Genomic DNA, 72089 nt, shown 5'->3' with positions numbered 1-72089 from the left:
CTGCAGCTATGCCATTAAAACAGCTCCACTTGTGCTCAGCTGCCCAGACATGGACAGCTCAAGCTAATGGTACCTAAATACAAGCATGAAATATTGCCTCTTGTCAGCAGAAGTTACATTCATGCATGACAAATTTAGGTGCACAAAGTACATCAGACAAAGTGTGTATGTGAACACTTTGTTTCAAAAAACAAAGATGAACTTGTGGCATTTGTGTTTGTTTTGTCAATTTGTCTTCAGTGTCATTGCTGCTCATCAGATGGGAATGTCAAACAGCATCCATGGACCGGAATAACACTTCACTCCTGGAATCGAGGCCATGCCCCCTGTACCCATTACACAATACTTTAGGAACTACTTGTTTTCTGTTTGGGTGCTAAATATAAAAGTCAAGTTTGCTGGAAAGCCCTCTATTCCTTCTTGCTTCTCAAATTGTCTGAAATGTTATCCTGGGTGAGAAATCATAGCAAAAACAAGATTTGCTCTATATCCCAAATTTGCCATTCTAATCTTCAGCATGAGAAAGAAGTAAGAAATAACAAACATAAAGGGGACTATTCACAGAAGCAATTATACATTACTGGATACTTTGGTCACCATCTTAACTAAACTATTTGCATTTGTTTTTTGAAGTTTTTTTCCGAAGTTTTTTTCCAAATTTTTTTTCCTATGTTTCCTGGACACCTGAACTAAAGACTCTGTATGCTGCTTGGGACACCTCAAACCTTCTGATCTGAAATCTCCAGTCCCAGACTGACTCATACTAAAAATCTTTTTCTCTGCACATACACACCTTGCACTGAAAATCATCAGAATCCACCATGTTCTGCCTGGTTACAGCCTTAAGGTACCATTTGACATAGCAACTGAGACCAGACTCCCTTGTTACCCATCTCATATTCAACAGATTTGCAAATAAAAATGTTCCATCTCTCTGCCCTGTAAAATATGTCACAGTTTATACAAGAAAAACTGCTGAAAATCCTAAATCATGCCCCAAACAGCCATGTGAGATAAGACTTCTCAGTTTGCATGGAAAATCTTATCACCTTCAGTATCTTGGGTGCTTGGAGCAACTTCTAAAATTACTTTAAATATTCCATGTAGGCACCCACACATAGATGATTTATAACTATCCTAAATGTTTTTTAAATACTTAGAGAAAAGTTACAGAAGCCACTAAGGTACCTTCACCACAAGCAAGGGCCTGATATTCTGTGGGTGTGAGAACCACAGCAGGCAGCCAAGACCTTTTGGCACCAAGAAAAGAAATCCTAGGACTCACTTCAGTCAAACGTACAGAAATGAGAGACGGAAAAGTCCAAGACATGTCCCAGCCTAACAAGAAGGATCATTTCTCTGGGCTTTTCCACCCATCAGTTTCCAATTAATCAAGAGATGTATTCTTCTACCTCCCATCCTGGGAAAGTATCTGTTGGTGTAATGAATCTCACAGCTATGCACATTTTCTAGTTGCTCAGCCAAAATTTTTATTTCCTTTGTCTCATTCCATTACTCCTAAAAACCATTCTCAGAACATCCTTCTGTTGGGAATTATATAACTTTCCTCATTAACTTTATTAATTATTTGTTTTAATTACCTCTTCTAAATAATTGTTTTAATTAATTATAATAGTAAGCTGTGTGATCTTCCACTTCGGCCAGCACGTAGCAAAGTTTTTTTTCACAGACTGGTGTGGTTAGAACAGTTTGGGAAAAGCACTGAAACTTTTAAGTTTTTAAATTGTTATGAATAAAAAGTTATCTTCTTTTTAGGTTGCAGAGTTAAAAACAAGTCAGACCAGTTGCTGTAAGTTAGTTTCACTGTTAAAGAGGAGTTCTTCAATTACCTGTTAATGGTTGGTGATTAACCATTGTCCCCCTGATGCTTGCCGCTTCTCAGGGAGGGACACAGGCACCCTCCCAAGTACCAGGAGGATAGGAGTGGCATCAGAGCTAGTATGCAGATGAGAAATGCATTGCGCCCCGAATTTTTACAGTTTTCCCAGGAAAACTCCTAAAATTACGAGCCAACAAGTGACCTAAGTGACATCTAAGGATGGGAGCAGAGTCCAGTACCTGCTTAGATCCTTTTTGCTTCTCACCCTAACCTGAAAAGATGTTGATTAAAGAGACGACCCGGGGTGTTAGACCTAAAAGCTGGAATCTGCTAATCTCCCGTGAGGATGGAATCCCCAGCTCTGCCTGCAGACCAGCGGACAAAGCTGCATCACCCTCCTTCTCCATGCCACTCCTGGAAGCAACGGCAGCGTGGGCGCAACCCGTGGATTTCTCCCCACCTGAGCTGATTCTTCTTAATAAAGGCATTAAAAAGGAGAAAGATCTCCTGCCCATTTATTTCATAAATCAATCATGATATACTTTTATGAACAAAGCCTGAGGGAGAGGTGTATGGCTGAAAACTGAACACCAGGAATGCAGAAGTTATAGACCACAAGGACATTGTAATATGTGATATAGGTAATTCGTGCTTATGTAGAATATGATATGAATATATGTTATAATGTTTAAAAGAAATACTCGAAAGCGTTTTCAAATACACATGTAGGAGCCCAGGAATTGCCTCATACTAAGAGACTGCAGCATGCCATTTCGAAACTGCAGACAGCAGCCAGGAGAGGACTAATTTGCAAGCGAAAGAGCCTAGCTGGGGAAGAAGATGGATCATTACTCAAAGGCCATCTGGGCAATCAACCCTCATCAAGCTCTGAGATCAAGATAGCAGAAGTTACTGCAGAACTTGCATCTGAACACCAGGTTCCCATAACCCTACCATCAGCATTCATAGCTTGCCAGGAACCACATTGTCCAATCCAACTCAGAGAAAGAAGACGACATGAATATGTTTGACTATGAAAAGAACAAGAGAGACTTTGCCTCGGGCAACAAAAAGGGTATAAAACCTGACTGCACCACACCACATTCGTGAATGGAGCTGGTCCGATGCTGTCAGAATCCAGGACATCCCTCTGGGTGACCTGAATGGTTTGGGCCCTTGGCAGGGGGCTTACAAGCCCTGGCAGAAGGCCAAAAACACTTGGGATTTGATCTTAGCCCCTGGGAGAAATTACCAACCATGTATGAAGAGTCACAAAAGTTTAAGTAGCATAGTAGTAGTAACAGGGTGAAGGGAAAAATTTTGGAACCATGTACAGGGCGGTTTAGAACCATGTACAGGGGGGGTTGGGATTCTGTACATGGGGGTCAGGGGCTCCAGGATGGAGGGATTTGGGCATGCCCTGTCCTTCTTCTTTCTTCTCTCTGGCATCCATGTTCAGGATGATGTTGGCACTCACAGATTGGTTTAGAGTAGAAAGTCACTGTCTAGCATAGGTGATAGGTATTGGAACATAACTGTAAACATAGTATATGCAGTTTTTAGTATAAAAGATAGTACCAGCCCAGGAGGCAGGCAGTGTGCCTCAAACCAACCTTCCAGACAGGCCTGTGGCGGGTTGGAGGAAAAACATCTTAGATAAGCAACAATAAAAGACCTTGAGAACCACAAACAAAGAATTCTGACTTTCTTCGACCATCGGGCTGGCTCGGGGTCATCCCTGCCACAGAGAACCTGAGACAATGCAACAGAGATTGGATCACAGTTCACCCAGTGTCAAGCCCGGAGTCGACGCTGTCCCTTTAATTGTAGCTGTCGAGACTGTATATCAGTCACACAATAAATTATATTTTTCTTAATTATTAAATTGGCTTGATCAAATTTTTATCTATAACAACATGGTGCAAAAACCAGAGATAAAGAAGAGACCAAAGAAGACAGTTCAGCAATCATACTGAAAAGTCTATCAGGGAAAAAGATAGTAAAAAGGCTGAAAATGTCTATTAAGTATCATAAGAAGTGGCAAATCAATAACCAAGAGAAGAGAGAATACTAATTAAGATAATTACGTACTTCGGAACCAATGAACATTTGATTTGTTTGCTGAAGATTGCATTGATTTCTTTGTTTACTATTGTTATATAAATAATGAAAATGTTTTGGAAGTGGGTGTGCATCCAGGTGGAGCTATCACCATGGTGCTAATGTTTACTTTCTAATGCCAAAATGAAGTAATGTTTACTTTCTAATGCCAAAAAATAGTGTTGGAGAGTTTGGTTTATCACAATGTTTCCAGCAACACTTCTAGGTGGAGTTGTTCATTCCCCTTCTAAACATGACGTTTGCATTTGTAATTAATCACACAGTCCTGTTCCACAATGATGTTGTACTTTGGCCATTTGAACCTTTCACTGCTGTTACCAATGATGTCATTTCCCACTCCAGCTAGGTGGAACTAGGGGGAAGAAAACTTTGTTAAAATAGCTAGAGAGTCTCCAGGTTGTTGCTGCACTGACAACATGAAATGTTCTGCCGTCTGAGAACACTGCAATGAAAGGAGAGTACATTTTCCTAAACACTAGAAAAATTCTAGTTACTTCTCCCTCCTGCGGTGTGTCCTGCTATCCCTATTGCAGAAAGAACCACAATATAGGAGGCAGCAATGTGTTGGTAGGGCTCATGGTCTTGTTTGCTGCCATGGATATGGATGAGTTAAGGAAATGCATCTTGGAGTAGAGAGAAAGCTGGGCTGTAAAAATTATGCAAAAGCTCAGGGTCATCATCAGATGGACAGTTAGAACAGATCTGTTAAATTCAGGGCAAGGCCAGGCACAGTGAGTGAGTTACAAAACACTCACCTCCTCCAGTGAGGGCAGAACAGCTCCAGAGACTCAGCCATGTGCCTGGCTGAGAGGAGTTAAGTGCTTGCTCATACTCTATGCACGTAGTGGGAGCTGCAATGACTCTTGATGAGATGTTTTCCAGACACTACCTGGCTCTTCCACAGTTAGCAGCTCTTATTAAAATTTTAATGAATTGGGTCAATAATTGCTGCAAAAGCCCTAATACTCTGACATAGTGCTAGGCTGAAAAAGGACAGGGAACAGCACTTGTCTGGAGCATATCTCAGTGCTACACAGGGCCACCTCTGCACTTGCAAATCCAGTCAAACTCAGTCTAAAAGGTCATAGTTACCATTTTGAAAGATCCCATTACAGTCTGAGCTGCATTCACCAGGGACGGGAATGTTTCATGACGTGCTTTCTAGCAAACAGTCAACGAGCTGCTCCAGAGCAGCAAAAGCAGGCAGAAATCCCAGGAGCACAGCAGGCCATCAGCAGGCCACACACAGCCCATCAGCACATCCACACAGCAGGCAGCTCTCAGGGAGGTCCAAAAAGCAAATGTGCAGGTGGGCACACGTCTGAAAGGGCAAGGTCCTGCTCTCCTCTCATCCACCAACGCCTTGTTCATTCCTATGATGGGCCCCAGGCCAGAAAGACACATCCTAAATCTCATCTTTATCTTGAGACAGACGAAACAATCTAATTTAACATGATAAACTCTTCCCACCATTGAAACCCTTTTCTTCTGTAAGAGATAGATAAAATATGAATGTGTTTTGAAACAAAAAAAAAGTTCTTTCTGCTCTTTGAAACCAAATCTTTTCTCCACTTTGAATAATCTTTGAGATTATTCAAAGGACTCCCAGCTCAGGTTGAAAGCCCAGATACTTCTACAGCACACATAATAGCATCAGAATTGGCTGTGAACCTGCTGGTAACTATTTGCCCCGTGCTGCGCATTTTCCAACAGCTGCATTTTGCCTTATTGATCTGGTAAATTAAAGTCTTCTCTGCACAGTCTTCTCTGTTGCATAGCTTCTTCCCTCACTGGCTCTGAAAACAGATCCTGAGGAACAGAGTTTTGAATGTCCAGCCCATATGGATGACTGTCTGCTCTAGCTAGCACCTCTTCCACAGTGACACTTTTCTTTGATTGACGGCACAGTATGAGAGGAAAGCTCATGTCCTTACAAACAATTTGATGGGTGAAAGTGTTAATATCTTTGAAATGGGACTTAATGTGTCTAGTAACTTTGGGTAGCAGGCTCCTTGCAGAGCCCAGACCAGACAAGCCTGAACTTCTGAGCTTTGGGGTAAAATTGCAGGTTTAAGGGGGGAATATATAGCAGACATTTAGGAAAGGCTGTCCCTTCCTAGTACCTCGGCCAGTGGGGAAAGGAAGGGGGCAACATGCGGCTGGGAGTTTGGGATAAAAGGAGGCTGCATCCTCTGAAACCTCAAGAGAGAAAACCCCGCGGGCTTTCTCTCTGTGCCCCGGGGGACTCTCTCCCTTTAATCAAATAAAGTTGCAGGACTCCTCTGTCTCCTTTTTGGACATAAACATCTGGCATTTGTGGATTTTCCTGACAAGTATGTCCAATCAAATCTGCTGTCGTTATGAAGAGCTAATTAAGCAAATTATGTAAACTTCTATACAATACAGCATTCCACAGAATATTTTTCTTATTTTTTAATATAGGCAAATATTTTAATTTTTTAAATCTATTCTCCATAGGCAAATCTCTGTCACTAGTTTGTTTCTTCAATCTTCTTTCTTGTTTTTGAGTTTAAATCATTCTGTAAGAAAAATAACTGTTGGTGGGTTTTTTTGAAGCTAGAGTAGTTCGATTTTACGGGAGGCTATTTTGGAAGTGTACAAAGGAGGACCTGATCATTCAAAAGTGGAAAAAGTTGAGATTTACACTTGTACCCTCAAAGTCCCCTATCAAACTACAAATTAGTTTAAACGATTTCTTATCAGTTTAAACATCTCTTCTGTGAACAGTTCAGGTTGCAGAAATGGTCAGTCATGTTCTGCTGTAGATTTGCAAAATTTCCACTGTAATTTCACTATAAAAGGGAGCAGAGTTCAAACTCTTTGAAGCAACAACTAAAGAACCTCACAAAGAATATCGCTCTGACTAAAAGTGTTGCTTTTCTAAGTGTTGCTTCTCTGCAGTGCAAAATACTTCAAAAAGAGTAGCAGAAATTGTGACATCTAAAAAGATAATGCCTCCTGTCAGGTAAACAGTTTTTTAAAAATTCATGCTGTCCAACATGTTGGGTTGGGGTTTTTTTGGTGGTTTTAGTTGGTTATTTTTTTGGTTATTTTTATGACAGAGGAAAATTTCTTTGCTTTAAAGCATCTGATGATGTTTGCTCTCTTTTGTTTTCTGACATCTGCTCTGACATTCCAGTACTTTGGCAATTGTGTGACAAAATTAGTTTCTGACAAAAGCAAAGGCATCCTTTAAGAAAATTCAACCTTCCATCAAGAATAAAACCAAGCCTCTACAACTGCAGCTATAGTGAGCTTTCACCATCACAGACTAAGAAAAGTGCCCTCAACTGAAATTCTGATTTGGAGGTTTAAAAACAGGCTTGTCTCTGAAACAAAAAATGGATAGGCACAAATACATAAAATATATAGAATAAGTGTATAGCAATTTTTTTCTTTTATTATAAGAATAACAAGCTTTTCATTATTCTTCAAATAAGAAGCTTTCACATAAGCTTCTTATTATCACAGGACAAAACAGGAAATATAGGTTGCAACCCCCTGAAAACATCAGTGACAAGTTGAAGAAAACATCAGTTGCTGGTGAAGAAAAAGACATGCAAAAAATGAGAAAAAACAAAACCAAATGTTTTCACTGGAGCAATGTCATAATTTTTTTTTTTTGACAGCTTATCAGAAGTGAGTCCAAATAGCAACTCAAATTGTGGTTTTATATGAGTTCTTTTTAATGGTAAGGAGTAAATGGTAAAAAAAAAGAGAATGTAAAAGAGGTTCATATTCATTCATGTTGGATCACAGCCAAACTCAGCTGCAGACTTAGACTCCAAATATGCCAAAGTTTAGACCTAGAAAAAACAACATTATTCATTCTAATTTTAATAAAATTATTTCTAATTGACTTCTCTGGCTTCTGCTGGGAACTGAAAAAAGAAATCCCAAAGTAGGCATGTGCTATACCATCCATTTCTACACCTTCACAGGAAGGGAAAATACTGAACTCTGCAATGTGCAACAGGACTGTAAGTCAGAACTGCAACTGGAATCCCAATTCTGGACCTTTAGCTATTTTAAATGTGCAGTCTTTACACTAAGCTGGCATGAGATTTTGCATTTGTACTCAAACACTATTTTCAGGAGCTGGGTAAGGAAGCAAAAGCTCTCCTGGAACCTTGCTACTACTGCTTGCCTGTACTTCTTTGTGGGTAGCTGAGGAAGGGGTGTCTGGCCTTACTGGGAAAGGTCCTTGCACAATTCAGCCTCCTGCCACTCCTCCCCTGCCCGTGATGCTCCCTGGCATTGCTCATGAGTTCCTGGGGCAGCCCCAGGGCTTTCCACCTGAGCTCTGATCCCAGCTCATCCCACAGAACATGCAGGGCCTAACAGGGTCTTGCCACAACAGCAAGGTGGCTCAGGAGTCTTCCTTCCATCCATTACTATTTTCCCAGGGATTCACTTTCTCTCCAAATAATGAGCAAGTAGGAAGAATGCAGCTGTTGCAAAGAAGGCTGTCAGATCCTGTAATCATCTAAATGACCACAGCACTGAGCTCTAGGACTGAAAGCCAAGAACAGAACATCTTAGCCTCTCCTCTTCTGCTGCTGCTTAACAGCTTCCATGAAAGATTAAGTACCTCAGAGAGCAAACCAACTACAGGAAGGATGATGCAAACACATCCATCAAGAACATTTCATACCACTTCCCTCTCCCTCTTGGCACTGAGGCAACCACATGCTCTGTGTTTTAAGGGGGAAAAAAAAAAAAAAAACAAGCCCAAATCAAAACCCCAAGCATATTATTTTCATCTCTCATTTGCATAACAGATGAATAGTTTCTAAATAGAATCACATCAATAAGCCCATTATCTTCCAGAGTAAGACATTGGGAGGACACACTCCACAACACAAAAGAGGAAAAACTCTTGTTTCTCACAGATATGTCCCTCCCTTTACCTTGCCTACACTAGAGTAAGGGTAAAAGGGGCCTGAACAGTGAGTTCGGAGGCCAAAGCAATCACATATCTCATGGCATGGAGCAGATCTCGGTTCACTGAGATCCTTTATATCCACCAGAACAGTGTTTAGCTGACAAGGACTGTCTAGAGGCAGGAAAGCTGTGACAACTACAACTGGTGCAGAAAACAGGACTTTATAGCCAGCACCTGCCTTCTGAGATACCTGGTGGATACTAAAACATGCTGCATTTGTAAGGAGCTGGTGCTGCACAAGCTGCAGGAGGATATAAACTGATACAAGTCAGCATAAAAGCTCTGCTGATTTATACTGCCTGAAAACTGGCCCCAAAAATTTTGTTACCTAGACAACCCAAAGGAAACTAATTCTTCCCATACCACAGGAATTGGCAAGATTGAGCTGTTTACAAAGCTCTTGAACAACATTTTCCTTTTTTTTTGTTGTTGTTTATGAATTATTTGGGCCCATCCATAGTAAGCTGAATTAGAGCTGTCAAAGTTAGCACAGATATAATTAATCTCATTAAGGAGGGGCACAAACTTATTTTCCGATGAATTCTCCAGGCTTGCTAAGCAAAATAAGGCATTTGGTACTCAAAGAAGGTTACAAACAACCCCATGGTTAAAGCATTATCAGCACTGGTCTGTATCAGATTCCTCAGTCTTTTTCCAGACAGACACAGCTCAGAAGGTTCAAACCCACTATGAGCTGGAACATATAGAGATGGAGCCCTAGAGCTCTGAAGTGCTGTGATGTCATGGTCACAACCGAGGCTGCCCTCAGGACAGGGGTTTCTGCCAGTTGGTTCTGCTGCAAGAAAGAGGGAACTGGTTTCCTTTAGCTGGCTTTATTTACCAGCTGTATAAAGGATGCCATGGCATTCCTGAAGTCCATAGCACACCTGGTCCTGAAAGGCTTGACCACGCATTCTTCCACAAAGTAAATCATGTGATTGACTTCAGTTGTGCTTCAGAAACTGGAATGGCCTTCCCTGAACTCCCCTCAGTTCACTCCCCTGAGAACTCACATCTGCAGACAGTGAAAGAAAAGACTGGACTGGTTCACCCCCCATCACTGCCTGACCTCACTGATACCTTGTGCCCTTGTATCCCCACTGGCTTCAGCAGGGCCTGAACTGAACTGCAAAGAATTCAGCAGCTGCTCCAAAACTCACAGCAGCCTTTGGATGGCAGAGGCAAGCTTAGAGTCCTGTGGGATCTCAATGAGAGTTTTGGAAGGAAATTCCCCATTTCAGCTACAAGGGACATAGTCCGGCTATCCTGGACAAAAGATGGGTGTAAAAAACGCCAATCACTTGTGTTAAAATTTTAGAAGTTTAATAAAAAATAAAATAGTAATAAAAATTAGGACAATCAGAATTTGGACAATCAAAGTTAGGACAATAAAAGACAATAAAAAGCAAAGAATTGCAGACGTCCTGGCGCTTTGCTCTGCCAGAAAGCACATTTTGCTAACAAAGGATTAACCCTTAAAAGCAATAGCCTATTGCATATTAATATATCTCATACATTATTCAAACACTCCTTTCAACCTAAGGGTGCTTCTCTTTAATGTCTGCTTCTCCCCCTCATCTTGTAAATCAATCATCTCGGTCCCCATGAGGTCTGGGTTTTCCCAATAAAGAGGCAATAATTCTTCTCTTGGGATCTTTGTGTCTTGTTGCTGTTATCTCTATACAAAGAATTTCTTGATTATCTTATTCATTCCTTGAGCTAGTTCCAAAAAGTATCTTACATTTCTATTTTAATATTATGATATAGCCTAAAAACTATATTTACCACACTACTTAAAAGAGTAATACAACATAACTTTCCAACATAACACATATAATATTAATTTTATTATTTGCGAAGAGCCAATCATATAATATGTATTTTTCACAATGGGGAAAAAATATTACTAAATGAATTCCTTCTTAGTCCCTTCCATGCTTATTTCTGGGGGAGAAAATAATTAGATCCTTGATATTTAGATCGGTAATCCATTTTCTCTCTCTCTTTCAGTTGAGAAAATACATCATAAATATTAAGAAAACTTTGTCATGAGGTTAAGGAAAAACTAGAAAATTCAATACTCAGAACAAAAAAATATAGAAATATACAAGAAATAAATTTGTGGGTCTAAGTGGAAAATCAGAAGTTTTCAACTTTCTAGTCCAGCAGTAGATACGCTTTCTGTATTTATACCAAAAAAAAAAAAAAAAAAAAAATTAAATGGAGAGGCAATCAGAGTAGCACAGTCCCTGCTGGAAAAACTGTTCCAAGCAGCATACGACCTTTGCTACAGTGTTTACACCTTGGAAAAACGGCTTCACTGTGGAGAAGGCACAAACAATATGCTGCAGGAGAGACCTTTAGCCTCTTGGGGAAGATCTGTGTTAATTATCTGGGGCAACGGGAGGCACACCTTTCTTCCTCTTCATTGGGAAGAGGAAATCATGTTTGGTATGGACAATACACACCTCCCTGAGGCCTTGAGGCTACTAAAATAAAAGTTGTCTGGAGCACCAGCTCATCTTGCTGGCTTCTCCTGCAATCCACCAGGAAAAGTAGAAAAATCTTGAGGAGGCTTTTCATGTGACTTGCAAGATGTAGCTGCAGGTGTGTATTCTATTTGCCATCTGTTAGAGCTGAGGCAGTTATCTTCTGTTAATTGGGCAGTTTTCTTTATCTCTTCCACAAACCAATCCTCCCTCCAGGAAATATCTTTAGTTAATGGGCCATTGAGTGTCACTGCATGACTGATAAAAATTACATCACCTGCTGGGAGATGGTCTGCCCAGAGGGAGGAGCCAAGCATTCCTACCTGGATATAATCTGACATGTGGAACACCAGAGACAGCCTTTTCCACTGGATTCCCAGAGGAAGACCAGTCCCATCTGCATCACCACTGGACCTTCAGAGGAAAACTACACCTTCTACAGGATCACTGCTTCAACAAAACCATATCACTGCAGGAGGACTGCAGCCACCATTTCATCAGAGTGCTACCAACACCTTAACCACCAGGGTATCAGGTTGTATTCTGACTCTGTCAGTAGGGATTGGTTTTTGTACTATTGCATTTGTATTTTTAATTTTTCCTGGTAAAGAACTGTTATTCCTATTCCCATATCTTTGCCTGAGAGCCCCTTAATTTCAAAATTATAATAATTTCAGAGAGAGGGTGTAGCCACATTTCACAGAGAAAATCTGAACCTCAGAGAAAGGAAAAAACAAAGTAGAATGCAATATGGAGATTGTTTACCCAAAGTGATGGTGTTTTGTTTCCTTGGCATATCAGGGCCAACAATGTGTGTGTGTCACGACCGTCGGCTGACAGTCACGAGAGGTTGTGCAGTTGGGTGCAGAGTTGAGTGCTTGGCAGATTCAATGTAGATATAATGTAATGTAGTATAATATAATATAGAATAAGATAGTATAATGAAGCATTCAGCTGTCCCACCACTGCCGGGCGGGGACTGCGTCGCCCTGAGAGGGTCCCTACTGGCTTCCTCCCCCCACCGCTCCGCGGGGGAGGGCGTCTTTGCCCGAGGTGCTGGCAGCGCTGCTTTTTTTCTGCTTCTTTTTCTGCTGTATGTGCAAAAGGAGCCACCGATTCTGCCTCTTCCTCCCACCCACCGCCGTGTTTGAGGGCTTTGACCCCCCCCAAGGCTGAGAGAGCCGCCTGCCACTCCGGCGGCGGCGGGGCTGCCCGCAGCACCACTGGCAACGCAACTGACAGCAGCTGTGAGCAACGAGAGCCTGCTTCTGAGTTGCTAGGCAACGCTCCAGCAGCGGCACAGACTGCAACCAGCCCACCCGCCGCCCCGCCTCTCCCACCGAATCCAGAACCGCTCTCCACGGATTCAGGCCTGTTGCTAAGCAACAGCTCAGCGGCGATGCAGACTGCACCTGTGCTACCCACCCCCCCCTCCCGCATCCAGAGGAAGCCGGGGCGGCTGATGCAGCGCTTGCGAAAGCAGCACCAGCCACTCCGAGGTCTGATTTGTTGCCTGCGAATCAGCCTGCCAACCCCTCCTGCAGTGGCTGAACCCGCACCAGTGCCGCCCCGTCTGGAACAAAGAGAGACCGCAGCAGCGCTTCCCCGCACACCTCTGCCCCCCCTGCCGCCTTCAGGGGCTCCGTCCTCCATATCAGCGTCTGCGTCAGAGCCTGCGACCGGGCCAGCGGCACCCCCGAATTCGCCAGACCGTCCCAAGCTGTCTGCCCCTGGGGCAGAACCTGGGACAGCGAGAGACGACGCTGGTCTGTCCCCCAGGGGAGGCGCGGCTTGACAGCTGATTGCAGGCACCCCCAGCTGAACAATTTAAAACTCAGTGTTTTTCTGGGACACAGCATTTTTCACGGGCCGACTTTCATTTGGTCAAGGGGCGGGTTCTCTCTGGGGCTTGGGATGCCTGACTCCCCCCGCACGTGCCAGCGGCATGGGGGAGGAGATTTCCAGAGGTGCTGCCTCTGGCCCCAAGCACGGAGGGAATGGGGGTGGTCCCTGAAATAAATGGGCAGGAGATCTTTCTCCTTTTTAATGCCTTTATTAAGAAGAATCAGCTCAGGTGGGGAGAAATCGACAGGTTGCGCCTTCGCCGCCGTTGCTCCCAGGCATGGCACAAAGAAGGAGGACGATGCAGTTTTGTCCGCTGGTCTGCGGACAGAGCTGGGGACTCTGTCCTCACGGGAGAGTCGTTGAGTCCTTGTTTTGTTTGTTTAGAAACCCGGGGGGTCTCTTTAATCAGTTTCTTTTCAGGTTAGGGTGAGAAAATAAAAAGGTCCAAGCAGGTACTGGACTATGCTCCCATTCTTAGACGTCACTTAAGTCACTTGTTGGCTCGTGATTTTAGGGGTTTTTTTCTTGTAAAAACTGTAAAACTGTAAAAACCCAGGGTGCACTGCATTTCTTATTTGCATGTTGTCTCTGGTGTCACTGCCCATTCTCTTTACCCTGGAGGGTTTCCCTTGGTATCTTCTTGGCATACGGCCAGCATCAGGGAAACAATCAGTTAATCCCCTGCCATTAACGGGTGATAAAGGGATTTTCTTCGGCAGCGAAACCAAAGGAGTCTGACTCAGTCTGGCTTGAATTTTTTAACTCTGAAACTTAAAAAAAAATACAATTTTCTATTCATAACAGTCCCGGCAAGCAGAGAGCAGGAACACTGTCATTTGTATCACGGAGAAGAAAGGCGCAGCAGGGAGCGGACAGTACTTGTTTGTCCTGGGCGAGTGGGGACCCCATATCCGTCATGGAGATTCACATTCCTGAAAAAATTCTCCTTCCCAGCCCCCAACACGGGCTGCTAGTTCTGGGGGGAGGGGGGGGAAACGTTTGGCCACTCTTGTAGCCCAGACACTGGCAGCGCGGCGGGGGCGGGCTGTGAGAACAAAGAGCCTGCCCCACAGCCCGAGTCTGGGGTTCTTGGCCCTCCCACCGGGGCCCAGGCCCCTGTCCCACCCACCGCCGTGTTTGAGGGCTTTGAGCCCCACCACCCGGTGGTGGGCCTGGGCCACTGCTCCATGGGCTGGGTCTGGTTTCCTTGGCCCACCTACAAAGGCCAAGGACTCCCCCCTGCCCAGCGCAGGGTCCAAAAACCCTCTGTTGCTGGTGGTCTTTTTGAAAAAAGAAAAAATGGTGGAAAGAGTTACCAACTCAGAGTACTGGAAAGCCATGACCCAGCCTTGGCCCAAGTGGTTGAATTATAGGCTGTGGCCATGGTTTTCCAGAGATTTTGCAATACCTTTGGATTTCTAAGAGTTATTAGTGATTTTCCTCTGTTTCAGGATTCTGCAGGTCTGTTTCAGAACCAGAGAAGGACCTTCAGGGATGTCAAAGAGCAACATCTCCAGTCAATGGACCTTCTCCTGAAACTCAGCTGTTTAGACTTGAAACAATAAACATTATTTTAATGTTTTTTGTTTTCTGATATTGTAAGCCTTGTTTTAGTGATATAATAGGAATTGATGTTCTACAGGTGAAGAATCTCCTTGATCACTGTACATCAGCACTTGATTGAGGTTTTGATTGGCAACTGATAAACCTTTTGAGATGTGTTTATTCTCTCTGCTGCAAGGACCCAACAGAAGAATTGCAAACACAGTCTTCTTTTCTTTTTATTATAGGAAGAGGGGTGAGATGTAGCCACATTTCCCTTCACAGAGAAAATCTGAACCTCAGAGAAAGGAAAAACAATTCTTACCCAATTTGCTGTGCCTGTGTTTGTGCAAAAGTAGAATGCAATATGGAGATTGTTTACCCAATGTGATGGTGTTTTGTTTCCTTGGCCTATCAGGGCCAAGAATGTGTGTGTCACGACTGTCGGCTGACAGTCACGAGAGGTTGTGCAGTTGGGTACAGAGTTGAGTGCTTGGTAGATTCAGTTTATATGTAATATAATATAGTGTAATATAATATAGAATAATATAGTATAATAAAGTAATTAATTAGCCTTCTGATAAGATGGAGTCCTCCTCATCATTCCTCTCCTTTGTCAGGGGCGCCCTGACTCCTGTAGGAGGGGGTTTACATTTTCCATTTCAAGGGAGGCTCCTGCCTTTTCTTAGACACCTGTCTTTTCAAACCAATACATGATGACACCCCTCATCTGTCATCAGGGATTACAAGAGATCAGTTTTCTCTCCCTTTTGCCTGTGACACACAGTAGACAACCAGACTTATGAAATGAGAGGGGTTCAGTGTTCTGCTGAACCAGGGTACTGCTGATGCTTCATGTTCAGAGAGGATGTTTCACTCAGAGGCTCACATTACACCACATGAATATTAAATTCAAAACCCCATTATGCCTCTGCAATGGAAAATTATAACACAGAACTACAGGGGCTTGAGTGAAGGAAAGCCCAGTTAGTTATAAATAATTCACCCAAATAATGAAGCCATTTTATGACCTGGTAGAAATGGTTCATGTGCCATTCTTTCATTTAAAAAAATGGTCTCTTTTTGTCTTTCTCTGCAATTCAGATTTTTTTTTAAACAATTCCTAATTTTTGTCTAAATACCTTGTAAAATTTTTGAATGCCAAGTTTTCTTAGCCAACCAAAATGCTATCTTTTTTTAAGGAATTGGTCCATATAAACATAATATTCAGCTGACTTTCCTGAAAACCTTTGAAGAATCTATTTTGCTCTCCAGATCATCCACTTAAGGAATGGGTGGGAAGCTGAACAATGTATCCATAGCTTCTATCTCCAGCTTCCCACCACTGGCATTGCTGCAATGGGACACACAGCAAGGTCTTAGTTACATGCTGGGCTAGACAAACTCACAAGAATGCATGTGTAGCTGGAATGCCTCCACCCTGATTTCTGCCTCTATGGGACACAAGCTAAATTTGCCCCCAACATATTAAAATTTGGGTTCTGTAACACCAAAGCTCAGACTCCAACCATTGCAACACTGTGAAGAAATAATGTAAATGTTTCAGAGAACAGAGATGCATTTCTGGCCTTCAGACACTGTTCCTGCAATACAGCAGCTGCTCTGGAGCATCACAAAGCCTGTATTTGTACAGTGCCACCATCTCTGTCCTTGGCACAGGAGCAAAATCAGGGATGGGGGTATGACTGAGGCATTCTGTGCTCCAGAAACAGGAGCAGCTGGGTACAGCATCTGCAGGAGCACCCATGGGGTCTGCTCTAATTTAAACTTGCCCCTGAGCAGCTCAGAAGCTAAGGAACAGAAGCAGAGATGCCTCAAGCCACTGTTGTACTCTCTTCCTGAAGCTGCACCTTTGGAAGCACAGCAGAAAATAACAGCAGATTTTAAGAGAGCCAGGAATAAAGCTGGGCAGAACTATCTCCTCACCAAACAGTGTCTTCTACCCAGACACCAACAACCCTAAAATTGCACCCTGCTGCAGGTCAGCATTGCTTGCTCTGTCACCTAAGAGGAAGGGGGAAATGTCTCAGCTTCTGTTCATGTTTATCCCAGATCTAGTACTGACTAATGATATTTCACTTCCACAGCATTGCTTTGGAATTACCCTCTGGAAACCAGGAGCAATCAGCCTCTCTTAGTACATAGAAATAATAAAAATTTGAGTTTTGATCTTGGGATCATCCCACATGGAGCAATAAGGCTTCAGGCTTTTCCTAATCAGAAGAGGGTTAAAGAGGTAACAAGCAAAGAACTCTGCTGTGTCACACAAATAATAAATCTTACTCAAGAAAAGTGCTCTGATAGCAGACTGTGTCTGATGGATAACATTGGCTGTCAAAGAAACTGCTCTTCATAAAAATACATGCTCTCAATGGGGAGAGCTGGGAAGAGGGAGGGCAAGGGGAGCAAAAGGGAATTAAAAAAGTAATTCATCATTTATCCCACGGCATGGTGAACACACAGAAGCTGAAGCAGGAAGCTGGGAAGTCTCTCATGATCCACACAAGCTATAAGATGTTCAGCCTTGCAGGTGAAAACCTTCGGCAAACCCAGAGAGGAGAAAAGCATTCTTATCTGCCACTGCTACTGCTGACTGCTTATATCTGATGGCAGGGCACAACTTCTAGCTGAGCAGATTTAATTTCTCATCTGAACTCACTCACTTCATATCTGGAATTGGAAGGAATGGCATGGCCTCCAGATATGTCTCCAGATACAACTGAGGTTCAAGTCAATCGAATGTTCAGGATTTTATTTCGAACCAAATCAGCTTCTCCTGTAAATTCAAAAGTGATTATATGGAGATACAGGTTTGTGGCCATAGCTCTCTTCACAGCGAGCAGCAGGCACAACTTCCCCAGGATTTTTCCTGGGGAAGGCAGTGAGAAAGCTCAGAGAAGAAGAAAAACAATTCTTTGCTCTACTTGCTCCATCTGTTGTTTGGCACATGTGGGATGTGTTAGGGAGATTGTTTACTGAAGAGGGATTTGTTAATTAGACTATGGTGTTGCAGGTTTGCAGAGCCTTCTATGATCTATAGCATTTCTGGGAAATATTATGTATTCTCGGGCCTAATTATTGACTAATTCAAGCACACAAATAGATCCCTGGTCTTCAAATAATTTTAAACATGAAGTCTTTGCTTATTGGCCAAAATTATCTCAAAAACTGAGTCTGCAGTGGCTACAGCATGCAAATGAAAGCATTTCTCTAACCACCTTTCTTGCCCTTCAGTAGTGGCCACCCTGTCTCTCCTTGCCAGCTACAAAAGAGAATGAAAACCTGTTCCTGAGTTTTCAGATATGGAAAGGCAGCATCCTCAACCTCCCTGAACTGGCCAGCACAGGGCACACTGACCAAATGATGAGAGGGCATTAATAAGATCCCCGTTGAAAGAGGAGCGCTCCTGAGCCCACCACATACCATGTCTGCACACTTGGCCTGGGACCCCCATCTCACCTCAGGAATCTCTTAGCAAGTTATTTACAGGGTTTCCTCTGCCTCAGGGGAAGAGAGTGAGCACACGGGAGCTAATAGGTGTGAAATCAGCAATAAAGGGTTTTTCATGCAGCTGGTGTAATCCTCAGTGAAAGGCACCTTCTCCTCCATGACTTTATTTCCATGGGTCCTCCCATTGCTGCTGTGAAGGTAGCCATACATCCTACCTCATGTGGGTGTTACAAATGCATCAGTCTTCCAAGTGCTGTGTAATCAAGTAAATCAGCAAAATACAACAAGAATTTGTTTTGAAACTTATAACAACAAATGAAAAAAACTAAAGTAATGCAAATTTTTATGGTTTGGATTGGAGGGTAACTAGTAATTTTGTGAAGACAAGAAGGGCAAGAAAATTGTATTTTAGCCTAATTAATCAGAACTAATGAGCCCCTAAAACCTTGTTACACTATCAGCAGTGACACTATAGTAGCATGTTCTACTTCAAAGAGCAGCCCAGGGGCCATCTATTGACACTCAAATGTGAGTGTCTGAGTTTTCCATGAAGCAAAGCTTGCTTAAATTTCCAGACCAGATGGTGGAACTGTGACACATACTGTCAGATGGCTCTGAAGTATTTAATACAATTAAGGATATGCAATCTGGAAATGCCCCGGGCTCAGACAATTTGTCCACAGATCTCTGTAAAGCTTTCAGAAACAAATCCACAGTCTCCTGAGCAACCTTAATGATTTTTTAGTCAACAGCAAGGGAATCAGGGATCATAGGAAGAAAATAGAACCCCTTGCTGATGCCTTCTCACCCCCATAATGAGTGGGGCAGCAAAGGAGCAGAACATCATCTCAGGAAGAACTTCACTGAAAGAGTTTTTAAGCATTTGAATGCATTGCCCAGGGTGGTGATGGAGTTGCCATCCCTGTATTCAAGAAACAGCTGGACATGGCACTTTGTGCTGTGATCTAGTTGACAAGGTAGTGACTGATCAAAGGTTGGACTTGATGATCTTAGAGGCCTTTTCCAATTAAATGATTCTGTGATCAACAGTTGTCAAACATCATGAAATAGAATCAGTTTCTCAACAGCAAACATTTTGTGTTCATAGTGTTTTCCATCTAAGCAAAGGAAACATTAATTCTCTCTATGCTCCTCAAAGACTTGCAGTTACACTGCCTGCACAGACAGGGAAACTGAGGCATATTGCTTCACAGCTCATCTCCATCCAACAGACCAGTGGAAGAACAGCACATACTGGGCCTGCCTTCTCTTTGCTCACCCTGTCCTCCCTTCCTTTGCTTTCCATCTGCACCAGCATCAGCCTAAGGAAGCAGCTCCCAAACCCCTAACATTTACACAAGCTCAGGAAGACAGCTTGCCTTTGACACCAAGCAAGACAGAGGACACCCACAGAATGGGAAAAACCCACACTTCCTACTTCAGAGCAGTAGAGCTGAGTGGAGAGTGACTGTGAATAGAATCACACAAATACATGACCCCATCTACCCTCTGTCAATTGTTTCACTTACACACGTATCCGTACCAGAGCACCCAATAGCAAACATCCCACATGAGACAATTCTCACTGAAATATTTTGTCTACTCTGGAGTAAAGGGAGAGATCTACTGCCTAAAGCACACACAGGTGGAGGAAGAAAGGAAAAGGCTGGAGGAGACGCTGAGCTGCTGTAGTACAGAAAGCAGAAAATTAGTGCCCACAGTAGAGTTCAAGATCTCCCATTTCCAGGTGTGCTTTGTGATCTGTTAAAGGGCAACAGGGAGATGATCACAACACCATAGTGGGTGATGTAAATCACAGAATTGTTGGTGTTGGAAGGGACCTCTGGAGATCATCTAGTCCAACCACCCTGCCAAGACAGGGTTACCGCATGTCAAATCCTATCTAGGCAGGAATTTGTCCTCTTTGATGTCCAAACAAAAATATATGAAGGGTTTGAGAGAGCTTAAAATAACTTGAGGTATGCTGTACATAAGGCATACATATTTCCAAACCCAGCAGAGAAAACTCAAGATACTCAGTTTAATGAAATTTGTGTTAGATCTGGAAAGAAACCTACATATAATTGCATGGCTAGAACTAAAACCTGTGAGTGCCCAGAGCCATAAGCCCTTGTTCTACAGCTACTTTAATACAACATAACCACCAACTGCTGCCAAAAATCAACTTTCCCACTTCACACTCCTGTCACTCCTTCCCATTCACACCAGAAACTGCGATCTATATCAAGCTGTATTGGTTTATGAATGACAGTAAGACTGAAGAAGTAGAGGTGTATTGGAGTTTACCAATATTACAGACGGGACTGCCTGGGTCTGTCTGGCCTTGGCTGCTGACCAAATAGGGGCACCTGTGGCCCTTCCTCCCCAGAGACGCTATTCAGTACCTGTGGTCACAGCTGGGCACGTGGGGACAAGTCTGGGCATGCCCCGAGCTCCAGAGCTTGCGGGCTGGAGCTTGCTGTTGATGTGGGGTCACATCAGGTCTTCCTGAGCTGGACAAACCTTTGAGGTGAGGTGAAGAAAGGAGTGGGTCCTGAGGGAGAGATTTAATCCAGAGTTTTTATTTTGGGTCACATGGCCTCTGAATCCTGCAACAGCTCCAACAGCACTCTCCAATAGAACTCTCCACCAGAACCCAACTGCGTGGTCTGCTTGTCCTTTTACCTGGAGAGAGGGGCAGGGGAGGGAACACAGGGAGCACCAACCAGGTATGGGGCAGGGGGTCTCAGGTGAGAAGGACACCTGGGTGGGCCAATGGCCCCCCAGGGGGTGGAGAGCATCCTTTGAACCTGCCAATCACTCGACGCTCCCCTTGGAATTTCTGGGTTGATAGACAGTGCCCAGCAGGGGTCAAGGGTGGGGAAAGGAAGGCTGATTGACAGTTCACCTGGGAAAGGAAATTTCAGGGAGAAAGCAAGGGAACTGAGGCAAACCATGACATCCCACCGCAACAGAGGTGGGAGTAAAACTCTGGAAGTAATTGTGGCATTGTCATCCCAAATTAAATTCATCTGCCTTTAAAAGATACATGAGACTGTTTTACCTACTTCTCACACTAACCTTGCAGCCCGTGTCTGACTCTTCCTGCCAAATGGTGTGTGCCTCCTCTCTGGGCTGAGCTTCACAGCCCATAACATTTCCTTTGAACCCTGCAGCTCATGGAAGAGGCGGCTGTGCAGCCACACAAGCCCCATATTTCCTATTGCTCAACAGCAATAGGAAATAAGGTGGGAAAACATGTCACTGCACAGCTGAGAATTACACTGAGAACTGTATTTGTCATACATGCTCAGATGAACAAATAAACTTCTTACAGGTAATCTTCAGCTCCTGCTCCACCAACTCCTGGGTGTTTGTTTTCACACATTTCTTTTATGGTTCAGTTATTTGATTGTGATATATTTAGGCATACAGGGAACATCCTTTTCCACTATGCAAGATTCCTTATGTAGCTATTCCTGCTTAAATGGCCATACACTACACTTGACAGCACACCTAAAAAAGCCAGTGAAAACTGGCTCCTACATATTTGAATATGCATAATAAATTGAAATTGTGCTGCAAAAGCAGAGCAGGGAATCTGATAGTAGAGTACGACCAAAGAGAAAAGAGGCTGCAAAAAGGTATTTCAGGCTGGAAGACCCCATCTACATAACATGCCAGAAGATGAGAAGTCAGCCAGTAAGCGTCTCTTTAATAAAAGGAGGAACAAACCCAAAGCCTGCAAATGCTAGTTAGCATTTAAACCTTTAAAACCAGGTGGTTGTGGCATACCAAAACTAAAAAGATGACATGCATTCCTGCCTTAAATACCTTGATTTATATCTCTCTCAGAAAGCTGGGAGAGTAACAACTTTGAGGTTTTGGGATGTCAGGCTTGCTGCTGAATGCAAGACAAATGCATAGGGATGTAACAGGAACAATTAATTACCCTCCCTGCTGCACATAAGCCAAATAAATAAGGAACTAGTTGGGAACCCCTCCTGCTCAAAACAAGTTACAAGCTACCTCATCCAAAGAATGGGGAGAGCATGAGCTCCCTGCCACTTCCTACAGCTCAGATTCACTGCATTACTTGAGCTGGCAGATGCAGCACCAGACACAAGAACTGCAGGAGCCATACCGATTTGAATATCACTGTTCCCAGAAGACTTTTCCACGCTTCTTCTTGAATCATTGATGCACTCAGCTGACAGGCTTAAGGGGGTGAGAAGTGACTTGCTATGACCTTATACATGAGCATGTGATTCCATTCTTTCAAGCTGTCATACAGTGTAAATTCACAGCTTTCATGCAGGTTGTTTGTAAATTAGTTCAATAGATGCTGGAGCTTTCTTCAGTGTTACATGGGCAGTTGCACAAAGATGGGCAGTGCTTGAGACACATTCTATAATTTCCCCAACACATATTTGTCATCTTCTCACATGACCTGTCCACACATTTTTCATTAAGTCCCTGTGCTCCACCTGTCAATATCTCACCCTGCATGTGATGTCTGTCAAAAAACCCTCTGCACAGCTCCAGGTTCACTCTCAACCTAATATACTTCCTCTCTCTACAAACTCATGAAAAACACCTTCGCCGGGCACTTTCTTCAAAGAAATTCTGGTCTACAGATGCATTGATAAACAGCCTGTATTACCACAAGGACGTTCTCTATTAGGTAGTGTAACTGTTAATTCTGAGATTAAGTCTCCTGGTACACTTACATAATATTTTCCTACTGCTATTATCCAGCAGAACTACTGATGAAAGACAGATAACAAAGATAAATAGTAAAAGGTAAATGAAGTCTTCATGCATTGTGCCATGGTCTTTGTTCCAGAGACAGATGGCAGCCTGCATAATGCTGGGTTTTAATCTGTATGTGAGCCAGTGGACCAGTGATGCTGTACATCATCAGCTGCCTAGCCCTGGCACAGAAAGGCAGGTGGGATTGCACACAGGAAAGACTGACTTGGCCTCTGGATGGATGGGGTAGTGTGGGGCTTGGCAAATCACTTCATCCTGCTCTAAATCTGCAAGGTGGGACATTCTGGCTGACAAAGACATCTCCCATATTTGTTTTTGGACAAATTATCAAATGTGCAGTTTTATATATGCCAAATATGGCAGTTTCAGATTATGGCCTTTTCCTGCACAAGGACAATTTCAACCTCAGTGTGCAATTCAAATCTCATAATTTCATTGGACAATTGCAGATTAGAGCCCTGAAAAGGTCTCACTTTCTTGTCCCTGCTTCTGAGGTGAAAATGAAACCCAGAAGGGAGCACTTGATGAAGATTTTGTTGATGGGATCACCTACAGCTTTTTTTACCGGCACTGATCACAGCTTATAAATTCAGACATAAGGAATTCTTTTCATTAAATAGCATCCCACAAACCAAATGATTTTTCCATCCAGCAGCAGCTATGACAGACAAAAAGGATGTTAAGCATAAGCACTTTGAAATGTAAGCACCTCAAAACAATGTCCAGTTCTGAATTACATGGCTCAAATTGTCATTTAAAATCATTGGTTTAGATTGTTATAGGCTCAGGCTGTCATCCAGCATAGATCAGTGTGGTATAAGGCAGGATCTGGCTTTACAGCATGTACCATGGGTACAAGCTTGCCCCTAGAAGTAAGAAACTCCATGTCCTTTACTTCTCCTCTGACCTGCTATGCAACTTATGTAAATTGCTCATCCTCCACAAAGTACATCAGCTGGATCTCCCACTAACTCTGTCTCTAACCACAGGGACCAGCTCAACTCCTGATCAGGCAGAAGAGCTTTGTGAAGCTCAACCTGTCATGGTGCCAAGAGGACAAAGTACCTTCACCTGTGCCTGTCATGGGCACCCAGAATGTAGGGTACACCCACAGGGACCTGCAAGGCAGCCACTGTCACACCAAGTGATCATCCAAACTATGACAGCTACATCCAAGCATAAGGAGCACTTAAGAAGAAGCTTCCTCAAGGACAATGTGTTGTTGCCTTCCACTGGTGAGGAGTGAAACCAGGAACCCAGGACTCCTTGCACCTGGCACTGCCCATCAGCAAAATAAAACTGAAGAGGTGCATGTGGAACATACACTCCTGAAAACACTGCTCCCACCTGTGAGGCACCAGAAACAACATCATTTGGGTACCATGCACCAGAAACAACATCTATACATCATTCCAGCCTGGCTGGTGCTGATCCTCAGGATGAGTATTGATCTCACTTCTGTTCCTTTAGCAAGCAACACTTCAAGAGCAGACAGGCTTTAAGCTTCCTTCAGTTGCAACACTAGAGGGATGCTAAAATGGGAAATGGGAAAATGACCTCGGAGAAGGCATTTAAAGGAATAACCCTAGGTCAGAACTATGAGACAAAGGTTTTCAGGCTCTGCCAATTCAGCAATTCAATGCTGTGGTCAGGGCCCAAGGGCTTAGACATTTTCATCTACATAATCTTCCATTTTATTAGGCTTTCAGTTGTTTTTGTTTTTTTTTCTCTTGGCAAAGGTGCATTTGTAAAAGAAGCAGCATTACAACTAAGCTGAAAAAAAGCAATCTCTCCCTGTTTCACCCAAGCAGGCACGAAGGACATTAAACACACACAGCAGCAATAAATAGCTGCTGGTGTTATCAATATTTTCTAATCTGTGTCCCAGCAGGTCAGGTGGAAAGAAAGAGTCTCTCTGGGGTTTCTTCAGCTGAAGTTTGATTGATCAGCCCTAGCTGAACCAAACTGTTCCTGTAAGTGCTCCTATAAACAAACTAATTACAAACCCCTACTAGACTGTATTTAGTTTATGCATATAGCAGTGACATCTGCACTAGCTAAATCAGGCTGGAACAAGCAAACCTGTTGCGTTGTGGTGTGCCTCAGTTTCCCCAGTCCCTCCCCTGAAGTTTCCTTCCCCAGGTGGTGTGCCAATCACAACCTCTCCTTTCCCCACCCTTGACCCCTGCTGGGCACTGTCTGTCAACCCAGAAATTCCAGAAGGCAGGTTTAAAATATGCTCTCCACCCCCTGGGGGGCCATTGGCCCATCCAGGTGTCCCTCTCACCTGAGACCTCCCCCCTCCCCCCATACCTGGTTGGTGGTCCCTGTGTTCCCTCCTCCTCTCTCCAGGTAAAAGGGTAAGCACACCATGCAGTCTGGAGTTTTGTTGGAGCTGTTGCAGGATTCAGAGGCCATGTGGCCCAAAATAAAAACTCTGGATTAAAAACTCTCCATCAGGACCCACTCCTTCCTTCACCTTGCGCTAAAGGTTTGTCCAGCTCAGGAAGGCCTGAGGAATGACCCTTGCATCAACAGCAAGCTCCAGCCACAAGCACTGGAGCTCAGGACATGCCCAGACTTGTCCCCACATGCCCAGCTGTTGTGGGAACTCAGTACATCACTCCAGATGTCCAGAACTACCGAGACAACCCTTGGGGGGCTCGGAGGCCCTGGAATGTTGCCAAAAGTACCTGGTGGCTTGACTTTGATCCTTTTAAAGAAATGACACCTGAAGGTGATCCACTTACTCCATGTAGCACTGGTGGCATGGTGGGTAGAGGGGACTTTGCTTTGAACATCCACCCCAGTACTGGTAATCAGGGTGCCAGGAGGAGTTGTGCTTTAGTGCCTATTACCTCTGAAGCAGCTTGGACTCCTTCATAGGCTGCTAAAATTTCCTTCTCTGTTGGAGTACAGTTTGGCTTCATACCCTCTGTATCTTTGACTCCAAAATCCTAGTGGTCGGCCTCGAGTCTCCCCAGGCACCTTCTGCCACATCAAGCTCATACTGGAGCTCTAATATGTCTGGCACAGCAGCGCTCAGTGGTGGAGTCACTTCATTCAAGGCACGATAGTCCACAGTCAATCTCCATTCTCCTTCAGATTTACGCACAGGCCAGATGGGGCTGTTGAAAGGTGAGTGGGTCTTGCTAACCACCCCTTGGCTCTCCAGCTCACGGATCATTTTGTGGATGGGGATCACGGCATCTCGATTAGTTCTGTATTGTTGGCGGTGCACTGTCGAGGTGGCAATTGGCACTTGTTGCTCTTCCACCCTCAGGAGTCCTCCTGCAGATGGTTTTTCTGATAGTCCAGGCAAGGCATTCAATTGCTTGACACCCTCTGTCTCTACAGCAGCTATTCCGAATGCCCATTTGAGTCCCTTTGGGTCTTTGAAATACCCACTTTGGAGATAATCTATGCCCAAAATACATGGGGCCTCTGGGCCAGTCACAATAGGATGTTTCTTCCACTCATTTCCAGTCAGGCTCAACTCAGCTTCCACCAAAATAAAATCCTGTGATCCCCCTGTCACACCAGCAATAGAAACAGATTCTGCCCCCACATGTCTTGATGGGATTAATGTGCACTGTGCACCAGTATCAACTAAAGCTTTATATTCTTGTGGTTCAGATGTGCCAGGCCAACAAATCCATAATGTCCAAAAAACATGGTTTACCCTAGCCTCTACCTGGCTAGAGGCAGGGCCCCTCTAAGCCTGGTTATCCTTCTTTCCCTGGGCATATGTCTTGGAGGTTCCTTCAAGGGGATCGAAAATATTGGCATCATCATCATATGTGGCAGTTTGGTTCCCCATGTGTCTTGATGGAATTATGGTACACTGTGCACCAGTGTCGACCAAAGCTTTATACTCTTGTGGTTCCGATGTGCCAGGCCAACGAATCCACACCGTCCAGAAAACACGCTTTTCCCTAGCCTCTACCTGGCTAGAGGCAGGGCCCCTCTAAGCCTGGTTATCCTTCTTTCCCTGGGCATATGTCTTGGAGGTTCCTTCAAGGGGATCGAAAATATTGGCATCATCATCATATGTGGCAGTTTGGTTACGGGCCACTGGAGCTGCTTCCCTTTTGGAACTTCCTCTCTGAGTCCTCAGTTCACAAACCCGTTGGGCCAGAGCAGCAGTTGGCTTCCCGTCCCGTCTCCTCATGTTTTCTCCACAATCGCGCAGGAAGAACCACAGCTCAGCTCGTGGGGTGTACCTTCTCTCTCCACCTGGGGAACATCTGTGTTGGGTACCAGAACCTCTGATCTGTACTGCTGAGATTTGGAGAAGGTCTTCTTTAATCTCCTCTCTGAGCTTCTTATGATTCTCCTCTATCTTGTCCTCTAATCTCTGCAGACGTGTTTCCACCACAGCGATTCTGGCATGTGTTGGGCCATGTGCAGCATCTGCATATGCTCGGAGCTTCTTTGCCATGTCTAGCACAGTCTCCTCACTGTCGTCCTGCTTCATTATAGCTAAAGCAGAAGCATATTCGTGTGGCCCAAGTCGTACAAGTTTTCACCACATCACGGATGTACATGGTACCAAGTCTGGATTTACAGTGTTTATGTCATCTGAGAAGACAATCTCTGCCACTGCCATTTCCCTCAAGCATTGAATCCCTTGTTCTATGGTTTTCCACTGGGTTTGCTGCATATAGAGATCATCAGCACACAGGTGTCTTTGTGCTATGCTTCCCAGGACCCGTGCCCAGAGGCTGTGAGGGTTAGCCCCCCTCATCATGCCTTGGTCAATGACAGGATCATGTGACAGGGATCCCAAATGCCTTGCTTCACTACCGTCCAAAACTGTAGCCTCACCTGCAGCATCCCAGAGACGGACTAACCAACTAATTATGGATTCATCAGATCGTCAGGTGTAATCCTTCCTTAGGCCACGCAGGTCCTTCAGGGAATAGGACTCAATAGTGTCTTCTGCTGTTGTCTCAGTTGCTTTAACTGTGGCTTTTTTATCAGTAATTGCTGTTGAGGGTCCTTCCCCTGCATCATCATTGTCGGTCACTGGCCGATTAGTTTTCCTTGTGTGCTTCTTTCCTGCTGCAACTGCCAGTGGCTTAGGCTTACTGTGTTTTAGCTACAGCCTGAGTAGCTGGGGTAGCTGCTGATTTATCTCCCTGCTCCCCTTCCTCTGTCTGCTGCCCTGCAGTATCTAGCAGTGTGCGATAAGCATAGGCCAGGGCCCAGCTTATTGCAATGAGTCTTTTCTCTTTAGAGTCATCGTGGCACTTCTCTTTTAGGTATTTCCCTACCTCAGCTGGGTTCTGAATTTGTTCACATGGAAAATCCCAGGCTACAGGGTCAGAAAGTTCCTTCAGGGTTTGGCCCATATTTTCCCATTCTCCACATCACTCAGGATTCTCCATACCTGGGTCTACTTCTGGGTCAGGGGTCTCCTCAGCTCTTCTAGACATCTCAGCCCTCATTCCAGAGAAGCTGCAGACCATATAGAGGAAGCTTACCAGATTAAATACCAGAAAGATGGTCTCTTTAACACTCAGGGGAAACTGAACATTCTCAAAAAGTGATGTAACAGATTCAAAGGCAAGGCAAGGCAAGGCTGGAAAGCCTCATTCCCTGCTCCTCCTCTAATCAGCTGGGTGCAATTACTAATAAATTCCCAAAACATACTGCTAGAACTGGGATGCAGGGTAGGACGAAGAAACCATAAACCATACATATCGTAAACAGACGCCAGTATCTTTGTAAACGCCTTATAAATCATTATCACCGAGGTCGGCACAATAGCTATTCCAATCTGTGCCCCCTTACCGCAAAAACTACATGATAGGGACAATAATCCTAGTGACCAGAATGGTATTGAAACCTCAAAAAGGTCTAGAGACCAGAGCCACATAAAGGCCTCCCCAAGAGACATTACAAATTCAAGTAACATGGCTGCTGGTTACTTTAACCTACTACACGGCAAGCACAACCAACCTGAAATCAATAAAGGGTTTTTTCCACTTTCTCGAGCCCCATGTTGGGTGCCACTAACAATATTTGTCCTGGTTTAGGGCAAGTTTGGGAGATAACCCCCAAAGGGGCTTCTCTACAAAAGCAGATTCAATTGCCCCTTCCTCCCACAACCGGTTCGGGAGAAAATACCTCCTTGGAGAAAAAAGTGGGAAAAAACCTGTTTATTAAACCTAAACAGAACAAGACGATTGGGGATAAAAGCATCATATAGTCAACCCAGGACAAGTGAAGACTGGATGCCTGCACTGAAGGATGTGGGATCACCTGCCTGAGCCTGCATTGGGACCTCCGTGATAGACAGAAGTGTCCTATTGTGCCTGTTGCATTCCACAGCAGCAGATAGTTATTGTTTACATTTCTTTCCTGAGGCTCTCAGCTCCTCAGGACGGGAAAAATCCTAGCAGAGGATTTTTCATAAAATATCATGGCTACAGATGACCAATCACAGCCACCTATGTCAAGGCCTTGAGCAGTCACAAGATTTTATCATTCCATTCCTGTCCTTTCTAGCTTTCTGATGTATCCTTTCTCTCTATTCCTTTTAGTATAGTTTTAGTATAGCAATATAAAGTCATTCTCAAGATTCTCATCTCTTCCCTCGTCCTGGGACCCTCGAACACAACCATACCCTACTATATAGTGAGCTAATTCAGCAGAGACAAACCTCAAACCAACTGCTTTACACAAAGCTTAATCCAAATCCTCAAGATTCAAAACATTTTTAGCCATTCCCTTCTCATTCAGCACTGCGTCATGTGTTAAATTTGGGAAAGCCAAAGAAAACAGACACTACCCTCAGGAAGGCTGTATCCTCAGGATTTCCAAACCAATCAAAACCAGGAAAAATGGCAAAAGAGTCACAAATCCAATCACAAAGCTGAACTGCGAGTCCGTTACTTAGAAGAAAGGATGTTCAAGGATATGCAGACAATTTGGTCCTTCAGAAGCAAAGAAGGGACTTGGAAACACTCAGTTACTGCTTTGAAAACCTAACAATACTTTGTCAGTCAAAGCATACTCTGAAAGAGTAATACTGCCTAAAACTCTTGGAGAAATTTTCCATGCTCAATGGGAAGCTACTGGAAATAGTATCAAAGAAGAGCTGATAACTCAAAAGCTGGCCTCCAAAATCTTTCTAAACTGTGCTCAGAAAAGCTTCACAATAGCAACCCTGGGAGCAGGGGCTTCTACCAATTACTAGAATAAGGTTGGGAGCAGAATCACATTTTTTCTATTCAGTTTGTTCTGTGGCATGTGTTGGTCCAGCCCAGTAAGCAGGAAGATGAATGTGTTCTCCTGGGAGAGAAGGGCAGAGCTACTGAGCAACAAATTTTGTCCACAGAACCATTGACAGGCCTGTATGGAGACAGGGCCTGCAAGTCCATCCAGCTTATCCCTAAAAACAGAGAAGGGAAGCTATAAATTCCCATTCCCTTTTGGTGTCCAACCCTACCAGGGGGATTAAAAACCTGGTTTCCAGTAATTTCTCCAGCTGCCCATCTCAGGGTGGTGAGGGCAGTTCTCTGAACACCTGAGCTCAGGGCATGGCTCTTCCCAGGCACTTGGAAATGGGGCAGGATATTCTGAACTGACTGCACAGGAGAATAACACACAGACACTTGTTCACTGGAGAGTACAATGACACAGAGACAAAATTACTACCCTGGCATAAGACCTGAGAGTGATGCCTCTCCACAGAAAACTACTGATGCTCAAATACCAGCAACAGACACAACAACAGGAACGCCATGAATGGACACCCATTACATGACCAGGGCTACGAGCAAATAGAGATAAGGGGATTCTGACTGTCTTTACATTTCCCTTGTGTGCTCTGTCACCTTTTTGAGGAACAAAACAAACTTCCACAGAATTTCCACAGAAACATCAATCCCTTTCTCTCTTCAAAGCCACACAAAAATGTAGTTAAAAGGGAAGATTTTTTTTCTTATGTGGTAGTGGATGTTTGTCCAAAAAAAGAGTATTGAGCCTGCCAAACTACTTTTGAAAGGGCACCATATCTGTTGCATGTTTGAACTTCTTTCCCATGGAAAGCAGAGTTTCAGGGAAAAGGAAGGGTGCACACCAGGATCTCTCATGCTACTTTGAAGTAGAGGTGCAAGCAATGCACAATCTAAAACCTGGATAGAGCCTCCACAGTAACTTCCCCAGCCTCTGTCATACATCGTAATTGTTAGTGGAAATACCACACCAAGTTATTGCTTCTGTTTTTAAAATCTCATTCTAACTCATTATTTGTATCCAATGTTTCAAATACAAGTGGATCATTCCTGTATAATGTGAAAAGCAATGATTTTTCTAAGGCTTGATTGGGTCAAAACTGCAAAACCACATGACACTTCCTGAGGCACATCTCAGTCAAACAGGACTTGGAAAGGTTCACATTCAGAAAACAAGGCAGGCTTCAACCAAATGTTGAGATTATTACATGCCTAAAATAACCCATGGACTGACTCCAAAAGCCACCCAAAATCATCAGGAGCTGTTTCCCTGATTCTGATAATATTTTATTAAAAAAACCCTTGTATTTGCACAAGACAAAGTAATCCACCAGCATTTGCCAACTAAAATGAATTGCATTAAACTCAGACACCTTTAGATTACTACAGTTTCTTTAAGAAAGAAAACCAACAATGCTGAACCTGTTGAACAATTAAAACCCACAGAATGTCCCATTTTACATGAAGACTGAAGCTGTGCTGCAATTCCTTTCTCCCAGAGGTTAACAAGGAAAGGCAAGCATGCCAGTTTTGCTGATCTGTACCTCTGCTGACATAATCCCAGGTGCACCAACCTTCCCTCAGGACACAGAGTCAGATGTGTGGAGGACAAAGGTGGGCAAGCCTTGACAACCTGTTGGGAGGCACACCAGGTCTGCAGAGGAAACACTGGCTGCTATTTATTTTATACTATTGCAGCCCAAAGCTGCTTTGTGCAGCAAAGAACCAAACCCTGTGAAACACCAGTGAAACTAAACACAGCAGGGAGCTGTGTGGCAATCCAGGCAAAGGAGTTAGGAAAAGGAAATACAGCAGTGCAAGAAAATTTCCAAGGATTTGCATGAATTTCTTTGGACCAGCTGTCTGAAGAGTCATTCCTTTAGTTTCCCCTGAATGTAAGATATGGCAGTAAGATCATGGAATATGCTTGGGATTAGCTCACCGTGCTTAACGAGACGGGCAAAAACTCACAGCAGCACAGGTGACACCTGTGGGCTGACACCAGCTATACACAAGGTGAAACACTGACTTGTCCAGTGGGGCTGTTAGGGACAGTCAGGGAGCTAATCAGGAATAAATAAATCCATTTTTAAGAACAGCCTTGCTCCACACTGAGCAAGATCTATTCTTACACTAACCACTCTATTTTCTAGCTTGGTGCTCGGTCTGGGCCTAGAGAAGAAACTTTAGAGAGCATATATAAATGTCCATCTTTAGATGTCTGGCACACCTTTAAAGATTAGTCATCCTACAGATCTTTCTTAAAAACTTGCAGGGTAAAAATTCACGCTTTTCAGCATTTGAAGTCTGTTAAAATTATTTCCCTAATCTTTTGATGCAGTCCTTAGGTTCCACCTAGTGGCTTTCAACAGTCATGAACAACAGACTAGATGCATTTTATTGCTTAAATGCTTAATTCTCACATAGGTGTGGGTCTAGCTGCAGAAAGAATCATAGAGTCTTCTTTAGATGTAGTTCTGCAGTTTTGACCCAATCAATCCTTAGAAAAATAATTGCTCTTTATATTCCACAGAAATTATCCACTTTGAAACATTGGATGTTTCAAACATGAAAAAACATGAGCTAAAAAAACATGAGCTAAAAAAAAGATTTTACAAATTGGAAGAAATAACCTGCTGTGGTATTTCCACTAAATTACCATTTATAATGAGGAGGCTGGGGAAGTTCCTGTGAAGGCTGCATTGACTCTCTTCACAGCCAATGAGGAACAGGCAGCTCTAGACCAGGACTCAGGTGACTTTTGTAGAGGTTTACCTTCAGGTGAGATGAATTACATCCCAGAAGTGTCTAATTTCCTCATTTTCATTACAAAGAGAAGCCAAGGAGCTTACTGATAGCATAGTACCACCACCACACCTCCTGAATCCTACCCAGGCTGACTAAGAAACACTCTCTGACACAGCCCTTGAAGTGCAGCCTACCTTGTAGGGAGCTCTCAGCAGGTAGAAAAAGGCATCTGGAAGAAGGGCAATCACAACAGTTACAGATCTGCACCCAAGTTTAAAAGCTCAGTAGTGGCAGGTAGCCATGTTATCACTGAAAACTTATTTCAACACTGTTCTCCTCTCAGAATACATCTTACCCTGCTGCTCAGCTGTGTTAGGCTGATGAAGGTAGGCTTGTGTTATAGCATGAGAAGTGTAAGACAGTTCTGCTTTTGCCTACTTGAAGGTTATAAAACAATCTATGTTTATACTCCAGTTCCCTGAGGCATTAGCAGAACACTCACTACAGACATTTTAGCCCTCTTTGGAAGAGCTATATTCCCTCTGAGGAGTCACTATCTTCAAAGGAAAGGGGGGGAAAAAGCATCCAAAGAAATGTGAAACTTCATTAATTTATCAGCTGCCACATTAGAGGTCAAAAGCAGATATTTCAAAGTAATTTTAGTGCCTTACATAAACAACAACACAGAGTTCACCAGAACTGATATAGTTTGTCCACAGAGGTCATATCCATTTCTAAAGAGAAGGTGAAATATAACTCAAGGGAAAAAAAAAAAAAAAAAAAAAAAAGAAAAAAAAAAAAAAAGAAAAAAAAAAAAAAAGAAAAAAAAAAAAAAAGAAAAAAAAAAAAAAAGAAGAGGAAATTGACCTAGTTCATGATTTGTGGAGTGTGGGACGGATGAAAGGTCTTTAGCTGCGTAATAAAGCTTTTTCTGTCTATTCTCATTTCAAGGAGCTGTACTTTTGGTCATACACAGCTTGATGCTTGCACCCAGCAAATCATGTCTGCTTTTGTAGAACGTGACTGGTGTACAGCAGAGCTGCTGGATTTATAATTCCACAGTCTCTCCACTTCCTCGGCACAGCTCACCTTCTCACCTTCACCTAAGCCGTCACATGGAGTATGTGACAGACTGGTTCTTTTATGCAAAGAAAAAGAGAAAAATCGTCAAATGGCTTCAAACTTCGATAGTAAAAATCAAAAAAAATTAAGGCTTCACACTTCCTGTCTTGCTGTTGGGTTCTTACCCCAGTCAAACGAGACGTGTGGTTTATATTTTCAAGAGTTAAACCACTTTTTGTGCAACAGTGATTTCACAAAAGGAATTACAACACGGAGGAGAATTACAACACGGAGCTATCATCTGCTTAAAGTGACTGTCTCCCCACTCCGCACAAAACCAGGTGTGCAGTCTTACCTCCCAAAACCTTGACTCAGGCAGCGGCTGCTCCCTCCCTCTCAGTGTGGGAGATGCCCGGGAGAAGCGGGAGTCACTCCTCGGAGCAATTCTCCCCTGTGCCACCGAAACTCCCCTCTCCAAGGCACGTCCACCCTCAATCCGCGGCAGATGCGATCGCCCTTTCATCAACACGGGAAGGGCTCCCCGTCATCTTCGGGTAACGCTGCGGAGGTGGCCCGGAAGCTAGATTCCCTCCCCCGCCAAGGGCAGCTTTTTCCCGGAGGACGTCCAGAGGCCCAGCTCAGGCCTGGGGTGCTGCAGGTACGGCGCCCACAGAGGGCTCCAAGGGGCTGCCCCGGGCCCAGCCCCAGCTGAGGTCAGGGACCCCACGGCACCGCCAGGGAGGCTGCCCCGCACAGGGACAGGAGCTATCGGCAGTAAAAAAAACCCATGCAAGGCTCCATAGCTCAGTGGTTAGAGCACTGGTCTTGTAAACCAGGGGTCGCGAGTTCGATCCTCGCTGGGGCCTCTGTGAGTTTTCGTGCTTAGTTTTTTATTTCTTTTTAAATATTGTCTCTCCCCTGACCGAGCTGGGGGATTCCGGAAAGAGCGGGCCGCGGGGGTTGCCTTTTGCATCCCGGCACGGCGCCTGCAGAGGGCAGCGGTGGGAGACGAATGAAGTGTCGGAGCTACAAACTGACGACATGGGCTCGGCTGTTTCCGTGGCCAGGAGTGCAAGGGCGATCCCGGCTCCGCTTCCCCAATCCATCATTTCCCTGGATCTGAACAGCGAGATTGTTACGGCGCCGCTTCCACCGCGTGGGATCTGGAGTCGCAGGATGGCTCCAGCCCATGTCTCGGCTCTAACGCGGGGTCTTGGGGGGTTTGCTTGGCATCCAGTGCTTTGTGTTGGTGTTTCAGAGGTGCTGGACATTTCCAGCCCTTACTGGACCCTATGAATTCTGCAGGTGAGCCGTACCTTGAAAAAATATTCATAGAATAACTTAGGCTGGAAGGGACTTGAAAGATCATCACATTCCAAGCCCGTGCCATGAGCAGGGACACCTTCCACTAGACCAGGTTGCTCAGAGCATCATCCAACCTGGCTTTGAACACTTTCAAGGATGGGACATCCCCAGCTTCTCTGGGCAACCTTTGCCAGTGCCTCACTGCCCTCCTAGTGAATATTTTCTTCCTAATATTTAATCTAAACGTCCCCTCTGTCAGTTTGAAGCCTTTCCCCCTTGTCCTGTCACTACCTGCCCTTGTAAAAAGTCCATCTCCAGCTCTCTTGTGGGCCTCCTTCAGGGACTACAAGGCTGCTATAACATTCCCCTGGAGCCTTCTCTTTTCCAGGCTGAACAACCCCGATTCTCTCATAGGAGAAGTGCTCCAGTCCTCTGAGCACCTTCAAAAAATAAAATCTAATTTCATTGTCTGAAAGACAACTACTCCTGAAACACACTTTTTCCTGCATTTCAGCTAAAGGACAAAAACAAAGAAAAAAAAATAAAGGTGGGGTAATTGACATGTCTATTCCATATTCTTCAGTAGAAGATTAAAGTTCTGAAATTTAGAGTCAGATTTATTAGACAGTCGTACACAGCCAAATCTTACGAGAATGCCCACCACAGGCTATCATAACCACTTAGAAAAGGACATCACAGCAGGATTTGGAAGCTGTTAAAGTTCAATATGTTTAATAGAACATATGTAGAGACTGCTAACACTGCCATTAATAGGGGCACACCTGGGAGCACCCCTAACAAGTCAGCCAAAATCTCTTTTATTTGGTCACTATTCAGCACTTTTGTTCACCATTTTGTAGGCTACTCGCTTTTTCAGGGACATCATTTAGCTTCAAAAGCTGTTTTCCTTCTCCACTTTTCCCTTAGCTAGTGCTGCCTTCTTTGGAAGAACCTCCTTGATTCTGGCTAGGTGGGAACTCTTCTTTTTTGGCAATGGTGGTGCTGGTGCAGTTCTGGAGTTGTGTCTAGTCTTCTTTCCCTTGTGAGGTTTAGCCTCAGCTTTGACTCTCTGTCCCTCTTTACCAGATGGAGTTTGTTTCGCTGTTGATGCTTTTATTTTGGTGGATGGGATCTTTTTTGCTTTCTTAGAAGAAACTCTTGGGGTGGCTGCTGTGAAGGTAGAAGATTTTTTTGGAGGCATGGTTGTTGAAGATTTGTTTAGAAGCTCAAGGACAGTCTCTGAGGAAAGTAATTAACATGGTTCAGCCTTCCTGCTTTAAGGCAAAAGTTAAAAAAGAAAAAGTAAAATAAAAACAAAGAAAAAAAAAAAAAAAAAAAAAAAAAAAAAAAAAAAAAAGAAGAGGAAATTGACCTAGTTCATGATTTGTGGAGTGTGGGACGGATGAAAGGTCTTTAGCTGCGTAATAAAGCTTTTTCTGTCTATTCTCATTTCAAGGAGCTGTACTTTTGGTCATACACAGCTTGATGCTTGCACCCAGCAAATCATGTCTGCTTTTGTAGAACGTGACTGGTGTACAGCAGAGCTGCTGGATTTATAATTCCACAGTCTCTCCACTTCCTCGGCACAGCTCACCTTCTCACCTTCACCTAAGCCGTCACATGGAGTATGTGACAGACTGGTTCTTTTATGCAAAGAAAAAGAGAAAAATCGTCAAATGGCTTCAAACTTCGATAGTAAAAATCAAAAAAAATTAAGGCTTCACACTTCCTGTCTTGCTGTTGGGTTCTTACCCCAGTCAAACGAGACGTGTGGTTTATATTTTCAAGAGTTAAACCACTTTTTGTGCAACAGTGATTTCACAAAAGGAATTACAACACGGAGGAGAATTACAACACGGAGCTATCATCTGCTTAAAGTGACTGTCTCCCCACTCCGCACAAAACCAGGTGTGCAGTCTTACCTCCCAAAACCTTGACTCAGGCAGCGGCTGCTCCCTCCCTCTCAGTGTGGGAGATGCCCGGGAGAAGCGGGAGTCACTCCTCGGAGCAATTCTCCCCTGTGCCACCGAAACTCCCCTCTCCAAGGCACGTCCACCCTCAATCCGCGGCAGATGCGATCGCCCTTTCATCAACACGGGAAGGGCTCCCCGTCATCTTCGGGTAACGCTGCGGAGGTGGCCCGGAAGCTAGATTCCCTCCCCCGCCAAGGGCAGCTTTTTCCCGGAGGACGTCCAGAGGCCCAGCTCAGGCCTGGGGTGCTGCAGGTACGGCGCCCACAGAGGGCTCCAAGGGGCTGCCCCGGGCCCAGCCCCAGCTGAGGTCAGGGACCCCACGGCACCGCCAGGGAGGCTGCCCCGCACAGGGACAGGAGCTATCGGCAGTAAAAAAAACCCATGCAAGGCTCCATAGCTCAGTGGTTAGAGCACTGGTCTTGTAAACCAGGGGTCGCGAGTTCGATCCTCGCTGGGGCCTCTGTGAGTTTTCGTGCTTAGTTTTTTATTTCTTTTTAAATATTGTCTCTCCCCTGACCGAGCTGGGGGATTCCGGAAAGAGCGGGCCGCGGGGGTTGCCTTTTGCATCCCGGCACGGCGCCTGCAGAGGGCAGCGGTGGGAGACGAATGAAGTGTCGGAGCTACAAACTGACGACATGGGCTCGGCTGTTTCCGTGGCCAGGAGTGCAAGGGCGATCCCGGCTCCGCTTCCCCAATCCATCATTTCCCTGGATCTGAACAGCGAGATTGTTACGGCGCCGCTTCCACCGCGTGGGATCTGGAGTCGCAGGATGGCTCCAGCCCATGTCTCGGCTCTAACGCGGGGTCTTGGGGGGTTTGCTTGGCATCCAGTGCTTTGTGTTGGTGTTTCAGAGGTGCTGGACATTTCCAGCCCTTACTGGACCCTATGAATTCTGCAGGTGAGCCGTACCTTGAAAAAATATTCATAGAATAACTTAGGCTGGAAGGGACTTGAAAGATCATCACATTCCAAGCCCGTGCCATGAGCAGGGACACCTTCCACTAGACCAGGTTGCTCAGAGCATCATCCAACCTGGCTTTGAACACTTTCAAGGATGGGACATCCCCAGCTTCTCTGGGCAACCTTTGCCAGTGCCTCACTGCCCTCCTAGTGAATATTTTCTTCCTAATATTTAATCTAAACGTCCCCTCTGTCAGTTTGAAGCCTTTCCCCCTTGTCCTGTCACTACCTGCCCTTGTAAAAAGTCCATCTCCAGCTCTCTTGTGGGCCTCCTTCAGGGACTACAAGGCTGCTATAACATTCCCCTGGAGCCTTCTCTTTTCCAGGCTGAACAACCCCGATTCTCTCATAGGAGAAGTGCTCCAGTCCTCTGAGCACCTTCAAAAAATAAAATCTAATTTCATTGTCTGAAAGACAACTACTCCTGAAACACACTTTTTCCTGCATTTCAGCTAAAGGACAAAAACAAAGAAAAAAAAATAAAGGTGGGGTAATTGACATGTCTATTCCATATTCTTCAGTAGAAGATTAAAGTTCTGAAATTTAGAGTCAGATTTATTAGACAGTCGTACACAGCCAAATCTTACGAGAATGCCCACCACAGGCTATCATAACCACTTAGAAAAGGACATCACAGCAGGATTTGGAAGCTGTTAAAGTTCAATATGTTTAATAGAACATATGTAGAGACTGCTAACACTGCCATTAATAGGGGCACACCTGGGAGCACCCCTAACAAGTCAGCCAAAATCTCTTTTATTTGGTCACTATTCAGCACTTTTGTTCACCATTTTGTAGGCTACTCGCTTTTTCAGGGACATCATTTAGCTTCAAAAGCTGTTTTCCTTCTCCACTTTTCCCTTAGCTAGTGCTGCCTTCTTTGGAAGAACCTCCTTGATTCTGGCTAGGTGGGAACTCTTCTTTTTTGGCAATGGTGGTGCTGGTGCAGTTCTGGAGTTGTGTCTAGTCTTCTTTCCCTTGTGAGGTTTAGCCTCAGCTTTGACTCTCTGTCCCTCTTTACCAGATGGAGTTTGTTTCGCTGTTGATGCTTTTATTTTGGTGGATGGGATCTTTTTTGCTTTCTTAGAAGAAACTCTTGGGGTGGCTGCTGTGAAGGTAGAAGATTTTTTTGGAGGCATGGTTGTTGAAGATTTGTTTAGAAGCTCAAGGACAGTCTCTGAGGAAAGTAATTAACATGGTTCAGCCTTCCTGCTTTAAGGCAAAAGGCTAATTCAGAGATATGACTTATTAGACCTATAGTCAAGAAAAACAGCTGAAATTATGAAAGAAGAAATGCATACTATAAACCTCTCTTCTTCTATCAAAAGACCCTTGTTTTTCCTGGAAATAAAATTACTGATTTTAGAAATTATGAATGTGTATTTAAGGAAAATTACTTCCAGACAGAATGTGATAAAACCTTGCACACTTCTCCAGTAGACTTAACAATATGAATTGTTCATAATACACTAATATCTGGAAATACCAGAAAAAATAATATCATCTTGACAAACACTGGTTTCTACTCAAGATGTAACTCCTGCCCCAGCTGCATGGGACTTCAAGACAGAAGGCTGCTTGGAAAAAGGAAGATTGAAAACTTAGGGGGGAAAAAAAAAATCAGGGACTGGGGTTAAGCAAAGGCACAGCATCAGGCAGACAGCAGAAGTTGTGTCTGATTATCACATTAAATGAGATAACCAAATTTCAGGATTGCTCCTGCTCAGTACTGTAGTTGTTAACACTCCTGAAGTTTCAATCACATGCCTGTAAGTTTATGTTTTGCTTCTCACTGAAATCAAAGCTCAACAACTTACTTGCTCATGCAAGAAATAGTATTCCCTTGTTTTTTGTTTTCAGTGGAACAGGCTTGTATTTACACTTCCCTGGTGGAGCTCTCCTTGGGAAACAGAAAGGCAGATGCAGGCATCTGAGAGATTGTTAGGGAAGTTTATTTATTCCGTAGACACACACCAATTCCCCGTTCTCATTTGCCTCTGGTGGAAGAGGCATGAAAGCACTTTAGGCACCTGGAGTACAGCACAGGTGGAATTCAAGAGGCTGACACAGAGCTGGAAAGCCATAAAATCCCTGTCCCAACAGCAGCTGGTGAATGTGACCTTCACTGGGATTTTCTTTGGATACAACAGTGCTGCAGCAAGAGGGGTGACAAAGAAGAGGAACAGGCACAGAGGGAGGGAGCCACAACTGCAAAGAAATGTGTCTGTGTTCCTCTCCTCTGTCCCCTGACAACTTCCCACAGTACAAAAGCACCAAAACAAAAACCAATCAAACACATTTTCCCTGAGGTAAAGATGTTGCACATTAAGTGACAGGAAGAGAGGTACAAAGAACCACAACACACCTGTATTCTCTGTTACCCACCAAGGGAACTGCTGTAGGACAAATAAGAGCAGGTTCTTCCAATTTGGCATGCTTGACAGCACCAAGCAAAACAAAGCATGATCTAAGGTGAAATAAATGGGCAGGAGATCTTTCTCCTTTTTAATGCCTTTATTAAGAAGAATCAGCTCAGGTGGGGAGAAATCGACAGGTTGCGCCCTCGCCGCCATTGCTCCCAGGCGTGGCACGAAGGAGGAGGACGATGCAGTTTTGTCCGCTGGTCTGCAGACAGAACTGGGGACTCTGTCCTCACGGGAGAGTCGTTGAGTCCTTGTTTTGTTTGTTTAGAAACCCGGGGGGTCTCTTTAATCAGTTTCTTTTCAGGTTAGGGTGAGAAAATAAAAAGGTCCAAGCAGGTACTGGACTATGCTCCCATTCTTAGACGTCACTTAAGTCACTTGTTGGCTCGTGATTTTAGGGGTTTTTTTCTTGTAAAAACCTTCCCTCAATAACTCATTAATATCTTTTTCTTGCCAATCCTCTATCTTTTCCAGTTTTCTCCGTATATCAGGCCAAGATTTAGTAACAAATTGGACTTTTAGTAGCATTTCACTCTCGCTGGTGTCTAGGTCTGTTTTGGAGTACAATTGTTGGTATCTTCTTGGCATGCGGCCAGCATCAGGGAAACAATCAGTTAATCACCTGCCATTAACAGGTATTTGAAGAGCGAAGCCAAAGGAGTCTGACTCGGTCTGGCTTGGTTTTTTTAACTCTGAAACTTAAAAAAATACGATTTTCTATTCATAACATAAGGCATAATATTTTCTTGTGATTAGCATTCACCTTCAGACAGTGGCAAGAACCAAGCACTTCCTCTACACCATTTCAATTTTTTGAAAAACGTTACTAAAGCAGCGTTGCAGGTATTACTTGTGGGGATTTCTGGTGGGTTGTGGAGTTTTTTTCCCTTCATCTCTCTCCTCTCTGATTTTAAAATTACATTCTAACTCGTTTTCTCTCTGCTCAGCACAGAAGGAATTTGGTGCCACCCTGCTGTCTCCAAGAGTACTGCTCCAGATGCAAGCCAAACTTGGGACGAACGGCACTGCTGCCATCAGCTTTCCTGGCAGGTTCCTCGGGAAATCTGAGTTGCCATCGGCCACATGACAGTGGCCCTGGCAATGTTTTGGAAGCAGTTTGTGTGGCTTGCTGTTCGTACCAGCACACTTCCTGCCATGTGGGTAGGAGGCAGGGAATGCTGGATTCACTGCCTGGGACTGAGCCCATAAGAGAACCCAGATATCCCCAGGAAAAGTCCTATAAACAGCAGTAAAATCAAAGGAGAAAGGTTCATAAGGAGACCAGAGTCACTCCAAGAGCTGGATGTGTCAGGACTATGCTCCAGAGCCTGTTCAGGCTCCGAGTAGCTCTGCACAGCCTGGGCACGCTTGCAAAGTGTAAACAGACCAGGGCAGAGCTGACAGCCCCAGGCGCGCTAAGGCAAAGAAGGGGAACCGGAAAGTGCAGGAAGACATTTTAAGAGCCAGGGCAGTAAGTGCCTGTGTGGTATTCACATGCCCTCTGAACAGAGAGAAGCTGTGAGACAAGCAGAGAAGAAGGAAAAACATAATTCTTGTCTTGCTTGCTGTGCTAAAGTAGAATGCAATGTTGAGATTGTTTACCCAAAGTGATGATGTTTTGTTCTCTTGGTCTATCAGGGCCAAGAGTGTGTCTGTGTCAGGACTGTCTGCAGACAGTCACGAGAGAGAATAGAGATGAGTGCAGTTCTGTGAAGTTGGGAGCAAGGGTGAGTGCAAGGCAGATTCACTTTAGATGCAATGTATATAGTATAGAATAATAAAGTAATTCTTTAGCCTTCTGATGATGGAGTCAGATGCATCATTTTCTCTCCCCTTCATCAGGCGTCACCCATGCAGTAATATACCTGGTCCTGTTCCAGCAGTGACGGACACAAAGCTTCAAAACCACAGGGTCTTCATGGCACATTAAGGAGCGCCAAACAGACAACAAAGATATATTTGTTTTGATAAATACATTCTGCTCAAGCTCTTGATGTTTATGCAAGATCACACACACACACACACACACACATATACATATATATTTTAGTTGAAAATGTTACATTTTGGTCCCTCACAGTTAATGCATTTTCTGGCAGATGATAAGCTGTTAAAGGCATGTTATAAGTAAAAATGAAAATATGCCAAATTATAACAAAAATATAAAAAAGAATTTATTTTGAGACCGTAATACAGTCCCAACATCCAACAATCAAACGGACAGCATAACACTCCCGGGAGGTAAGCAGGGGACCGTGAAAAATGGCCTCTATCGCACCAAATCCCCCTCATCCACCCCGGCTGCTCCGAGGCAGTGGTTCTTATACTCCTTAATTTGCCCGCAGCAGAGTCCCTTTGTTTCTTTCTGAGTTCTTCATATTCAAGTTGGTTTCTTTCTTCGGTCTGGGTTGCACAAAGCCTTCGTCCAGGAATTGATTAATGCACTTCCCCGATTCCCCGGAATCTGGCATTCAGATGGTAGGTGTTGATGGCTCTGGTTATCTCAGATAGGTATCTTGTCCGGGCCATCATCTCTTGGGCGTCACTGGGCACATGCTTTAGTGAATGCCCATCTCCTGTGCAGCCGGGGTTTCCTTCGCATGTAAGTGTTGCGGTGCCTCTTTGTCCATCTGCCGTGGTTTTGCCATCCTGAGGATAAAAATTCCTCCCTCTCCTTTCCCTTAGGTACAGTAGGTTTGTTTTAAATATATTGTAAAAAATCATAGTCTTCTCCCTTCTAAAAGCTACAAGTCTGTTTTATTATGGTTGTATGTCCATTTAGTTCCAAATTACCAGCAAGAAAAGGTGCCACTTTGTTTTCTGTCTGCTTACAATAAATTAGAGATGCTTTTATACATATTCCTTTTATATAACTACCTGCATGAATTACTAACTATATCTCTAACAAGGTAGAAATCTCCTCGAGCAGTAAAAGATTCAAGTTCTGTTCCCATCACCTTGGTACATAGTTTGAGTTAACTACCTAGCTTTGGATCTAACTTCTCAAGAAAACATTGCTTGTTTTCTTCAGTTTGTGAAGTCCAAGATCTCTGCAAAAACACAAACACATTTGTACTCTATCTACTTTACAGTGATTTGAAACTCATTTAATGTTTTTTAGCAAAATGGGAAAGCTAGGGAGGCAAAAAAAAATACCTAAGTGTGCTTATTGTTGCAAAAACTGACTTTAGCAGGGATAACTGCTTGATGGGGAAAAACATTTTGCTTGGGAAAACTCAGGTTCAGGCTCCAGTTATTATTTGAGCACTGCATGAACCACCAGGTTTCTCTCATCTTCATGAAGAAAACTGTGGAGTGCTATTTATTTATGTTAGGAATATAGTTAGTAATTCGTGGAAATAAACGTTGTATAAAATATATATGTGTATGAAATAAACTGTGGAGGGGGGGGGAAGAATCCCTTTTTCCTTCAGGTTGGGAAATCTAGGCAAGATAACCACAAAACCACGAAACCTGGCAGATGGTCATCACGGCATTTGCATCCGAAAGGGGACTCCAGCTGCACCCAGGATAAGAGTTCAACAGCACCTATGCCCAAAGACGCCAGGTGCTGATGGCCCAGACAAGATGCCTATCTGAGGAGACCAGGACCATCAACACCTTGAATTTGAATGCCAGATTCCGGGAACCAGGGAAATGGATCATTCTACTCCCGGAGGAGGCTTTGTCCAGAGAAAGAAACCAACTTGAATATGAAGAACTCAGAAGGAAACAAAGACTTCCTGCCGCGGGCAAAATAAACTATATAAGAACTGCTACCTTGAAGCAGTTGGTGTGGACGGGGAGGTCAGGCACCAGTTGGTCTTTTCCTCACGTTCACCCGCATCACTTCCCGGGTGTGGTACGCTGTCCGTTTTGGTGGTGGCTGCCGAGACTGTTTTTACGGTCGCGAAATAAATTTTATTTTTCATATTTTTATTAAAATTGGCTAATCTGCATTTTTTATTTATAACCATTTATTATTTATATTAATGTGCATCATAGATATTTAAGATAATGACCCTAAAGGGCATGGACTGTCCTTTTTAAGACATTGCTTTGCTGTAATTCAGATATGCAACCAAGGAAACTTTCTTTTAATCCTTAACTCTCCCAGATCTTCAAGGAATTTGAACTCTATTTCTTATTTCTCTGTGCACAGATATGATGAGTGAGGAACAAATTCACTCAAACTGATTAAAGTTGCACCAGAGGTGCAGTGTGTAAACAAAACCCAAGGACTGGATGCAGATGTCAGTGATACTGTATCAGTAGTACTTGGCATTCTTTTACTGTGATAGCTGGAGAGTGGTGATTACAGAAGAATTTGGCATGGAAATTCATCTTTAATTACAAACCTTCCAGGATCAATGAGCCTGTAGAGCAAACCACATGGTGTATAGGCACTGAGATAATAAATAGACATAAAATACAGTTCACCTAAATGGAAGTGAAAAAAGAAAACTGGTCTTAGATTCAAGTGCCCAAGCTGGATCCCAGTTCTCCATTTCCCTCTTTCCTGGCTTTTCAGTAATTCAAGTAGTCAGAAAAGGAAACTCTTCCTGTTACCCCCTCAGCCATGCCTTATGTCCAAGAAATGGCTTTGTTCTCACCCTGCCCTGTGCCAGTGGGCTCCCAGAAACACCAAATGACCTCCTGACTGCAACAGGGTTCCACACAGAATCAGCAGCACTCTTTCAAGCAGTACCTTCATTACCTCACCTCTGTGGCTCTCAAAAGGTTGCTTTCCTCTGTATAAATACATATTTCTTAAAACTTGCTTGTACCAAAGAAGCAGCCAGAAACTACAAATAGAGTGGAAGACTACACAAGAAATATATTTTCCATTTCATAATCATACCAAAAAGGGAAAAAATCAGCAAGAGCTACACTGGCTAATCTGTGGGAGACAAGCTTCTCATTTCTGTCTGGTAACTGTGGAAGACAAATGGTTCTTGTGCCTTCCCTTCAGCACTCACTAGAACAATATCCAGGGAAAAGGGAAATTAGAGTATCTTGCAAGAGGCAAAGCTGTTGTTGTCTTTCAAACTACATAATATCATGTTGGTTTCTAAAAGGCCACCAGAAGAAGAGACATTTCACATTCACTCACTCCACATTTCACAGCAAAGCCTGCATGTCCATGCAGCTCTGACAGAATATATTGTACTTTCCAAAAACTTGCAGCTTCTTTTTGTATTACATAGCTCTGTCAGGAGGCTGTAGAAGAGCAAACAGTGTTCATTGGTACTTCCACCTTGGTGAGAGATCTGGTTCTTGTGACCTTAGTAGTGTCCCATGTGCTGAGGACTTCACACTAAACTTTTAAATGAGTGGCTTTCCTGATCCCCAAATAAAGTCCTGGTCTATGATCCACAGTGTGAATTGTGGATTGTTGTGAATAAGACTGAGGAATTTATACTAAGGAAGGAGGAGAAGTTCAGAAAAGCTCTAAGAACTGAAGTGAGGATGAGATGGTATAATGAAAAAGTGAACTGCATTGATATGGTCTTTTGATTAGTGAAAGCATACAAAAGACCAACAACAAAAGGAAAGTTTCACATAAGGTTCAGTTTCCTGAGCTCTCCATCAACCTGATCTGCAACAGCTTCACAGGGCAGGAGACCTCCCTGACCCACCTGCCATGCTGAGCCAGTCACAAACCTCTCTGCACTGCCTACTCTATAGGCACCCCTCAGGAGTCACAGGATATTCCACATTTTCCCTACAGTAGAGAACAGACTGTATGGTTTCTATTGAAGGTGTGGCCAGCATGATACCTACCTGCTTCATCCTCAGCAAACGAGATGATGAAATTATTTGCTCTAGGAATTGATCATTCCAGGGAAAGCACAAGCTGCTGTGCTGCCAATGCAGATATCCTGCTTCTTCCACTTATTTGTCTTCTCACCTTCTTGTAAAGCCATAAGTCGACTACACAAAAAATAAAACCCTGTGTTTTATGTCTCCATCATCAAAACTAGTTCCTGTCAAAATCATGCATTACTGAAACAAAAAAAGCAGTCAGTGAAGACTGTGACTGTTGGCTGGATTTTGGAGAAACAGATCTGAACAAAAGCAAACTTATACTAAGGATTCTGAAATGGAGGAAGTTTAGATTCCAGCAAAAATGTTGTTGTAATAGTCAAACAGAACTTACTCTATGTCCAAGTTTCTCATCTACTCCAGCTCAAAAGGTTTCGGGATGCTACAATATACTTACTTGCCTAGACATGGAAAATGTGGGTACAGAATAGGAGTTGCAGAGGAAACAGACTCACTCGCTCATGAAATCTGTAGCTATGATATTTTATGAAAAATCCTTTGCTAGGATTTTTCCCTCCTGAGGAGCTGAGGGTCTCAGGAAAGAAATGTAAACAATAGCTATCTGCTGCTGTGGAATGCAACAGGTGCATCTGTGATTGGTAGATGTTTCTAATTAAGAGCCAAACATAGATGCAGCTGCATCGGACTCTTGAGAGTCACAAGATTTTGTTATTCGTTCTACTCTCGTTCTTTCAAGCCTTTTGATCAATCTTTTCTCTCTGTTCTTTTAGTATAGTTTTAATGTAGTATTTTAATATAATATATATCATAATATAATAAACCAGCCTTCTGAAAATGGAGACAAGCCTTGCGTCTCCACACTTGGGGAGCTCACAGAAATCACCAAAAATATAAAGGCCATTCAAGTTGGGTGATTCACATCCCCTGTAGACAAAGCCTCCAGTAACTTACTTGCCCACACTGCGACCATATGCAAATATTGGCAGAATGTCATCTGTCAAACACACAGAAATACAAAGTAAAATGTTTACTTTCAGAGAACATCAAAAAGTAGTTGCTCAATGATACTGACAGGTACAAAAATTACTAGAAGGACAAATACAGTTTAACTTTAGCAAAATTGCATTGGTAATTCAGCAGTTTACTCTGGGACAGAACTGACCCAGGGGCTTTACGGACATCTCTGTGTAGTTGCTTATCAAGGCTTAGTCATGATGAGCTTCCATAAGAAAAAAAACCAAGATTCTCTACATCAAGAAGCAATGCAAGAAGGCATCAGCCTGCAGCAAGTGTTGTCTTACTTATATGTGACTGTACCAATCACTTTAGCAGGGATCATCTTTACTAATTCCAGTATTTTTAGAGAAGGGAAAAAGATCAAAACTGCAAGTGAGCTCAACATCTTCATGGGTTCACTGACACAACACAGAGCATAAATGAGTGTGCTCTTGCTATTTTATGTCATGAGACTTGTAAAATAAAGACTCTGCCTCTGGCAATGTTAAAATTGAATTCAGCCCTTTCTTATATTGAATTATCAGATTCCACCGAATTTTATTCTTGTCCTCACTTTTTTCCCTGCTTTAATGGCAGTAATACATACTCTATGCTTGTCTGCTCATCCAAGTGTTCCAGGAACATCTGCATGACCTTGAGACCAGGTGTCTTCACCCAAGGAACTTTATAATAATACTCAGTTCTTCTACCATGCTTTTGCCAAGAGTTTTGCAAAGACCACCAATTTCTATTTTTCAAAGGCAACAAGTGAGTTTTGTCCATCACACCCACAGTCAGACACAGAGCACGGCTTCTGGGAATTCTCCTGCAGCACTTTGCTGGCTGGGAGACACTACATCTGCCACAGGGTTTGTTTCAGGGTCCCAGCATCAGTCTTGTCCTCTGTCCTTAGCCACAGTCATGGCTCAGAGCTTCCGGAGAAAATACAGTATCACTTTCTACTTAAATCAAATCCATTGTCCTCCTGGCTTTACTGGGAAATTTGTCCACAAAAGACACAGGCTTTGAATTTAAACACCTTGTCCGGTACAGTGTGTGGCAGGATATGGTATGTCTCAGGATAAGCCAAGTATCATTCCATAGCAACACAGCAGGGCTGGGGAGAAGGGATTCCTGATCTTAAAAAGCAGACAAATTCCATTTAATATACAATACTGGATTATTTAGCTTCACTGGAAAAACAGTGCTATAGTCCACTAAATATACACACATAGTAATCTTCTACAAGAAAGTTTTTCCTTACCCATGGAGGGGTTGTGGCAAAGCTTTGTGGTGTTGTCACCGTCATATTTTCTGGAAAAATCCCTTCACCAGGATTTCTCTCCTGGGAAGCTGAGAAACCTCAGAGAAAAATGAAAATAATAATTATCTGATTTGCTTCTCCTGTGTTTTGCTGCTTTGGAATGTGGTTTGGACATTGTTTACCAACAGGTGATTGTTTCATTGGTTGCATGTGAATTGTTTTTACGCCAAGTATCATTCCATAGCAACACAGCAGGGCTGGGGAGAAGGGATTCCTGATCTTAAAAAGCAGACAAATTCCATTTAATATACAATACTGGATTATTTAGCTTCACTGGAAAAACAGTGCTATAGTCCACTAAATATACACACATAGTAATCTTCTACAAGAAAGTTTTTCCTTACCCATGGAGGGGTTGTGGCAAAGCTTTGTGGTGTTGTCACCGTCATATTTTCTGGAAAAATCCCTTCACCAGGATTTCTCTCCTGGGAAGCTGAGAAACCTCAGAGAAAAATGAAAATAATAATTATCTGATTTGCTTCTCCTGTGTTTTGCTGCTTTGGAATGTGGTTTGGACATTGTTTACCAACAGGTGATTGTTTCATTGGTTGCATGTGAATTGTTTTTACTTATTGGCCAATTACGGCCAGCTGTGTCAAGGTTCTGGAGAGAGTTATGAGTTTTTCATTAGTATTCTTTTAGCCTTCTGTCTGTATCCTTTCTGTATTCTTAAGTATAGTTTAGTATAGTTTTAGTTTAGTATTCTTTAATATAATATAATATCATAAAATAATGAATAAGTCTTCTAAGAACATGGAGTCAGATTCATCATTCCTTCATTTGTCTGGGAACCCTGCAAATACAAGATGTCGTAGCATTCAAACTCCTCCTTTGCTCTCCAGCCATAGATCCCTCCTTTAACAATGAGGTCAGTTTCCTCAAACCTGTTCTACCTGACATCCCCACAGAATATTCTCCCTCTTCCCTTTTTTGTGATAGGGTCCCCTCTGTCCACTGCACAACACCACATATTCCTAACCCCATAGGAATAAACCTCCGGGCAGGCTTTGGGATCAGACACTAATGGATTATCAGGAGGGATGCAGTAAGGCTTTCCATCAGGGCTTCTTCCATCCACATCAATCCTCAACACTTTCCCCAACAAAGTGCTCCTAAAGAGAAGGCAGAAAAAGAAACCACAGCATGAGAGCCATCTGAAAACACAAAAATTACCTTCTTCTCCTTGCCCATTTTCAAAGGAAAAGTTATCTGCCTAAAAGAAGTAAACCAGAGGCTGGTATGTCTTGCAACCCGCTTAAGCCAGGAAACTCTTTTCTCTAAACAACTTTTTCTCTAAACGACTTTAAACATGTCAAATTTTCATTTTTGAAATACTGCTTTGGACAGACTTGCAGATGCATGAGCATTTTCAGGAAGCACTCTTACTCTATTCTTCCACATTTTCGCCTTTCCAAACCTTGTACCTCAGTGAACAAGCTCAAAGCTTTCATTTGCCCTCCTACTTATTTGTTCTGAGCATTCCCAAGTTTTCCAAAAGGGTCTCCAGCTTTCCCTCCATCCCCTGTGAACACATACAAATAGCCATCCACACCAAAAGCAGCTGCCCATCATTGTGATTTGCAGCTGGTTCTTCAAGCTACAGGAGAATCCTTAAAAATAATTTAAAAAAAAAATAAGAACTAGCTTAAGCTTTTATCTGAGCAGGTGCATACAGGTGTACACAGGGCAGGTGCACACACGACTGATAAATAAGTGTACAGTACTGTAGTGAGACATCCTCTTCTACAGTACAAACCTCATAGGGAAGATGTTAATTTCATAATAGATTAAAGGCTGTTACTGCTCTTTAGAAGACAAGAGTACAAGATGGAGAAAGAAGACAACCTTATTCTTGAGTCTTTTCAATCCATTTTGGTTTTCTGTGTGATCTTGAGCCAACCTGATTCTGGTAGTTTCATAGCAGGCCAGTCACACACCTGAACCAGAATGACTGGGAATGTACAGGTTCTGCCAGTGGAAAGAATAATAGGATCATAGACCAGCTTGAATTGGAGAAGACCTAAAAAATCATCAAGTTCCAACCCCTTGCCATGGGCAGTGTACAAATTCCACTAGACCACATTTCTCAGAGCTCCATCTATCCTGGCCTTGAACACTTCCAGGGAGGGGGCATCCACAACTCCTATGGGCAACCTTTGCCAGTGCCTCCACACCCTCTTCATAATATCTAATCTAAATCTTTCCCCCTTGTCCTGTCACTACATGCTCTTGTAAATGGTCTCTGTCCATCTTTCTTGTAGGCTCCCTTCAGGTACTGGAAGAGTGTAATGAGGTCACTGTTAGAGAGCGTTTTGGGCAGACACTGTAGCCTATGTGCACAACCCTGTATGCAAACAAAAGACATTCTGTGAATTTAGAGGCATGCTTGCTGACACTCTGTGTACGTGCCTGCTAGCAGAAGAGAACACTGCCCTTGGGAAAGTTTCCCAGCTGTACCCAAGGGGAAAAGGATGGTCTGAGGATGTGAGAAGAATATCAGTAGCAAGATGTTCTGATAATGATGCCAAGCTAAGCTACATGACCAAGATATGTTAAGAAATACTCTTTGTTTTACACACAGTGCTTTGTTAACCAATTGGATGCATCCCTGTGTCATGTGAAGCCTGCTTTATGATATAAAGGTACCCTTAGATTAGCAATAAATGAGCATCAATCACACTTCTACGAAGATTTGATCTTTGACTCCAGAGGCTCCTTTCCTTTCCCCCCCTACTCCTACTCTCTCTTTCATGAGGTCACCTCAAGTCATTCTCTTTCCTAGGCTGAACACTCCCAATTCTCTCAGCCTGTCCTCATAGGAGAGGTGCTTCATCCCTCTGATGATCTTGGTGGCCTCCACTGTATTCTCCAACAGATCTGTGACCTGTGCTGGGGACCCCAGAGTTGGATGTAGCACTGCAGGTGGGACCTCCTGAAAGTGGAGCAGAGGGGCAGAATCCCTTCCCTTGATCTGCTGGCCACAAATCTTTGGATGCAGCCCAGGACATGTTAGGTTTTCTCATCTGCAAGCTCACATTGCTGGATTATGTCCAGCCTCTCACCCACCAGCACCCTCAAGTCTCTCTTGGCAGGGCTGCTCTCAGTCCCCAGCCTGTGTTGATATTGGGGGTTGAACAGGGACAGAGAAAAACAATTTCTCATCATGGCATACAGTAGCATTCAACATGAACTTTACCTTTCAGAGCTTGGGTCAGCTTTGTTGGCATCAGATGCCAAAACCTTAAATTCACTGCATCTGATCTTTTCCACTCAGTTCTTAGCCATGTCTTAGCCATGTATGAGTAACAGATATAAAACTTCCCATTGTCCTTGTGCTTGGGGTGGAAAGCCATCCCCAGGAAACCCCTCTTATCCCCCAGCCACAGGGTCGCCAGCACTATGCTCTGAATATCCAGGAATGGCAACTCCAGCTGGCTGCCATTGGGTAGGGAAACCCAGACAAGGCCCAGCTGCTCGGCTATGAAGGTGTAGTGGGTCCAGTCAGCAGCGTGGGCCATCAGCACTAGGTTTCTCAGGCCACTGGCAACCTCAGCCAGGCACAGCTGGACACAGCCTCCACGATTCTCCAGCACTGAGCCTAGGCTACGGCTCAGGGCCAAGCTCTGCAGCACCTGGGGGAAGCAGTAATTCTCATCCTGGAACTGCAGGAGGTGGCAGAAGTGGTTCCTGTTTGTCTCACAGCACTCCTGGATGTGCTTGTCACTGGTCAGCAGGTGGATGGCAGAGAAGCAGTGGAGGTGAAACTCGGAGCAGTAGTCAATACAAAGTCCTGAAAGGCCTCTCAGAGGGTCTGTGGGTTTTCTGCATCATAGAGACGTGCAGCATACAGAGAATATTCCTAGAAAGTAAAGGAAACTAAAGATGTGGCTGTGGACACTCATCCAGGAGAAGCCAAGACACCTCAAGGGGAGCAGAGCGGTTAATAAAATGAAAAATTAGCAATGCAGACAACTTAAACAGTCACCTATGAAGTGCAGCAGTAGAAAGTCACAGAATATGGCCAAAATGGACTTTGACATCAGTAGTAGCTTCCTTTATCAAAGCATAGTCAGCTGCACATACATCCTTCCCAACAGAAGTACAAGTGTGGAGGCTGTGGATTTTACACTCAGTAAGGTGGCACTGAGCAGTCCAAGGGGGAGGTGATCAGAGCAGGGAAAAAATCTGACAGAGTTCTGGAACTATCACAAGTGACATTGAGAAGATGGATAAGACTCACTTTCCCACAGAAGAAAAATGACGGAGTATCAGGTGAAGGCAATAGGAGCCAGGTTAAAAAAAGCAAGTGAAATGCTGCCAGAAGAAGCTGTAGCTGCTAAAGATGTACATTGATTACATATACAGGCTAAATTAATCTGATACAAGCATAGTATTACTGAAGAAGACTGTAGGTGAGATTTAAAACTGATTCAAATAAGTAAATACCATCTCATGCAATTCCTAGATATCATTGACTCTATCTCTGATCATCAGGAAAAAATACTGTAGGCAACATTTTTATGTGTTACAGATCTAAAATTATGTTCCTTCAAATAGCTTTAAGCGTTTAGCTGTGTAAAATATAGGATAAATTCTGAAAATCAAGCATTGTGTTTGAATTTGTACCTAAATTTAAACTCATCTTGTGAACATTCTGGGCCAGAACTTCTGTAAAATGTTTCCATTAAGATTCCACCTCTATTTTAATCAGCACAAAGTTGCAGAAGTTAAAGCAGAAGAGGTTACATTCTACAGAAATATTATTTTACTGGTTTCCATGCCAGCAGCCCAAAAACAATCTATTCAGAACTTTTATTTGACAGAGACGGAAGAGGGTAAGTACATGCACAGTCCAGGAATGTAACGACTACATTAGTAACTTTTCTGCCTCATTAAACAAGTTAGCTTCTTTAAACAGAAAGCATTGGTGGGGTTTTTTTTTTGTTTGTTTGTTTTGTTTGTTTATTTGGTTGGTTGGTTGGGTTTTTTTTGTGCAAGTAGCAGCCTTTCCAGTATATCTAATATGAAGACTACAGACCCTGATTCCAAAGTTGTTCTCTTTCTCACAGCAACACCCAGGGGCTTTTGGCCAGAATAGGTATCAAATAGGTATCACTTGTAAGGATACCTTGCAGCTTTTGGATGGTGTAGGAGGTTTCTCACTTTTCATTGCTGCCATTTGGCTACCAGAAAGCAGCACAGAATGACCTGGTTTCTGTTGTTTCCACATCACATCTGTAAGGAACCGGTCCCTCTTCCCAAATTGAAACTCTCCAGCCTTGCAAAGGGGAGCCAAGTCCCCCACGTGTGTCCTTGCAGCCTGGCCCCAGTCCCAGCTGGCAGAACCACACCATTCCCTGTTGCAGCGTGGCCGGGTGGTAGAAACGCTGCAAACTTCTTTGAAACATCCCCTTCAGAAGCTGCTCAGAGTAAGGCCATAAGATCAGCCATTTCAAGTCCATGCACACATACATGCCACAGATAGCTCAGCAGAGGAAAGACAAGAAGGGTCTTTACATTATATATTCTAGTGAAGGTTTATTGCATCCACCATGCCAAAAGGACCAGAGTTGAAAGACCAAACCATCTGGTCTGCATGACTTAAGAATGGGGTCAGTGACCAGTGACCTGAGGGCACAGGGGTGGGCAAATGGCAGCAACCTTTGGGGATTTAGGGGGAATGAGGGATGAATAATTGGGTGGGCAGTGTCAACTGGCCAGTGGGGGAGGCAATCTAGTGTAGATTGGCAGTAGTGCTGCTGAGCACCATGGGCTGAGTCCCCTCTAGCAGCATAAGTAAGGAAAACTCTATGATATATTCTTCCAAGGCAAGGCCGTGGGGGTTTCCGTGAGGGGGAAGAGTCAGAGGATTCCACAACTCCCCTGTTTTTCTTACTATGAAGACATCCCCATTGGACCTCTGCAGACACTTAACAGGTTTATTAAGGGGTTATTAAGGTTTAATAAAGGTTTATTAAACCTTGGCAAAAATACAACAAAAGGACTATATAAGGAAAAATGCACAGCGCTGGAAACTGCTCTCACGGATACCACATGGCCAGTTCATCTTCAAGATGGATGCTCAGTCTTTTATCCCCCTAGGGGTTGTATCAGCCAGCCCTGGCCCCTCCCAAAGTCTGTCAGTCAGCTCTTCTTTGCCATTTATCGGTGGAGTCTGCTTTCTTGTAATATGACTGGAGATCAGGTGTTGCCATGCCCCACCCCCTTAGTAACAAGCTTTTCCATTCCCAACTGCTCCATGCAAGGGACACATCTGCACGCATTCTTTTTAACATAACTATACATCAGTAAAGCTTTTCTTAATAGTCACACAATAGTTATCCCTTAACTGTGAGAGCCAATCATCTCATTATCCATCCATAACATATCCTTATAAAAAGGAGGCACAGTTGTGCTGTTAGATTATAATATAATTTTGAAAACTGAAAGCATTCTTAATAACTGACAAGAAATAGCTATAAAAGAAGCTATGGGGTTTTTTTTTTAAGACTTGACTGTGAGAGCCAATCATCTCATTATCCATCCATAACATATCCTTATAAAAAGGAGGCACAGTTGTGCTGTTAGATTATAATATAATTTTGAAAACTGAAAGCATTCTTAATAACTGACAAGAAATAGCTATAAAAGAAGCTATGGGGTTTTTTTTTTAAGACTTGTGTGTGTTTGAGCAATTGAACATTGGTATATATCTTTACATGAAATTCACACATATAGAACAAGAAGTCTTATACACTTATGAAGTAGTGGAGGGACACAGTCTTTTTTCTTCTTCCACGCCACCCAAGCCTGGTTTTTTTGCTGTCTCAGAGGCTTAAGAGAAGGGTCTTTGGGTGCTGTATTTGGCTGTTTGATGTACCGCTTGATGCTTACGCCTGTAGATATTGAAGCATACACTCTGTCTGAGGTTATTGATGGAGAGGGGTTACTGATATCCACAATGGGTGTGTTTTGACCAGGGTCACTTTCGTTTCCAGCGTGGGAACTGGGAGTGACCAGAGAGGAGTGGGGGCAGGGTGCCGGCACGGGAGAAAGACCCAGCCTAGCCGCGGCAGCTGCAGGACCCACAGCATCTGAGACAGACAGCACGGGAGCCGAGCCAGGCATAGGTGGAGTGGAGCTTGGCTCTGGAGGGACGGGAGGATTGGGTGCAGGCCGGAAGCAAGGAGTGTTGTATTGCCAGTAAATAGTTTATTTAGTTGTTGTTTTGCACTGGGTGACTTGAGATTTGCACTGAGTAGTCTTTATATTGCACTGAATAGTTTGTGTTATATCATATGGTTCGTTATTCCCCTCTTCCATCACATGGTCTCTCCCTCACCCACCCCTCTGCCCAAGACCCCCCGGTGGACTATTCCCTGGTCAGTCCCTCCCCTCAGCCCTCCTTAGTGGTATCCCATTGTCTGTGAACCTCTTCCTCCACCCCTATTTCCCCCAGGTATAAAAGTCTCCCGCCATGCACCCTAGGGCTCTTCCCAATGCAGGTTTTTCCATGTGGTGGTTCTCAAGTCAATAAACTGAGGACATTCATTCCCACATGGAGAAGAGCGCTTCTCGTCTTTTGCCTTCATCCATGTAAGATCATGTGGGATAGGGTCCATAGCTAGTTGGAGTGGACCCAAAGAGTCCGTCGAGACACGATCTTACAGAGGAGGACACAGAGCAAAGGCAGGCAGGGGCGCGGAGCGGGACAGAGAACGCGCACACCCCCTCCCCCCACACCCCCCCCGCAGAGGGGATGGGGCTGGGGAGTGAGAAAATTTGAGAGGCGGGGGCAGCTTCATTAACAGGTGAATGGGAGACAGGATGGGTGATTAGAGGAACTGGAGGAGAGAAATGGGAGGGGGGAGGTGCCAGCATGGGCGAAGACCACGCGTCAGGAGATGAGGCTGGCTCTGCAGCTACGGTAGTCGCTGCGGGAGGGACTGGCCCTGTGGGAACAGGGTGTGCAGCGAGGTAGCTCGGCACCGCGAGGAGGGTGGGGACGGAGTCAGCGCCTGCCGCGGGGGTGATGGTCCGAGGTAGAGGAGGGGATGGGAAGGGAGGATCCCAAACACTGTGTTGTGTGCCAAGGTGGGGAAACCACGTGCCTCACAGCATTCAAACTGGGAAATCCAGCCATGTAGCCAGTGCCAACTTGTCTAATAGGTGTGCATGGAAGTTTAGGGTAAAGGAATGTAGAAAAAAGGGTTGGGTTAGAGCCCAAGCTAGTATGGCCAGTACTAGCCTGGAAAGGGGCCAGGAGAGAACTGAAGGTGGCTGCCTTTTTTAGGTGGTTTCGATGTCCAAACCTGTCCTGAGGAGACAGGAGCACAGGGGGAGGAATGCAAGAACTGGGGTATTAACTCACACTACACCTCTTTAAGAATATTACAGTTGCCAGAGTTTCATTCTCCGTTTTTAAGCTAAATTCAACTCAGCTGAAGGTCAGACTCTAAACCTCTAAGTGCTTAGAACAAGTGTAGGTCGCTAAAATAGACCAGATCTTGCCAGATGCAGACTGAGGTATATCAGCACGGCTGAATAGCTTTACATGGCTCTTCTAACCTGTTAGTTTTTGAGAGAAATGTATCTGCTTTAGAGTGCCAGCAGGAAATCCATGATCCAGAACATATTCCTGAATAATCTCCTAACCATGAAGAAACACAGAGCTGCACTGCCAGGGTAGGTGACCTCCATGGCCTCTTCCTTGGGCTCTGCAGGGCCAGCGAACCCAGCTTCCTCTGGGTAACACTCAGAAACCCCCTCATTACCAGCAAGGCTGTCTGGCTTTTGCTGGGTTTTGGCACTGAAGGAGCACCTGACTAAATGAGCTGCTTTGTTACCACACATGATCTCCCCCCAAAATGTGCGGAAAATGCTGTCTTTACTAGATCAGAGCAGATACTATTCAGGTTTATCAATAAGCACCTACACCACTTAAAATTTGTTTTATTCCAAACTATGAGGATGTTGTGGATGTAGCAGTCTTGTGGTGATCCTTCCATGTGTGAGGACACGAGGCTTGACTCCATTTTTCTCAGAAGGCTGATTTATTATGTTATATATTATATTAAAATACTACATTAAAACTATACTGAAAGAACAGAGAGAGAAGACACATCAGAAGGCTACAAAGAACAAGAATAGAATAGAAATGCATAACAAAATCTTGTGACTGCTCACAGCCTTGGCACAGGTGGCAGTGATTGGTCACTAATTGAAAACAATCCACATGGACCAATGGAAGATGCACCTGTTGCATTCCACAGATAGCTATTGTTTACATTTCTTTCCTGAGGCTCTCAGCTCCTCAGGACGGGAAAAATCCTAGAAGAGGATTTTTCATAAAATATCATGGCTACATTTCACCCTTTTAAATTTATTAAATTAAATAGAAAAAGAATATTTGTAATTTCTTCTACTGGGCCCTTGCAGAAGAGAGAACAAACATTTCTTGAGGTTCACCTGTTGCCAATCAAAACCTTAATCAACTGCTGATGTGGAATGGTCAGGGAAATTCTTCACCTGTAGAACATCAGGGAAATTCGTCACCTGTAAAACATCAAATTCTATCATATCACTAAAACAATCTTAAAATATAAGAAAATGTAAAAAACTCATGCAAAGAATGTTCATTGTTTCAAGTCCAAACAGCTGAATTTCAGGACAGAGTCCATGGACTGAAGATGTTCCTCTTCGACATCTCTGGAAGTGCCTTTTGGTCCTGAAACAGGCTTGCAGAATTCTGAAAAAAAAGGATTGCTAAAGAAAACAAGAATTATCAAACAATTCATTGACAGTCATGAAACAATTCAGAGAAAAAATTCTGGAATGCCCTGGCCACAGCCCTTCATTGAACCACTTGGGCTGAGGCTAATTTGTGGCTTTTCAATGTTTTTGAGCTGCTAGCTCTTTCCACTTTTCTTTATTAATTTTTTTTTTTTCCAAAAGAAGAGCAGCAGCAGCAGAGGGTCTCCAGGACCCTTCGGTGGCCCTGGTCCTGGTGGACGGACCAGAGAACCCAGACCCGGCCCACAAAACGGTGGCCCAGGTCCCTGTGGGGAAAGCAAAGTCCCCAAACCCAACACTGGACAGGGCGGTGGCCCCGGCCCAGGGAAATGAGCCAAACGACCCAGAACCAGCCTGTGAGGTGGGCTCTGCGTGGTCAGAACCTGGCAGGACCATGCTGCCAGTGTCTTGAGAGCAGAAATGACCAATTGCTTCCTTCCCCCAGAAGCACCGGTGCACACCAGCAGCTTGGGAAGAGAAGCTTTCTCAGGAATTTTCATCCCAGATCTGAGGGGGGATGCTTGCTTTGCACTGTGTCTCTTGCTCCTGCAATGCCAACGCAACTGCTCCTGCGTTCTGCCTCTCGGCACCACCCCCATCCCCTCCGGGCTGGAGACCACAGGCAGAATTTCCAGGAGCCAACTCCCCCACGCCGCTGGGGCGCTCGGGGGAAGGCAGGCACCCCAACCCCCAGAGAGAAGCCCCCGACCACACGCGAAATGTCTCTTGCTCCTGCAATGCCAACGCAACTGCTCCTGCGTTCTGCCTCTCGGCACCACCCCCATCCCCTCCGGGCTGGAGACCACAGGCAGAATTTCCAGGAGCCAACTCCCCCACGCCGCTGGGGCGCTCGGGGGAAGGCAGGCACCCCAACCCCCAGAGAGAAGCCCCCGACCACACGCGAAATGACCCAGAAAACACACTGAGTTTGAACGCAGCTAGACGAGCTGCTCCTGCAGTCAGCTGGCGGGCCATGCCACCTCCACAGAAGGACAGGCTGTCCTCAGGGTCTGATGCGAAGGACGGAGCTCCGGAAGGCAGCAGAACAGGTGGGGTGGGCAGTGAGGGCGGCATGGGCGCCGGTGTCGGCTCTTGAGACGGTCCTGCGGGCTCAGCACCGTTCTCGGCATGCTCTTGCACTGCAATTGGGTTGGCTGGAAGCAGTGGGACCAGCACGGGCGGCGGGGGCGCATCCCCCGCGGGGCTGGGCACAACAGCCAAGTCTCCTTCGGGGTCTGGACACTGCAGCGCAGGCACAGCCATCAAAGCCGGCGGGGCCGGCCCGGGAGGCGGCGGGGCTGCGGGCGGAGCCGCGGGCTCCGGTGCCTCCCGCGGGGCCAGCCAGGGCGGGATCAGGTCCGCGTCCTCCCGGGGTGGGGGGAGCAGAGACTGCCGTGGTGAAGTGGGCGGGGCCGGCTCCCCATCCCCCCCAAGAGAAAGAGGAGGTGGGGGAGGCAGCTCTGCCTGCTCATGCTCCAAGGGAGCAGAGGAAAACTTTTCCTCAGCCGTGGGCAATGCGGGGGGGCTGCGAACCCGCAGTTCGTCTTCTTCGGGAGGCTCCTCTCGTGACGTACCTGCTGGAAACGGGGCGCGACCGCGCCACCAAGCCACGAGGCCCCCCACAGCCTCCCTTTTTTTCAAAACACAGAAGAAGAGGGCTCGGGACGCTGAATACATTGTTGGGTGTTTAGCACCCTGGTCCTCTGTCCACTCAACAGCAGCCTTCATGAACTCTCAAAGATTTAAATCGAGGGAGTATACCACATTCATAAAAAAATCTATGAAATTTTGCCCATCTGAAAAACTGATAATACAGTTCCTTCCAAAAAATCAAATTGTGTCCCCATTTGCGCCAGAGTTTAATAACTTTCTCCTCTGATGCAGTAAATGGAACCTGAGCTTCCGAAGGTACCTTTTCCCAACATTCCTCCCACCTTCTGTGAATGGCAGGATCTTCAGGAAGGGAAAAAATAACAGTACCTTTAGACAGTGTCCTTGTGGATCCAGCTGTGCAGCTCTGCTGCTCTGCGGTCTCTGGACACAATGTCCAGGAAAGTCCAACAGGTTCTTCTGTTTGCCTTGGCTGTGAACTCTGCCCATCTTCAGGGTCTTGGTTCTTCAGCTCCAGGCTGGATTCCGTGGTCACTCCTGGGGTGACCATCAATTTCACACGTCCAGGGGTCACCAATTCTTGTGGTGATCCTTCCATATGTGAGGACACGAGGCTTGACTCCATTTTTCTCAGAAGGCTGATTTATTATGTTATATATTATATTAAAATACTACATTAAAACTATACTAAAAGAGCAGAGAGAGAAGACATATCAGAAGGCTACAAAGAACTAGAATAGAATAGAATAGAATAGAATAGAATAGAATAGAATAGAATGCATAACAAAATCCTGTGACTGCTCACAGCCTTGGCACAGGTGGCAGTGATTGGTCACTAATTGAAAACAATCCACATGGACCAATGGAAGATGCACCTGTTGCATTCCACAGATAGTTATTGTTTACATTTCTTTCCTGAGGCTCTCAGCTCCTCAGGACGGGAAAAATCCTGGGAAAGGATTTTTCATAAAATATCATGGCTACAGTGGCAGAATGGAATTCCATCCCTTCCATTTGAGTTCAGCAGCAATGGTGATTCAGCAAAGTGACTTCACTAAAGGAAAACCATTTGGTAGATCTTTGCTCTTTTCACCAATTCAACAGGCAAATAGTATCTGCCGGAGAACCCTGTCTCATTTCTGTGGTTGTTACCAACTTGAGCAGGGAGAGCAACACATATCACAGTCACAACTCTGTAGGAATGCGCCCCCTGTTGACAGAGTGACAAAACTATCCTTTGTCTCCTTAAAAAGGGAAAAAGCCCAGAAGTTTCTTTCCTCAATTAGCGAAAAAGACACCTCATAGGACCTGGGGAACTTCTCCTCAAACTTAAGGATAGCCAATTGGATAGATGCCAAAAAGTCCCACTTGAGCAATTTACTAGGAAAAAAAAAAAAAAAAAAAGAGAGCAAAGAAACCAATCACTTCTGTGATGTATTTTACCAGAAGCAAGTACCTCTTGCACCTGGCTCAGTTTTTCTTTTAGCTCTCGGTAAAGAGCTTTGTTATTTTGCCTTTTATTAAAACTTCTTGTTTCCAACCCTACCATAGAAACCATCCTGCTGTATTTTATGCCTTCTAAGGTAGCTGAGCTGCCTTGGGTATGAAATAGATCTCCAAGAGCTTATGAGACCTGGCTCGAGGAGACCCCTATATCACAACTCCTTCTCAAAGATTCAACAGCAATCTCACTTTAAAAAACAGGTAAAGAGTAATAGCTTAAAACTTTGAAAAGCTGTAAAAAATATGGGTGATTTGGAGGCTTTTTTTCCTACAAAATGCACATAGAACAAATGCAAAATTACATTATACCATGCAGAATGAGGAAACAAAGAAACAATAGTAATTTTATAGTGTTTTTTTCTACCTGAATCATGTAGAAAAATGCTTACAACATCAACACTAGTTTTTCTGTTAGAATCTATAACACATCTTTTGCTGGTTTACCAACTGTAAAATAACAGAGAACTCTGCTGCTACTTTTTTCAGCCCTAGTGCTGAAAAGGTGTATCCTCCACCCCAAGGAGATGCCAGAATCTTGCCAGTATCCAAAAAGAGTGGAAACATTTTGGTACATAGGTAACATTTTAGAGCTCAGGTAATATTAGCTACAAGAGTTTTGTATGGTTTCAGAAAGACTAAGCATGTCTTATGGCTGCTTTGTGTTTTGGCATGCAGTGAGTGCAGCTTGGCGTGACTAACAGTTGCTAAAAAGGCAAGTGATTCCACGGATGCAGGGGAGCTCAGGCAGAAAAGAGGCTTTGGTATTTCCTCCCTACACACTTTCCACCCGCCAGATGAGCAGTGGGGAGATAGCACTGATGAAAACACAGTGCAGCCTTGGGACCTTGCAGCAGCTGCATGAAACCACTATCTGGGAAATTTTGTTTTACTTTGACAAGCACAGCATTTGGAGCACGCTCAGCAGGAACACAATGAAAAAACATCCTCCCTCCTGTCCAGAGATCCAAACACTCTCTCGGTAATTTGCCTATCATTTGATTCTGTAGAATTTGTAATTCAGCACCTTGCAGCTCTAAGCAGAGGATAAAGACAGATCTGTAATTCTCTCCTTCATTATGGGAAAATCACCATCATTATAAATGGAAAATGAGATGATTGGCTCTCGCAATTAAGAGATTAATATTATGTGACTATTAAGAAAAGCTTTAGTGATGTATAGTTATGTTATTTTAGTTTAGGTGTCCTCTGTTCTCCCCATGGTTCCCTTTTCTCCCCTGTATTGTGACCATCAGACAGCCAGGGTGGTCTAGGACAGGTAAAAAGAAGGCATGCACATGTGTCCCCTGCATGGGGCATTTGGGAATGGAAAAGCTTGTTGCTAAGGGGGTGGGGCATGGCAACACCTGATCTCCAGTCATCTTACAAGAAAGCAGACTCCACCGATAAACGGCAAAGAAGAACTGACTGACAGACTTTGGGAGGGGCCAGGGTTGGCTGATGCAACCCCCAGATGAGCATCCATCTTGAAAACAAACTGGCCATGTGGTAGGCAACTGCACAGGCAGTTCCCAGCACTGCAAGTTTTTCTTTATTTAGTTCTTTTGTTGCATTTTTGTTAAGGTTTAATAAACCTCTTAAAATTTTTTAAGTGAGCAGGTGTCTCTTACAATCATCCTCACGGGGCAACGTTTCCATAAACCTTTATTGCTAGCAGATGTCACTATATATGCCCAGATTCCAGTGATGCACCTTACCCAAAGCACTGCAAAATTCCTGCTGTGGATTAACTACCATTTTTTCTCAGCTTTTGCAGTGCACCAAACTGGGGCCTGGTTTCATAAAGACTGAACAGGGGTCATAAAATACAGTCAAGTTAAGGCAGCAATTAAACATAGGAACAAGTGACTTCATAGATATTGCTGTTACCCACAAATCCAGGTGTACATTCAGGGTTAAAATAAGAAGAAATTCAGAAGGAGTGAAGGAGGAAAAATTCATTTAAGGCACCAGCACAACCTCAAGTTGACTGTGGTATTCTGTGGTAATCCTCTACTTCAGCCAATTAATTTTTGTGGGTTTGATCCCACTTGACATTAAACTGTTTTAAAATGCATGAAACCTTTGCACACTTTCCCCTCTGGTGAATAATGCTTGAGCAAGCCCTTCCCATCAGCTAGGGATGCAGGTGTTTGTACACATTGTACTCAGCCTGTGCTGGAGGATGACACTTCCCTAGATTTGCTCTTCCATAAGCAGGACAAGATAATTTTGATTGTGGAAAGGGAGTTCTTTCTTTCATGCATGATTTTTTAAAAAAAATCCTCACAGAAGCTTTGCCCACAGGAAGGGGAGGAAAATTGATAGGAAAACCAAATCTGGAGCACAGAATTCAAAGCAAATTTTCATCAAAAAAGATGACCATTCCAATCAAATTCAAAGTACAACACCCAGGCTAGAAAACACAGTACACACAGATATTTGTTCTGGATTTGTGATCTGCTGGTTTGTCTCAGGTCCAAGTACTGTGGTGTCAGTTTCTTCCAGGACATGGAAGAGCAATGCTTGGCACAGTCACACAAAAGCTGTGACTCAGCTCTTGTACTTGCTGACTGCAGCATTATAGTTCTAGCACCTGGAGAGGACATTATCCCCCACAGCAAACCTGCTTCCAGAGGTCACAGGAGAAAGCTGGGAGCACAATGGATTAGCAGATTTTTCAGACATCAAGCTCCTCTTTATCCTCTCACTCTCCTTATCTCCACCCCAATCTCTGATTCTTTGTTTCACATTTCTTCCTCAATAGAGTCTCATGTGCTACAAGGCACATACATCTCCCATAGGAAGCTGAGGGAACAAAAGAAAATTATGTGGGAGTTCTCACCAAGCACCAGGGCTTCCAGCATTCACCTTTTATACTTGGGTTTATACTTGGGTTAAAAGCTCCTATGCATAGCCACTGTTAAGGATATGATAGAAATTCGTGCCTATGAAATATAGATATATGTATTAAATATAGTATTAAAGGGGAGGGACCAAGGTGTAATCCTAGGATGAGGAGACCACAGCTGGCTGACAAGGGAGAAACACGGCATTAACATACGAAGGAAACTCTGCTGCAATGGCATGTACCCAAGGACACCCGGGGATGATGGCCCATGAAGATACATATCCCAGATAACCAGGGCCATCAGCACCTGCCACATGAATACAGGATTCCGGGAATCCGAGAAGGAACATCAATCCCTTCCCGGATGGGGTTTTGTACAGCCTCAAGTAAAGAAAAGAACCAACACGAACATGATAAACTTAGAAAAGAGACAAAGGGACTCAGCCGCAGGCAAGAAAAAAGAGTATAAGAACTGTCCCTGCCAAGCAGCAAGTGTGGACGAAGGGGGTTCGGTGCGATAGAGTCCGAATCTACGTCCACCCAGCCTGTATCCCGGGATCTGCGCTGTCATTTTTTTGGTGGCTGTCAAGGCTGTAATATGGTCGCGAATAAATTTTCTTTGCTTTTGTTATGAATAGAAAATTGTATTTTTTTTAAGTTTCAGAGTTAAAAAAACCAAGCCAGACTGAGTCAGACTCCTTTGGCTTCGCTGCCTTTTATCACCCGTTGATGGCAGGTGATTAACTGTTTGTTTCCCTGATGCTGGCCGTATGCCAAGAAGATACCAAGGGAAACCCTCCAGGGTAAAGAGAATGGGCAGTGACACCAGAGACAACATGCAAATAAGAAATGCAGTGCACCCTGGGTTTTTACAGTTTTACAGTTTTTACAAGAAAAAAACCCCTAAAATCACGAGCCAACAAGTGACTTAAGTGACGTCTAAGAATGGGAGCATAGTCCAGTACCTGCTTGGACCTTTTTATTTTCTCACCCTAACCTCAAAAGAAACTGATTAAAGAGACCCCCCGGGTTTCTAAACAAAACAAACCAAGGACTCAACGACTCTCCCGTGAGGACAGAGTCCCCAGTTCTGCCTGCAGACCAGCGGACAAAACTGCATCGTCCTCCTCCTTCGTGCCACGCCTGGGAGGAACAGCGGCGAGGGTGCAACCCGTCGATTTCTCCCCACCTGAGCTGATTCTTCTTAATAAAGGCATTAAAAAGGAGAAAGATCTCCTGCCCATTTATTTCAGCTTTTATTTTTATTATGATTGGGTCAATTTTTATTTTTACCTATAACAGCCACAAAGGAACACAGGAAGATAATGGAAGGGGGAAGCCCAAGTAACACCCTGCTGGGATGCTCTCAGGGGCATCACAGGAGATTCACCAGACCATCAAAGTCCATCTTTGCAAATCCAGGGGAGAAGAGGGGCACAACAGCAGGCAAGAAGCCCAATTAAAGACTCCAGGAAAGGGACACCATGTGTCTGGAAGGGAAGAGACACCTGGTTGCCTGCCGGGGCTGTCCCAGAACAGGTTTAGGCCCATGTTTAAGCATGAACTCCAGTTGGAGACATTGGGAGCAAGTCTGGATCATCTCTTTCACCTAAGAAGGGGTTTCTTCCCAGGGCTGGTGTTATGAATAAAAAGTTGTCGATTTTTTTTAAGGTTGCAGAGTTAAGCCAGTTGCTGTCCTCCTCCGTGCCACTCCTGGGAGCACAGGTGGCATGGGCATGACCCGTTGATTTCTCCCCACCTGAGCTGATTCTTTTTAATAAAAACATTAAAAAGGAGAAAGATCTCCTGCTGTATTCATTTCAGCTGGGGTACACCTTATGGGATGCTGGGGAAGAACATTTTGAAACTTCACAATCTAAACTAAAATAGTTCAAATCCAGTTGAAAATCTCCATCACAACTCGCCTGTTACAGGATATCATATATGAGATTGCTACCAAGCCAACTTGACAGGGTCTTCTCCCAGTCAGATCTCTTATGAAGCTGCACGTGGTGGCCTCTGAAGTGATTGGGACTCAGCCATTGCTTGGCACAGAGCAAAGGAGACAGACAGCAAAAAGCCGGTACAGTGTTCAGAGACAGATTATCAAGCATAATAGCCAGAATGTTTAGGCATAAAAGCCTGGAATAATACAGCCCGAGAGCTGGGAACGGCATGAAAGCTAGAATGGTATAAAAACTGGACTTCCGGTGAAAATCCAGAACTCACTGGTTAGACAGTGGTAAAAAAAAAAATCCCTCAGCAGACAGCAAAAAGTGCTGTGAGGGTTTAAAAACCTCTTTTGTGGACTAAAATCGGAACTGAGACTATGGGATCTTGGATATCAGGACCAGAAAACTCCGTGATGAAGGTACTGATTTTCTTCTTTCAAAAAAGAGGGATTGTTTCTACGGGGAGTGGGGGGACCTCGGCAGATGCCAGCATTATCCAGGGAGCTGGCGGGATGGATTGCGAAATCCAACCACGTGGAGAGATGGCAGCCACCATAGCCCGGCTTCTCCGAGATGCCCTGAGCCCTCCCCAGACTGCAATAATCCCTATGCAGTCACTTCAGGCTACCATGCCGCCCTGCTCGGGGAGAGCAGACCACGTGGTGGATGCTTCTGCCCCCCTGGGGAGGGGCCGTGCCATGCGGGCACTCCAACCCCTCCTGGACCGGGAGAAACCCCGCGGCCATTACTCTGCGCAGTGGTTGGTGGGGCCAGCCAGGCAGCACCCGCCGTCTAGCCGACCTCACGGGAAGGGTCCCACCCCTGATAGAGTCTCCGAGGAACACAGCCAGGTCTCCGTGGAGCCTGGCCACACCTCCAGAGCCTGTCCCTGCTCCAGCCTCTGTGGAACACAGTCACACCTCTGGAGGGAGCAGCCCCCCCCACCGAGCCTGCCTCCAAAGAAGGCTGCAAAACTCAGAAGCAAAGTGTGGGAGAGGCCTTTGCAAAGGTGCCGCTCGGAAAAAGGCAGTGCAGGGAGACAGGCGGGGGTGTGGTACCACAGGGGCAGAGATGGTCAAGTCTGCCCAAAGAGATTGAGCCGAACACTCGGGTTGCATGTCTCACAGCAGATGAGATCAAGACACAGTCACCCAGACAAGTGAGAAGCTAGGCGCTGCTAGCAAATGGATGGCGAGGAGGCAAACAGTCACCAAGTTTCCTTCCTTACAAGTATAACAACCACATTAGCCCCTGATAAATCAAGGTTTTCATGTCACAAAAACTCTAATAGACACTGAAAGGTTGTCATACAAAAGTTATTATAAGGTACAACTGTTTGTAAAATAAGCATTAGAACTCATGGTACAATATTTATTATGCGTGTTTTCATTTGTTAGAACCAAATTAGCAAGCCCATGATCAGCAAGGTGTTATATTTCTGCCTCAGACTATTAATGCTGTGTATCAGGGAAGCATTAGTGTATACATTATTATGTATATTTTAATACTCCTACTAATTATTGTCATAGTATTTCAAGAAGGATGGCTAAGACCCAGGAGGTGTCCACTGAGATACCCATAGCAAAATTAATTTATCATAGGCAAATTTCAGTTGCAAAGTTCTTCAACTGAAGTTTTGCCACTTGTCATCATTCTAAAAAAATTGAAAGTCAAATAATAAATTACTAATAAAATTTCTAACTTCTAACAAGGCAAGAAGAGAGTATTGCTTATACTGTAAGTCATGTTAAAAAAATTTGTTTTGTTTTGCACTGGATATTAATACAAACTTGTTTTTATGCTGGGAATCTCTGCCAACCAAGTCATTAGCTGATCAACCTATGAACCTGGCTGGTAAAGATTTTGTGCAAAAAGACTAACCCTTTTTCTTTTGAGACAGCCATCGAGGCTTTGTCTGGAAGTAGCCCTCCAAGTTTGCTCATAGTGAAAAGGAGACCTTTTAGCAATCCCCTACCTTATTAATACCGTTAGGAAATGCATGTTTTATTTCTATTTCTACTTACTATACAAAGAAAAAAGGGGGAAAAAAGGTTGGGGTGAAGGTACACCCCCCCCTTTTTGAGTTTTGGGCGGTGTCATGTTCTTATGTTTTACAACAGGTCATATAACAGTACAATATTCCTATGAAATCCAAGGTAAAGGACACTGGACAGCATTCTGAAGTCTCTTCAACAGAACAATGGATCACAGATGACCACCTACCTCATGGACAGTTGCCGCTTTTATTTCCCCAGCTAGATGATGACAAGAGAGGAGGGGCAGCAGGTTCCCCCTGGCGCTCCATTGAATCCCAGTTGTCAGTTGTTTTGGCGCAATATAAAACACACGGGTCCCAGGGAAACTTTATTTGATAAAATAAAGGGTAAACTTCCCCTTTTCCTCTCCTGGGGCCCCGATCAAGGGGCAAACAAAGACTTATATGTGGGGGAAGGTCAGGGGTAGGCACAACTTTCAACAAATCAGGAGAGTTGGGAGTAAAAATTCTAGGCGGAGATAACAGCAGTGAAACAATATAATTCCAAGGGAGGAAAAGCGGTTTCAATAAACAGGTAAAGTTTGGAGAAATAGAAACTAGTTGACGAAATAACTGGGAAAAGGCGGAAACAAAAGGAAAACAGCACCAAGGAACACCACCAAAACACAAATCAAACCATAAACCTACTAATAAAACAAAAAGCACGATACAACAGACAGTCAATGTAAGGACTTGAATTGTTTACCAAGTATTTTCCTGTTTACAAACTGTTTTTCTGTTTACAGATTGTTTTCTGGGTGTTGGGCTCTTCGAAGGATAAATGGGTTACAAGTTGTCTTTAATAGTTGGGCTTTTCTGTAAGGGTTAAATGGGTTAAAAGTTGAACGGGTTTTGTTTTTTCTAAGTTGTAACATATAAGCATTGTGCCTGTGGCCTGAGTTCTCCCTCAACAGATACTGAACAGAAATGCTGCAGCTTCCGTGCCAATTTGGTCATGCTGTCTTTTGTTGTCCCATTTGTAAAGGGCCCTTGCAGATGGGTAAAAGAAAACAAATTACAAATTTTATTAAAGAGAGAATGTCACATATGAGCTTGCTACCAAGCCCCGGGATTAACTAACAGGGGCTTCTCCCAGTCAGATCTCTTATGAAGCATTTCACTGGCCAGATCCTGAGGGGGCATGGAGTTCAGACCAATGAGAATATCCAGACCGGGTCTTTCAAAAGTCTTTTTAAAGGGTAGCCTGGGAAAATAAACTTCCTCTGTGCCACATGATTATCAGGGGTGAGTTGTGTCTCTGTCTCCTTGCCCCTCACCCCCACACGCAACCTAGTACCCCCTGACTATTACACAGTGAGGAAGCAGCATTCTTAGGTAGTCAGAAGTAAACAAGCACTAGGGTTGGAAATGATGAGTAATTGCCTTTAACAAAACATAGTTACAGCAAGTATTTCACTTAATGTTTAAGACATGTCTTTAGGCATTTCTCACAAGACCCATGTGAACCCAGACCAAAATCACTGAGGGGGGTTCAAGCACTTCACCTCCAGAATTCTACAGATATGGCATTAAAACAGAAGTAGTATTTGGAAATAATTTTGTTGTTGTTTTCAAGCAAACTGGAATTCTGGTTTGTGATAACACATCAACATTTACTTTCCAAACACAGCAACACTGCATATTTCAACTCATGGGCATGACTGCAAAAAAAAAAGTCTCTTCCAGCAGGTAGAGAATTTCTCAGTATTTCTGTGCCTCTGCTCTTTCAAGATGTATTTGAAATCAACACTGTTTGTTGTATTTCACACAAATATTAGAGTAACATTACAGAAATTCTTTGACATTATCACTTGATTTATATTCATTTTATTATAAAATAAAGGCAAACCAAAGTGATTTTACATAAATATATTTTAAAAAAAGTCTAGTACTGAGTCAATAGGGTTTTGGAGTACCACCAACACAAAAGTCAGTTTTACAGAGAGAAAAAAGTACCAAGAACCTTAGGGACACCTTCTCATCACGGTTGAACAGAGGAATCTGGACGACCAGATATTCTCAGGTAGACAGGATTGTGCCTGGTCACAAACTTCTTCAGCATCCAAAACCTTTTCAGCTGAGCTTTGCAGCCTTGGTGCAATACATATTTAAAGTATTTGCAATCTGAGGAAAGAAATAAAAAACAACACTAAGTTGTTTGATACAAGCAAATACAAAATGCTTTCATTCTTTAAATAATATGCAAACAGCTAAGAAACTTTTCAGTAATTAAAGGTATTAAAATCCAATACGTGCTCATTAGAGACATAACTGCAGCATTATATAATTTATCCTCATTTAGCCCAGCAAACATTCTACATGTATCTAAATGCTTATCTTGCATAATACTTTTTTCTCTTTCATTTTTGCTCTGCAAATTAGATCAGAAAGTAAAATTTCAAGAGTGTAAAGCAGCATTGATATACATTAATTTATTATGCTGGATAATGAAAACAGAGGCTCACATTGAGACCAGTAAGTACTGAAACTACATTCAAGAAAATCTGAACTGGAAGGCTTTTCTTTTGCCATCTGGAAATAAAATGAAGATATTTGGTCCCACTGAAAGCAAAACAAAAAATATCCAAAGAGCTTCCAACATGAGAAATTGTTCTATGAAGTGCAGAAGAAAAAGTTATAGAAAGGTGACAATGAACATGTTGCCCACCAACCAGAAGTCCAAACCAGTGTACAAGCCATTGTCTCCACATCATATTCTTATTCTGAATTTAGCAGCTGATTCTTGGCCTGATCCTCCCCTTGTTTTGGCAGCATTTCAAATAATGCTAGTAAAGAGGTAATGATTTTCACCTTCTTACCAAAATGATGACGTTTTTCATTCAGACTCTCCCTTTTTTTTCCTGCATTAAAACATCCCCATGGTCCTTAATGACCAGCTGACACCCAGTATTGCTGAGACACTGCCCAGGCTGGCATCCAGCAAGCAAACTCCCTGCAGTCCTCACAATATTCCCTAAGGAGGGTGCTGTGCATTTTTGGAGTTATGGTGTGAACAACACAACACAAATAGTATTGTGGCTGCTCAACAAGGCTAGATAAAACTGAATTCTAAACCATGATAAGACCAGTTGCCTCACTGTTAAATATCAAACCAACTTAAATACCTTTCATGTTCAGCTCCAAATACAATAACCTTTTTTAAAAGAGACTGCATTTCTTCCAGGCAGCAGATTGGCTGCATACCATGTCATTAGGGCTAGAAACAGACATTATTTCTAGCTACAGACATGTAGTGAAAAGAAAAAAAAATTATACCCTTTCCCAGTAGGATTCCAGCCACCAGAGCTTTTTCATATGAAAGGCTTTTATTTCCCTGCCAATTCCTTTTTGCCAAGTAATGGCTAAAATGGAAGGCTGGCCACCAGTCCTTCCTGGAGTTCCACTCGTGCTTGATCCAGTCAAGATGCGTCTCAGAGCTGGAAAAAAGTTAAACAAGTTACAAAGAGGTTAAAATGTA

The 72089-nt window shown here is 44.0% G+C and overlaps 2 protein-coding genes and 2 non-coding genes across 8 annotated transcripts in view; 2 read left to right on the top strand and 2 right to left on the bottom strand.

Annotated features, from left to right (window-relative positions):
* The first annotated feature begins 34894 nt into the window (after positions 1-34894).
* Positions 34895-34967, top strand: TRNAT-UGU. The gene has a single exon. It is a non-coding gene; the product is annotated as a tRNA-Thr (tRNA).
* Positions 34968-37766: 2799 nt separating this feature from the next.
* TRNAT-UGU lies at positions 37767-37839 on the top strand. Its single transcript has one exon. It is a non-coding gene; the product is annotated as a tRNA-Thr (tRNA).
* A 2322-nt stretch (positions 37840-40161) lies between these two features.
* On the bottom strand, positions 40162-54049 carry HHIPL2 (HHIP like 2). The gene is given in 12 exon segments (XM_039705827.1): positions 40162-40240; positions 45122-45203; positions 46548-46590; positions 46592-46697; positions 47412-47575; positions 49679-49982; positions 50326-50428; positions 50431-50480; positions 52067-52137; positions 52140-52681; positions 52684-52729; positions 53999-54049. Coding segments are annotated over 12 exon segments (1641 nt in total).
* A 16369-nt stretch (positions 54050-70418) lies between these two features.
* The window catches only part of TAF1A (TATA-box binding protein associated factor, RNA polymerase I subunit A), a 14067-nt gene continuing 12396 nt past the window's right edge, over positions 70419-72089 (bottom strand). For 4 of the 5 annotated variants that reach the window (XM_039705796.1, XM_039705795.1, XM_039705798.1 and 1 more), the window contains 2 exons: positions 71888-72048; positions 70419-70735 (listed from right to left, as the gene is read on the bottom strand). In XM_039705796.1, coding sequence (XP_039561730.1) covers positions 70593-70735; positions 71888-72048 — 304 coding nt within the window. In that variant the 3' untranslated portion in view covers positions 70419-70592. Of the gene's footprint in view, positions 70736-71887; positions 72049-72089 lie in introns of those variants that run through there. The other variant, XM_039705797.1, reaches the window with a different exon arrangement.

The sequence above is a fragment of the Passer montanus genome, unplaced genomic scaffold (assembly GCF_014805655.1).
Source record: "Passer montanus isolate IOZ18808 unplaced genomic scaffold, ASM1480565v1 scaffold185, whole genome shotgun sequence".
In the NCBI taxonomy this organism is placed as follows: Eukaryota; Metazoa; Chordata; class Aves; order Passeriformes; family Passeridae; genus Passer; species Passer montanus.
The sequence above is the reverse complement of the archived record's forward strand: the minus strand, read 5'-3'. Positions and strand labels throughout refer to the sequence as shown.